The sequence below is a fragment of the Lotus japonicus genome, chromosome 1, assembly GCF_012489685.1.
Source record: "Lotus japonicus ecotype B-129 chromosome 1, LjGifu_v1.2".
Classification (NCBI taxonomy): domain Eukaryota; kingdom Viridiplantae; phylum Streptophyta; class Magnoliopsida; order Fabales; family Fabaceae; genus Lotus; species Lotus japonicus.
Genome location: NC_080041.1, coordinates 39,480,424 through 39,552,512, shown reverse-complemented (window position 1 = coordinate 39,552,512; position 72,089 = coordinate 39,480,424). Strand labels below are relative to the sequence as shown.

Here is a 72,089-nt window from a genome sequence, read left to right as displayed (position 1 = left end):
GGTGGGTTTTTGGGTGAGTTTTGTGATTTTTTTCTCATTTCTTGGCTATATATAGAGGTTGGAAAAACGCGGGAAAATGAAAGTTTCGCGATTCCGATTTTTCCGGCTTCATTCTCCGTGAATTCTAAGATAGGTTTTGGCGACATAATTCCAAAACTCAAAAGAGGTTTCCTTGTATTTTAAGTGACTAGTGCAAAGTCGGTGTAAAACTATTTTACCCGATAAGTTACTTTTTGAAAATGTCGAATGTCGGAATAGAAAACTTCCTTCTGAAGAAAGATTGAGATCATCAAGAGAAATGGGTGTACGCGTGTGGAATCTTTATTTGAAGCTCCGAACAGAAAATGTCTTCATTGTCGGTTGATTCTAGGGTTTTGAACTATCAGGGTTTTAGTTTCGGCAAACTTCCGATGATTGGAATCGGACGTTCGTACATCCTAGAGTTTCGCCTTGAAACGATTGTTATAAAAAGGAATAAGAGAAAGTCTTATATTCCTCTTGAAGATTTTTGGAATTATTCCTATAGTGTTCCAAGGGTGGAACTTAGTCTTTTCCTAAGGTTCTTGTCCTAGGTTTAAGCGAATCGATCGTGCTATACCTTTTATCGATTTTGATACAATCCTTAGACTTTTCCTGAACTTTCTCCTTCATAAATTTATTTCATTTAGTAAACTCTTGTTCAGGTTTCCCTTCACGATACATCAACCCTAATCGTGAATAGGATTTTATTCACTTGACATAAACTGAAAAACTTGGGTCTTACATCCTATTCCCCAAAGACACCCAAAAGACTCGACTAAGCTCTGATACCACAATGTAACACCACGATACAAAGGTAGCAGCGTTGCCACCGCCAATCTTGGCTGCGCCCCATCTCCCCCAATCAATATATATTTGTTTTCTGCAATTAGATCTACTCTATTAACGGCAAAAGCACCACCGCTAAAGAAGAAAGATCACAACTTCAAGGGTATATGAATATCATTAATACGATACATTCACCTTTGCAATTAATACGATACATTCAACTTTGAATACGGATCTACCCTTTGTGTTGCAGCTACAATTGGGAATTGGCTTTTCAAATATTGCATCGTGCTGCAACACAAATATTCCACAAATTTTGGACAGTGGCAGAGAGAAAACTTGGTCGGGGAAGAAGAGTGGAAGTGTGGCACGTGATATTTTAATTGAGTGTTTTAATCCTAAGCACTTATTTTAATTTAATAGCTGTAAATTATTCCTATCTTTCTCACATAAAAAAGACTTTCTTATATGATACTCTCCCTATAGTTAGAGAATGAAATCTGTTACTATACAGAAATCATGCTAGCAGTTATGTTGAACATTTGACCAACCATCAATCCCTATAATTATGCTATTCATATAATTGTGATTCATTGTAATCAATAGTATTAGTCAAATGTAATTACTACAGGAATATTTCATTGAAGACCAGCATGATTATAGGAACGACATTAGCTGGTCATTGTTGTATATATGCTCATGTATTCATCAATGGAAATCATCACCTAATTCCATATCAATATACTTTTTAACTTGGTACCAGAGCACATAAGTCTTGAAGGCTCTTGATCCAAAATAACCATGTCATCCGCTGCCAATTCAAACCACAAAAATGACCTTCCATCCACTGTTTCTGTCAAGCTGGACAGAGACAACTATCCACTATGGAAATCACTTGTGTTACCTATAATCAAAGGTGCCAGGCTCGATGGTTACATGTTAGGGAAAAAGGAGTGCCCTGAAGAATTCATCACTGCTGCAGATTCAAGCAAAAAGTCAAATCCTGACTTTGAAGATTGGCAAGCATATGATCAATAACTCCTTGGTTGGTTGATGAACTCAATGACTGCTGACATAGCAACACAGTTATTGCACTGTGAAACCTCAAAACAGCTTTGGGATGAAGCTCAAAGTCTAGTTGGTGCTCACACAAGATCACGAATCATTTATCTCAAATCTGAGTTCCATAGCACCAGAAAAGGAGGAATGAAAATGGAAGATTACCTGATCAAAATGAAGAATCTAGCTGATAAGCTCAAACTTGCAGGCAATCCAATTTCAAATTCGGATCTAATCATTCAGACTCTAAATGGTTTGGATTCTGAATATAATCCTGTAGTTGTCAAATTATCTGATCAAACTACACTCAGTTGGATTGATCTACAAGCTCAATTGCTAGCCTTTGAAAATAGAATTGAGCAACTAAACAGCCTCACCAACCTAACCCTCAATGCAACAGCAAATTTTGCTAACAAAACTGACTACAAAAGCAAAAGGTTCAATTCAAACAGTAGCTGGAGAGGTTCCAATTTCAGAGGTTGGAGAGGAGGCAGAACATCCAAGCCAACATGCCAGGTTTGCAACAAGATTGGACACACAGCAATGCACTGCTACTACAGGTTTGATAAAGCCTACTCAAACTCTAATCATTCAGCAGATAATGACAAGCAAAGAGCTCACAATGCCTTCCTAGCTTCTCAAAACTCAGATCAAGACTATGATTGGTACTTTGATAGTGGTGCAAGCAATCACGTGTCACACCAAACTGATAAAATTCAAGATCTGACTGAACATCATGGTAAGAATTCTCTAGTGGTTGGAAATGGTGAAAAATTAAAGATTGTTGGAACAGGTTCCTCAAAACTAAATTCACTCAAATTACATGATATTTTATATGTGCCTAATATTACCAAAAACCTATTGAGTGTGTCTAAACTGGCTGCTGATAATAAAATTATTGTTGAGTTTGATGCGAATTCTTGCTTTGTGAAGGACAAGCTAACCGGGAAGGCAGTTCTAAAAGGGACACTTAAGAATGGCTTGTATCAGCTTCCAGGAATTGAAAGGGACTCATGTGCTTATGTATCTGTTAAGGAGAGCTGGCATAGGAAACTTGGTCACCCTAATAATAAGGTCTTAGACAAAGTCTTAAAAAGCTGTAATGTGAAACTACCATCTAGTGATCATTTTAGCTTTTGTGAGGCCTGTCAGTATGGCAAGATGAACTCTTTACCTTTTAAATCATCTTCCTCTCATGCTCAGGAAATCCTTGAGTTGGTTCACACTGATGTATGGGGTCCTGCGCCAATAATATCATCATCTGGTTTTAAATATTATGTTCATTTCATTGATGATGTCTCCAGATTTATGTAAGACCCAAGATTTTAAGCTTAGGATCAGTGGAAGAGATTTCCATTTACGATTAGGGTTGATGTATTGTGAAGGGAAACCTGAACAAGAGTTTACCAAATGAAATAAATTTATGAAGGAGAAAGTTCAGGAAAAGTCAAAGGATCGTATCGAAGTCGATAAAAGTTATAGCACGATCGTTATACGCTTAAACCTAGGTCAGAAACCCTAATATATAGCTAATTTTCATTTATAGGCACGATGGAAGTTAATTCCAAAAATCTTCAGAGAAATGTTAGAACTTCTCTTTTTCCATATATCACAATCGTTTCGAGGCGAAACTCTAGGATCTACGAACGTCCGATTCCAATCATCGGAAATTTGCCGAAACCGAATCCCTGGTATTTCAAAACCCTAGAATTTCTCGACAATGGAGACTTTATCTATTCAGAGCTTCAAATGAATATTCTACACGCGTACACCCATTTCTCTTGATGATTTCAATCTTTCTTCCGAAGGAAGTTTTCTATTCCGACATTCGATGCAAAAAGCAACTTATCGAGTAAAATAGTTTTATACCGACTATGCTTTAGTTGCCAAAAATACAAGGAGACCTCTTTATAGTTTTGGAATTCTTTTGCCAAAACATATCTATTAATTCACGGAGAATGACGCCGGAAAAATCAGATTCGCGAAACTTTCATTTTCCCGCGAATTTCCAACCTTTATATATAGCAAAGAAAGGAAGAAAAACTCAAATTTTCCTCCATTTTCTCTCTCAAAGCCGCGAGTTCACCAAGGAAGAAGGAGAAGAAGATTTTGTTCAATCCTTGCTTGATCGTTGATTAATCAGTTGCTGCTTCAAGGTTTCGAGGTATAGTCGCTAATCCTTACCTCTAATCGCTTTTTCCATAGCTTTTCTGTAGAGTTTTCTGAGTGGATAGTTTATGGGTTTTTGCAAAACTATCCTGAATCTTTCATTTCTGATTCTAAACCTCTTCTATATGCGCCCAAGATCACTTCTGCCGGATTAGATTTTCCGTTATGTCGCCGGTATTCCGCCGGAATCAATTTTAGCCTTAAATACCCATTTTTGGAGTTTTTGAGGTAAAGCTTCAACCTTTAGGCTAAAAACTATCGCCTTAGCTTAGTGTTAGTAGGATTAGTTGTCATAAACGTCGTTGGTGACGTCCCTGCAAAATTTTATTTTTGGGATTTCAGTTTTGAAAATCCCAAGTTAAAAATCATGACCAAAATACCCCTGCGACAGTTTTTGATCCGATAATTTTTCCGAGTTCAGAATACCCTTAGTTACGGCTTATGAAAGCATAGGAACCAAGTTTGATCGAAGAAAAATCGAGCCCCATAATTGCACAAAGTGGTCGAGCCCTATTAGGGGGGAGGAGGAAAATTTCCTTTTCCGAAAACTTGTCTTTCGCGCTAGATTATCGTACCTTAGAGTATAGATTACTTCGAGTAACCTTAGTAAGTATCGATGGCTTAGTTTCCGATAGATTCTGATAGTATTTCTGTGGTTTTGCTCTAAAGGTGATTTTGAGGAATTCCCAGAGGAGCAAGCCTTTGATTTTGAACAAGTGTTAGGAGATCGTCCTGGAGAATCTACAGGTGAGGGCTTCTCACTGAATCTCTAGTTAATGCTTAGGGTCGATGTTTCGACATTGTTTACTGTTTATGCACTGGAATTGTGTGTGATTGGAAAATGTTTTCTGAGGCTTCGGCTGACAATGTAGATGATTCATCTACTTAATGTTTTTGAGATTGTCTTACATGCTATATGCTATGTGGGTAATCTAGGATGTGTGGTGCATGCTTTATATGTTAAGTGCTAAGTGTTTATGATGCGGTTTATTGATATATGACATGTTGTTGATTGTGATGATTTAAATATGCTCTGTACTGGAATCTGAGATTCTGAATGGTGAGAATAGCGGGCAGGTCATGCCGATTTTATTTTGAGAGTTTTGAGAAAGTTTGATAGGACGAACGAGGTTCGGGCCTTAATTTTGTTTAGTGGATCGAGACATCCTCTGGAAGCGACTTGGGATTGGGAGATCCTGCAAATGTATAAGACTTGCGATAAGACAAAATGGAATCTATTTTATAAAGAAAATTCATAAGACCTTAAATAACCTCAAAATCTTTAAGTAATGATAACAACCTCGAAGGTAGGCATTGGAAGTCAAATCATAGTTTTGGAAAAACGAGGAGTGTCGTCGGATCCAAGTGTTGAGGAGTTTGGTAAGTTCTGAGTATGTTGGTACTCCTTCGCTCGTTGAGCAGTTTGTTAGCCATCCAAGGGATGAGCCGAGAAGCTTCACTGAGGCGTGAGACCTTGTGAATGCGGGATACTCCACTGAGGCGTGAGACCTTGTGGAAAGCATGGAACTCCACTGAGGCGTGAGACCTTGTGAGAGCATGAAACTTCACTGAAGCGTGAGACTTCGTGAGAGCATTGATGACCCGAAGAGTCATCGTGAGTGGTTGCACTCATTTTATGATTATTGTATTTTGTCGCAGAATCGACTTTACCTTAGGGTAAGCTTTTAGAGACATTAATTTAGCTAGAACACGTGGCGACGTGTCGAGTGAGGTCGGAGACGTTGTTTGGCTAATCACTGCATTGCATGCACTCATTAAGTGGTTTAAACACGGCGAGATACCGGACCACGGCGGATTCCAAAATTGGTTATAAGACCAGGATTTCCGCGTAAGAGCGCTGCTAGGTGACTCTTAGTAGCAGACCGAAATGGCAGGCCTTCGGGTTTTATGCTGATCTGACTACATGATGATGTTGGAGTAAGAGGCATCACGGGTCGAAATGGTCCCACCGTGGCTGGTGTTAGGGCTGATCCGATGATGTCCATCCGTTCCGGAATGCATATTGGTTGACTGGGTTAACCTGCATTGCATATCATGCAACATGCATACTAATTTAGTTGTCGAATGTGATTGTTATCTGTTAATCCTATTTGGAACATGTTAATTGTTATTATTGCTGTTAAGTTCATTATGGAATATGCAACCCTAGGATGTTATCCCTAGCTATAAGCCTAAGTGGCTATTCTCTTATCTATATCTATTGGTGCTATTATTTACGTAATTCTTTGGAGTTGACCCTCGCGTCTTCTGTGTGTGCTTTGGCGGACAAACGCCCTTTGTCAGATGTCCACGACGGTCTAGATCATGATGGTTCACCCTTCGGGGGGAACTAGAGTTGAGATACTGGAACAGGAGCGCATCGCGGTAGCGAGAGGAGGACGGATGGTGAACATAGACTAGGGCATTCTGGATTCAGATTCGGACGACGATCATGCTAGCATGTAGGTTTTAGTGCTGGTGTGAGCTCCTCGAGATGGGATTAGTGTAGGAGTAGAGTCTTAGCTCTGAACATCATTTGTTTTCTTCGGGGACAGGGTAGTTTCCACCTATAGCTTTTTGTGTGGTTTCTTTACGGGAATCACAGAGAATTGGTTGGACTTAGGAGGTCTTGCTTCAGGACGATGGGCCAGCTTATTCTCAGTTTTGAGGGATGGGTTTGCGGACACCTGACCTTTCTTGTGGATTGTACCTTTTGCCTACGGGCGGTACTCTTCTATTACCCGTCACTGGAGGTTTACTCGTGACGTGGCTAGCTACTTACAGCGGGGGCTGTTTATATATTGTATATTAGTTCTGATTATTGTTATTGTTGGGTTTTATTTAATTCAGTCTTGTCTTAGTTATTATCAAAAAAAAAAAATATTCACGTTTTTCCGCATTAAGTTTATTTTGGTTACTAAAGTGACGCCACCGAAATCGGGGTGTAACATTGTGGTATCAGAGCACGGTCGAGTCTTTCGAGAGTTGTTGGGGAATAGGTCTTCTGTGCTAGGTTGTGTGACTCTGCAAAGAGTGAAAATTGATTGTCTGCAAGCGATTTTTCGCTTTAAATTGATTGAAGTTATTGCTTAATCATATTGTATAGTTATGGAAATGCTATCTTATGATGAGTACTAACTGTTTGTCTAACTTAACAGAACGATGGTAACTTTCTAACCATTCTTTCTCATTTCAGTATAATATATTCCATTACTCCCGTAGCGTGTGCAAACACACCTAACTTATTTATACTGTCTAAGCTTCGACCTTATAGTTATTACGCCTATTAATACCTTATTTGACCGTAGCTCGTATTTTAGCTATAGAAGTTATACGAGGTTTAGAATGACACGCTAAGCTTAGAAAGTAGTCTTCTACCGATGCGTTTAAAAGGAAGCTAGAAGCTGAAGAATGAATCTCATAGAGATTTCTTATGGATAGTATACGTATGATGTCGAGGGCGTGTAGTTCCGTAGCGGAATCGTTGAGGATGTGAGGTCAGGATAATTGTGACTATTGGATGATAGGAACTCATTGACTGTTCCAGTGGGTTTTTCTAAATTTCACCTTCGATGTATTAGGCTTGATCAACTTAATATTGAGGGGGTGATATTCGGAATCAGAGCTGGCTATGGACTTTGATAGAAGGATTGGTAAGATTAACTTGATTGGATCGAGGATTAGTCGAGCTGGGAGGAAAAAGTTCGCATTAAGTATAAGTTCTCTTGCGAAGGAGATATAGTTTGAAGAAATGGATATTCATTTAGGAAGCATTGAAGAATTAACGGACATTAGAGGTCCAAACTTGGTGAAGGTTCAGGTTTTAAGTCTATGAACTGTTGTCTTAAGTTTCTAGGATTCGAAGTTGGTTAGAATTTGATAGAGAGATTAAGAAGTTGATTGACGAGATGGTGATCAAGTTACAGAAAAGGGAGGTGTTAGTATTAAGATGAACACTTGAGGTTTTCATATTTGGACAAGTTGCTTAAAGTCTAAGAGTGAATGAAACTTGTTATGGATTTTGGTGATACGAGCTAGAGATTATCGAGTGAATTTTTGCTAAGTGGAATGAGAATCTTAGGGTAAAGATTGACTTCAGAAGCTGGAGATCATATTCGAGTAAGAGTTTTAGTGGTGTTATCATTGATGATTGTAGTTAAACCTCGGCAAGTTGAAAGATGTTATGTCTGTTGAGACGCCGTCGAACCAGCATTGGGGCTAGAAGAGTGAAACAATCGAAGAGAAAGCAGAGTGTTTTAGTGAAAATTATTTGGAATAGAGACACGGACGGTGTTATGTGAGAGTTAGAGGAAAAGATCAAGGAATAATATCCAGAACTATTACTGACCCTTAAGTTTCGAGGACGAAACTTTCTTTTTGGAGGGTAGTAATGTAAGACCCAAGATTTTAAGCTTAGGATCAGTGGAAGAGATTTCCATTTACGATTAGGGTTGATGTATTGTGAAGGGAAACCTGAACAAGAGTTTACCAAATGAAATAAATTTATGAAGGAGAAAGTTCAGGAAAAGTCAAAGGATCGTATCGAAGTCGATAAAAGTTATAGCACGATCGTTATACGCTTAAACCTAGGTCAGAAACCCTAATATATAGCTAATTTTCATTTATAGGCACGATGGAAGTTAATTCCAAAAATCTTCAGAGAAATGTTAGAACTTCTCTTTTTCCATATATCACAATCGTTTCGAGGCGAAACTCTAGGATCTACGAACGTCCGATTCCAATCATCGGAAATTTGCCGAAACCGAATCCCTGGTATTTCAAAACCCTAGAATTTCTCGACAATGGAGACTTTATCTATTCAGAGCTTCAAATGAATATTCTACACGCGTACACCCATTTCTCTTGATGATTTCAATCTTTCTTCCGAAGGAAGTTTTCTATTCCGACATTCGATGCAAAAAGCAACTTATCGGGTAAAATAGTTTTATACCGACTATGCTTTAGTTGCCAAAAATACAAGGAGACCTCTTTATAGTTTTGGAATTCTTTTGCCAAAACATATCTATTAATTCACGGAGAATGACGCCGGAAAATTCAGATTCGCGAAACTTTCATTTTCCCGCGATTTTCCAACCTTTATATATAGCAAAGAAAGGAAGAAAAACTCAAATTTTCCTCCATTTTCTCTCTCAAAGCCGCGAGTTCACCAAGGAAGAAGGAGAAGAAGATTTTGTTCAATCCTTGCTTGATCGTTGATTAATCAGTTGCTGCTTCAAGGTTTCGAGGTATAGTCGCTAATCCTTACCTCTGATCGCTTTTTCCATAGCTTTTCTGTAGAGTTTTCTGAGTGGATAGTTTATGGGTTTTTGCAAAACTATCCTGAATCTTTCATTTCTGATTCTAAACCTCTTCTATATGCGCCCAAGATCACTTCTGCCGGATTAGATTTTCCGTTATGTCGCCGGAATTCCGCCGGAATCAATTTTAGCCTTAAATACCCATTTTTGGAGTTTTTGAGGTAAAGCTTCAACCTTTAGGCTAAAAACTATCGCCTTAGCTTAGTGTTAGTAGGATTAGTTGTCATAAACGTCGTTGGTGACGTCCCTGCAAAATTTTATTTTTGGGATTTCAGTTTTGAAAATCCTAAGTTAAAAATCATGACCAAAATACCCCTGCGACAGTTTTTGATCCGATAATTTTTCCGAGTTCAGAATACCCTTAGTTACGGCTTATGAAAGCATAGGAACCAAGTTTGATCGAAGAAAAATCGAGCCCCATAATTGCACAAAGTGGCCGAGCCCTATTAGGGGGGGAGGAGGAAAATTTCCTTTTCCGAAAACTTGTCTTTCGCGCTAGATTATCGTACCTTAGAGTATAGATTACTTCGAGTAACCTTAGTAAGTATCGATGGCTTAGTTTTCGATAGATTCTGATAGTATTTCTGTGGTTTTGCTCTAAAGGTGATTTTGAGGAATTCCCAGAGGAGCAAGCCTTTGATTTTGAACAAGTGTTAGGAGATCGTCCTGGAGAATCTACAGGTGAGGGCTTCTCACTGAATCTCTAGTTAATGCTTAGGGTCGATGTTTCGACATTGTTTACTGTTTATGCACTGGAATTGTGTGTGATTGGAAAATGTTTTCTGAGGCTTCGGCTGACAATGTAGATGATTCATCTACTGAATGTTTTTGAGATTGTCTTACATGCTATGTGCTATGTGGGTAATCTAGGATGTGTGGTGCATGCTTTATATGCTAAGTACTAAGTGTTTATGATGCGATTTATTGATATATGACATGTTGTTGATTGTGATGATTTAAATATGCTCTGTACTGGAATCTGAGATTCTGAATGGTGAGAATAGCGGGCAGGTCATGCCGATTTTATTTTGAGAGTTTTGAGAAAGTTTGATAGGACGAACGAGGTTCGGGCCTTAATTTTGTTTAGTGGATCGAGACATCCTCTGGAAGCGACTTGGGATTGGGAGATCCTGCAAATGTATAAGACTTGCGATAAGACAAAATGGAATCTATTTTATAAAGAAAATTCATAAGACCTTAAATAACCTCAAAATCTTTAAGTAATGATAACAACCTCGAAGGTAGGCATTGGAAGTCAAATCATAGTTTTGGAAAAACGAGGAGTGTCGTCGGATCCAAGTGTTGAGGAGTTTGGTAAGTTCTGAGTATGTTGGTACTCCTTCGCTCGTTGAGCAGTTTGTTAGCCATCCAAGGGATGAGCCGAGAAGCTTCACTGAGGCGTGAGACCTTGTGAATGCGGGATACTCCACTGAGGCGTGAGACCTTGTGGAAAGCATGGAACTCCACTGAGGCGTGAGACCTTGTGAGAGCATGAAACTTCACTGAAGCGTGAGACTTCGTGAGAGCATTGATGACCCGAAGAGTCATCGTGAGTGGTTGCACTCATTTTATGATTATTGTATTTTGTCGCAGAATCGACTTTACCTTAGGGTAAGCTTTTAGAGACATTAATTTAGCTAGAACACGTGGCGACGTGTTGAGTGAGGTCGGAGACGTTGTTTGGCTAATCACTGCATTGCATGCACTCATTAAGTGGTTTAAACACGGCGAGATACCGGACCACGGCGGATTCCAAAATTGGTTATAAGACCAGGATTTCCGCGTAAGAGCGCTGCTAGGTGACTCTTAGTAGCAGACCGAAATGGCAGGCCTTCGGGTTTTATGCTGATCTGACTACATGATGATGTTGGAGTAAGAGGCATCACGGGCCGAAATGGTCCCACCGTGGCTGGTGTTAGGGCTGATCCGATGATGTCCATCCGTTCCGGAATGCATATTGGTTGACTGGGTTAACCTGCATTGCATATCATGCAACATGCATACTAATTTAGTTGTCGAATGTGATTGTTATCTGTTAATCCTATTTGGAACACGTTAATTGTTATTATTGCTGTTAAGTTCATTATGGAATATGCAACCCTAGGATGTTATCCCTAGCTATAAGCCTAAGTGGCTATTCTCTTATCTATATCTATTGGTGCTATTATTTACGTAATTCTTTGGAGTTGTGTAAGACCTGAATTTTCAGAACAAGCTAGTTTCCGACTCACGCGTAGGATCAGTGTAAGCGTGACAGGAGTTTGATATTTGAGGAAGATTAATGAAGAAGAAAGTTCAGGAATTGCTTGAGGAATGTTGCGTAGTCGTTTTCGGAGTTAGTGCGAGTCGTCTGCACACTTGCCTTAGGGCGAGCGTGTCCAGAATAGGCTATTTCGCTCTTAAAGTAACGTTTTGAGTGAGATTTCGAACTCTCGGAAAATTTAAAGATTCTCTTTATTTTTCATCGACCAGCGTTTCATTTCGGAACTCTGGACTATACGCACGATAGGTTTCACTTTTCGGATGTCCGCCGACGCTAATTCCTTTGCTTCGAAACCCTAGTTTTGAGCGATGGATGAAGACTTTTTCTATTCGGGACTTCTAACGAAGATTCCGTCCGTGTTGCCAAACTTGTTTCGACGTTTCCAATCTTTCTTCAGTAGGAAGTTTTGTCGTTTGAGCATCACAGCAAAAAGTAGTTTTTCGGGGCAGATTAACCGACACCGCTTTTGAGTTTTTCGATATCGTTTTTCCCAAACCCTAGATATTTGTTTTGAGTTCTGGAATTTCGACGCCAGAATCTCTCTTAGAATTCCACGGTGATCGTGCTGCAAAAATCGGAATCGCGAAATTTTCATTTTCCCGCGATTTCACCCGCCTATAAATAGCGCGAAAAAGCAAAAATCCTCTCATTTTCACCCATTGGAGCCGCGAGTTTGGGGAGCTTGGGGGGAGAAGAGATTTTCGCGAAACCTTGACCAATCTTCGTGCAGTTCGTCCCTACTTCTAGATATCAAGGTAACTAACACGATTCCTACCTCTGATTGTTGTTTCTGTTGCGTTTCTGAAGTCGTTTCTGTGCTCTAAGTTTTGAGCTTTTTCTAAAATTGTCCGATTTCTCTGATTTCTCGCTTGGGTTATGTTCCTTATGTTCCCCTGAGTCTAAAACCTCTGTCAGTAAACTCTGATTGCGATTCAGTTGTCCAGGATCTGAAAAATTGACTCAAAACTCTTTTTGTCTCACATTTCGAAACTTTATTGTCGTAAAGACTTAATCTGACTTCGTGCCTTTAGGATTTGTTGTCACGGATGTCATGAGGATCGTTGCTGTCAAATTTGTTTTCAGAACTGATAACTTTGAAGTTTTGAGCCTTTATTTTGGACCAAAATGCCCCTGCGTAGTCGTATTTCGACCCGATTGTCCGAAAAATTGTTCTGACAGTTTCTTTGCCTTAGTTTTACCCTAAAACTACCTTGTAAACTGATTTGATCGAAGAAAAAGAGCCGAAGCCCTTTTCTCCTTATGGCCGTGGGTTATTTCCTAAGGGGGGGGAGTTTTTCGTTTTCGAAAACTTGTCCTTTCGTACCCGATTGTCGTATTCTGAAGCTTTAATGCTTTGTCTATCGTTTATGTATTGTTTTGCGATCGAACTAATCGATTTTGTTTGAATTCTGCTTTGTTTTTCTCCGAGGTTGAGTTGAAGGAACTTTGGAATTTTCAGAGCAACTGTTTGAGGACAACCTTGATTTCGAAGCTGGAACAGCTCGAGGTTAGGGCAACTTACTATATATTAGCTATGAATGCATGATAGGCGTCGATCAATTCGACTTATGCTTTACTTTGATGTTGATTATGTTGATGAACTGATGTTGTGATGTTGTGCTTTGTTGGATTGTGCGTTTTGACGCGACTTCGGAGTGGAGATTCATTGATCTGGTGATCTTTGATGTTTCGGGTTGGATGAGAAACCCTAGGCAAGTTCAAACGAGGGGTTTGGGACTTAGCCATTTGTTGGGATTCGTTGGTTTACTTAGACTTTCCCCGGGAAACTTCTTTTGGGTGGTTGGTTTTCGGAAAACCTAGAATGAATAGAATTTTGTAAACTAAAGACTTGGGAAACCTAGATTTTGAGAAATAAACTCATAACTTGACTAATCTGAATTGAAATCATTTTTATTAACGTTTAAGTATAGGAAAACTGAAGGGGAAAATATTTACGAAAGACGGGGAAAAGTCGACCTTTGTTGTGGGTTTGGAGAGTTATCGGAATTGGGGAAAGCCACTAAGGTGAGCTATGGTGATGATTGAAGTCACCGAGTACTTTAGTACTCTTGGGGAGTGTTGTGGAGCCGTGTTGTATTGACCGACACCTAGTGCTCTTGTTGTTTGGGCTGTGTTGTATTGACCGACACTAGACCCTTGTGTATTCTTGTTGGTGGAGCTGTGTTGTATTGACCGACACTTACTCCGAGTTGTGTTGTATTGACCGACACTAACTCATGGGTTTGTTGAGATTGGGTTGTGAGCTAAACACTTTCGTGGTAAGGGCGATTCGTTGTTTGGCTAACCACGTTGCATTCAATCGGGTGAATAACGGGAATGGTTCACCTGTGCATATCATGGTGAATAACGGGAATGGTTCACCTTGCATTAATGATGAATAACGGGAATGGTTCATCATTCGGTGAATAACGGGAATGGTTCACCAAGGATGAATAACGGGAATGGTTCATCCAGGATGGATTTCATCCAGGATGGATAACGGGAATGGTCCATCCATAGTGAAAATGCTTCACTTGTGGCGAACGGGAACGCGTCACAAATCCGGATTCATAATTGCATTTCACGCATACATTCCTGCTGACTGAGACTGTGTGCTGTTTTTTTATTGAAGCAATGTTAGAGCCATAACATGCTAGGATTACTTATATGCTTATATAACAACTTATATATATACCCTGTCACATGTTGAGTGTATATGTACTTATTGCTGTGAGTTGACCCTAGCGCCTTGGCTTTGTTTGTATGTTTGTGTTTGGGCGGTCGGCCTGCTGCCAGATGTCGATGGCCGACTGGTTCTCGACGGTCTCTCCCTCGGGAGGGATCAGATATGAGCTGCTGGATAGGGATGCCCCCACCGCTTGGGTGATCGATGTAGCTGGTCACCGGGCGACGTATAGGGGAAGGGTCATGGAGGACCAGACGGATGAGCGAGGACGCCTGACGAGCGGAGTGCTACGGCGTATGGAGCTGAGTTTTGACTTGCCGCCCTCAGTTCATTGTGGACCAGGCACTGGACATGCACGACCTGCACCACCTCCGACTTCACCTTCTGTTGAGGAGGACCCAGAGGAGATCGAGCCTGCTGCTGCTGCTGCTATACCTGTTGTGCCACCTCCGGCTACTGCCATCGCTTCTACCGACGTGGCGTCGTCCTCTAGGCTCGTACAGCCGAGGAGGGAGTCTGTTGTCCCATCTGCCTCACGTCTCTTATCTTTCTCTTCACCGCACGGCTACCGTGTGGACCCCTTGATGAGGGTGGAGGAGGAGGATGTTCTCACAGGAGAGGTGGATGTGGAGACCGGCTCGACTAGGGCGGTGCGCAGGACAGTGAGGAGGGATGTTATGGATTTGGACACCGAGATGATTACGGTGGATTCCGACTCTGACTCCGAGAGCAGTGGGGAGAGCTACTCGCCGAGCAGCGATGAGGAGGAGGAGGATTGGTGAGATGAGCCGGGAGGGTAGGTTAGGATTAGTGACATTTTTTGTGTAGAGCTCTGATCGTCAGTTTCTTTTGGGGACAGGGTAGGTTCCGATGTGTGGCTTTTTGTGTGGTTCTTTTGAGGAGGATCACAGAGAGTCTGTCGGAGTATAGGGGTCTTCCTTTCAGGCCATTTTTGAGTGCCGACTTTCTCTTGAATAACTGTATTTTGATACTTTTACTCACAGTTCTGGTTTGTATATTTGCCTGCGGGCGTACGATCTTTGGAGTCACTGCGGCTTCGCGTGACATGGAGTGCAGCTGAGGCTGTACAGATGTATATATTTGTATATCGGTTAGTTTAGTTGTTGGGTGTTGTCTTTACTTCCTTATCGCTTTGATTTAAAGGAAAGAAAAAAAAATTACCTGTTTTCCGCGTAAAGTTTATTTTTGGTTACTAAAGTGACACCTGGAATTCGGGGTGTTACATTGTGGTTGTGGTATCAGAGCTTAGTCGAGTCTTTTGGGAGTCTTTGGGGAATAGGTCTTCTGTGCTAGGTTGTGTGACTCTGCAAAGAGTGAAAATTGATTGTCTGCAGAACGATTTTTCGTTCTAATTGATTGTATTATTATTACTTAATTATATGGAGTAGCTTTGGTGCTATTCTACGAGTAGGACTAACCGTTTTCTTGGGGCTAACAGACGATGGTGAACACGAATCAGCTAGCAGAGATGATGGCCACTATGGCCCAGGCAATGACTAACCAAGCGAATGACAATGCTTTGAGACGTGCTGCGGAGGAAGCGCGTGATCAACACCAGCGTCAGAGGGAGGCGACTTTGGATCAGAACAAAGGGTTGAATGACTTCAGGAGACAGGATCCACCTAAGTTTTCGGGAGGTACTGACCCGGACAAAGCGGAACTCTGGATAGAGGAGATTGAGAAGATCTTTGGAGTGTTGCAGACTGCTGAGGGAGCCAAAGTGGGGCTGGCAACCTATCTGTTGTTGGGAGATGCTGAATACTGGTGGAGAGGCGCCAGAGGAATGATGGAGGCAAATCATGTGGAGGTGAACTGGAATTCTTTTCGAACAGCTTTTCTCGAGAAGTATTTCCCAGACAGTGCTCGTGACGAGCGTGAATCACAGTTTCTGACTCTGAAACAAGGAAGCATGAGCATTCCAGAGTATGCTGCCAAGTTAGAGTCTCTGGCAAAGTACTTTCGGTTTTTCCGTGATCAAGTTGATGAACCCTACATGTGCAAGAGATTTGTGAGGGGATTGAGGCCTGATATTGAAGATTCGGTGAGACCGTTGGGGATCATGAGATTCCAGGCATTGGTTGAGAAGGTAACTGAGGTGGAATTAATGAAGAATCGGAGATACAACAGGGCTGGAACAGGAGGACCGGCGAGGTCGACACCACAGAGTTTTCAGGGAAAAGGGAGGTTTCAGGCGAGGAAGCCATATCAACGTCCTGCGGGGAGAGGGTTTACCCGGGATCGTACAAGCCTATGGCTGCTGCTACTTCAGGAGGGTCGGGAAGCCGTACCCCAAACCGTGAAGTGACTTGTTTCCGTTGTGGAGGAACGGGACACTATGCAAACAATTGCACGAGGCCACCAAGATGCTACAATTGCAACAAATCTGGGCATCTGGCTACGGAATGCAAGGCACCGAAGGTTGAACCGGTTGTGAATGCTGTTAGTGGGAAGCGCCCAGTGGCTAAGGGAAGAGTATATACAATGGATGGAGAAGAAGCTGAAGGAGCTGATGGGTTGATCAGAGGGGAATGTGAAATTGACGGTAATCTTCTAACTGTACTCTTTGATTCTGGTGCAACTCATTCATTTGTCTCTAAGGATTGCGTATCAAGACTGCATCTGCCTATTACTACTTTGAGTTTTGATCTTATGGTAACTACACCTGCTAGGACTCTAATTGCTAATGCCGCATGCATGCACTGTTCAGTAGTATATAAAGATAGAACTTTTCATGCCAACCTAGTATGTCTACCCCTTAAAAACCTAGATGTAATCCTCGGGATGGATTGGTTATCCCACTACCATTGTCTTTTGGACTGTAGTCGAAAGAAAGTGGTGTTCCCGGACTCGGATCTTTTCGAGTATCTTTCTATTAACCACATTAGTGCGTCGTTGAGCGAGGGCACTCAGAAGTACTTTTCATTGCTAAGTCTGGAGGGAAAGAAGGAACCGGATATTCAAGGTATTCCGGTGGTTCGAGATTTTGCGGATGTTTTTCCTGGAGATGTACCTGGACTGCCGCCGGTACGCGATGTGGAGTTTGTGATCGATATTGTACCCGGAACTGGACCGATTTCGATCGCACCTTACCGTATGGCACTTGCGGAGTTAGCGGAGTTGAAATCTCAGTTGGAGGATCTTTCGGCAAAAGGATTCATTCGACCAAGTGTTTCACCGTGGGGAGCGCCAGTGTTGTTAGTTAAGAAGAAAGACGGAAGGTCGAGATTGTGTGTGGATTATCGACAACTGAACAAGGCGACGATCAAGAACAGATACCCGTTGCCGAGGATAGATGATTTGATGGATCAATTACGAGGGGCTGCTGTATTTTCGAAGATAGATTTGAAATCAGGTTATCATCAGATCAGAGTGAAGACTGAGGATATACCGAAGACTGCATTCAGAACACGCTACGGACACTACGAGTACCTAGTGATGTCGTTTGGAGTGACAAATGCACCTGCTGTTTTCATGGATTACATGAACCGCATCTTTCATGAGTTCTTAGATCGGTTTGTGGTGGTGTTTATCGATGATATATTGATATATTCGAAGGACGCAAAGGAACATGAAGGACATTTGCGACAAGTTTTACAAGTATTGAGAGAGAAGAAGCTGTATGCGAACCCTTCCAAGTGTGAATTTTGGCTGGAGAAAGTCAATTTCTTAGGCCATGTTATCTCAAAGGAAGGCATAGCTGTGGATCCGGCGAAAGTGGAGACTGTTTTGGCTTGGGAGCAACCGAAGACAGTGACAGAAATCAGAAGTTTTGTGGGTTTGGCTGGATATTATAGACGCTTCATTGAGGGATTTGCTAAGATTGTTGGACCTTTGACTCAACTGACGAGGAAGGATCAACCTTTTGCATGGACTGAGGCGTGTGAATCAAGTTTTCAGACTCTGAAGGAACGTTTGACGACGTCACCTGTGCTTATTTTGCCGCAACCGGAGGAACCTTATGAGGTTTATTGTGATGCTTCGTATCAAGGCTTGGGATGTGTGTTGATGCAACATCGAAAAGTGGTGGCTTATGCGTCGAGACAGTTGAAGACTCATGAGAAGAACTATCCGACTCATGATTTGGAGTTAGCTGCCATTGTGTTTTCGCTGAAAATCTGGAGACATTACCTCTATGGTTGTACTTTCACGATATTTAGCGATCACAAGAGCCTTAAATACTTGTTTGATCAGAAGGAGCTGAACATGAGGCAACGAAGATGGATGGAGTTCATCAAAGACTATGAGTTTACGTTGCAATATCATCCTGGGAAGGCGAATGTAGTTGCTGATGCTTTGAGCAGAAAGATGCATGTCTCGTCAATGATGGTTAAAGAGCTGGAGTTACTGGAGCAATTTCGAGATATGAGTCTAGGTGTGACACCGTCTGAGGGAAAGTTGAAGTTCGGTATGATCAGAATTGTCAGTGGACTGATGGAAGAGATTAGAGAGCAACAACTGCAAGATGAGTTTCTGCTGGAGAAGAGGAACTTGGTAAATCAAGGGAAAGATCCGGAATTCAAGATCGGAACTGACGATATCTTAAGATGCAAGGACAGAGTGTGTGTACCCAATAATCCAGAATTGAGAAGGCTGATCATGGATGAAGGGCACAAGAGCAAATGGAGTATTCATCCGGGAATGACCAAGATGTATCAAGATTTGAAGCTGAATTTCTGGTGGCCAGGAATGAAGAAACAAGTGGCCGAGTATGTAGCTGCATGTTTGACTTGTCAGAAGGCAAAGGTAGAGCATCAAAGACCTGCTGGTATGCTACAGAGTTTAGACGTGCCAGAATGGAAATGGGATAGTATATCCATGGATTTTGTGGTAGCTTTGCCAAGAACACAGAAGAGACACGATTCGATTTGGGTGATTGTGGATCGTTTGACCAAGTCAGCGCATTTTCTACCAGTGAGAACTACCTACAATGTGGAGAAGTTGGCTGAGATCTATGTGGCGGAGATTGTGAGACTACATGGGGTTCCGACAAGTATTGTGTCTGATCGGGATCCAAAGTTTACCTCGCACTTTTGGGGAGCTCTTCATGATGCGTTAGGAACCAAGCTGAGGTTGAGTTCGGCGTATCATCCACAAACTGATGGGCAAACAGAGAGAACTATTCAGTCGCTAGAGGATCTACTACGTGCTTGCGTGTTAGATAACAGAGGGAGCTGGGATGATCTTCTGCCATTGGTTGAATTCACCTACAACAATAGTTTCCATGCGAGCATTGGGATGGCACCGTATGAAGCTTTGTATGGTCGGAAGTGTAGGACACCTTTGTGTTGGTATCAAGATGGGGAGAGTTTGTTGATTGGGCCAGAAATGCTGCAACAGACGACTGAGAAGGTTAAGCAGATCAGAGAACATATGAGAGCTTCACAGAGCAGACAGAAGAGTTATGCTGATCAGAGACGTAGAACCCTAGAGTTTGAGGAAGGTGACCATGTGTTTCTACGAGTTACTCAGACTACGGGGGTTGGACGAGCTATTAAGTCAAGGAAGCTTGCGCCAAAGTTTATTGGGCCTTATCAAATCACTCGACGTGTTGGACCAGTTGCGTATCAGATTGCACTACCACCATTTCTTTCCAACATTCATGATGTATTTCATGTGTCGCAGTTGAGGAAGTACATTCCAGACCCGACTCATGTGATCGTGCCAGACAACGTTGAACTGAAGGATGATTTGACCTTTGAGGCACCGCCAGTGAGTATTGGGGATAGGAGAGTGAAACAGCTGAGGGGAAAGCAGATTCCGTTGGTAAAGGTGATATGGAACAAGGATACGGGGGATGCTACATGGGAATTGGAAGACAAGATCAAGGAATTGTACCCCGGACTTTTTACTGAACTCTGAGTTTCGAGGACGAAACTTTCTTTTTGGAGGGGAATATTGTAAGACCTGAATTTTCAGAACAAGCTAGTTTCCGACTCACGCGTAGGATCAGTGTAAGCGTGACAGGAGTTTGATATTTGAGGAAGATTAATGAAGAAGAAAGTTCAGGAATTGCTTGAGGAATGTTGCGTAGTCGTTTTCGGAGTTAGTGCGAGTCGTCTGCACACTTGCCTTAGGGCGAGCGTGTCCAGAATAGGCTATTTCGCTCTTAAAGTAACGTTTTGAGTGAGATTTCGAACTCTCGGAAAATTTAAAGATTCTCTTTATTTTTCCATCGACCAGCGTTTCATTTCGGAACTCTGGACTATACGCACGATAGGTTTCACTTTTCGGATGTCCGCCGACGCTAATTCCTTTGCTTCGAAACCCTAGTTTTGAGCGATGGATGAAGACTTTTTCTATTCGGGACTTCTAACGAAGATTCCGTCCGTGTTGCCAGACTTGTTTCGACGTTTCCAATCTTTCTTCAGAAGGAAGTTTTGTCGTTTGAGCATCACAGCAAAAAGTAGTTTTTCGGGGCAGATTAACCGACACCGCTTTTGAGTTTTTCGATATCGTTTTTCCCAAACCCTAGATATTTGTTTTGAGTTCTGGAATTTCGACGCCAGAATCTCTCTTAGAATTCCACGGTGATCGTGCTGCAAAAATTGGAATCGCGAAATTTTCATTTTCCCGCGATTTCACCCGCCTATAAATAGCGCGAAAAAGCAAAAATCCTCTCATTTTCACCCATTGGAGCCGCGAGTTTGGGGAGCTTGGGGGGAGAAGAGATTTTCGCGAAACCTTGACCAATCTTCGTGCAGTTCGTCCCTACTTCTAGATATCAAGGTAACTAACACGATTCCTACCTCTGATTGTTGTTTCTGTTGCGTTTCTGAAGTCGTTTCTGTGCTCTAAGTTTTGAGCTTTTTCTAAAATTGTCCGATTTCTCTGATTTCTCGCTTGGGTTATGTTCCTTATGTTCCCCTGAGTCTAAAACCTCTGTCAGTAAACTCTGATTGCGATTCAGTTGTCCAGGATCTGAAAAATTGACTCAAAACTCTTTTTGTCTCACATTTCGAAACTTTATTGTCGTAAAGACTTAATCTGACTTCGTGCCTTTAGGATTTGTTGTCACGGATGTCATGAGGATCGTTGCTGTCAAATTTGTTTTCAGAACTGATAACTTTGAAGTTTTGAGCCTTTATTTTGGACCAAAATGCCCCTGCGTAGTCGTATTTCGACCCGATTGTCCGAAAAATTGTTCTGACAGTTTCTTTGCCTTAGTTTTACCCTAAAACTACCTTGTAAACTGATTTGATCGAAGAAAAAGAGCCGAAGCCCTTTTCTCCTTATGGCCGTGGGTTATTTCCTAAGGGGGGGGAGTTTTTCGTTTTCGAAAACTTGTCCTTTCGTACCCGATTGTCGTATTCTGAAGCTTTAATGCTTTGTCTATCGTTTATGTATTGTTTTGCGATCGAACTAATCGATTTTGTTTGAATTCTGCTTTGTTTTTCTCCGAGGTTGAGTTGAAGGAACTTTGGAATTTTCAGAGCAACTGTTTGAGGACAACCTTGATTTCGAAGCTGGAACAGCTCGAGGTTAGGGCAACTTACTATATATTAGCTATGAATGCATGATAGGCGTCGATCAATTCGACTTATGCTTTACTTTGATGTTGATTATGTTGATGAACTGATGTTGTGATGTTGTGCTTTGTTGGATTGTGCGTTTTGACGCGACTTCGGAGTGGAGATTCATTGATCTGGTGATCTTTGATGTTTCGGGTTGGATGAGCAACCCTAGGCAAGTTCAAACGAGGGGTTTGGGACTTAGCCATTTGTTGGGATTCGTTGGTTTACTTAGACTTTCCCCGGGAAACTTCTTTTGGGTGGTTGGTTTTCGGAAAACCTAGAATGAATAGAATTTTGTAAACTAAAGACTTGGGAAACCTAGATTTTGAGAAATAAACTCATAACTTGACTAATCTGAATTGAAATCATTTTTATTAACGTTTAAGTATAGGAAAACTGAAGGGGAAAATATTTACGAAAGACGGGGAAAAGTCGACCTTTGTTGTGGGTTTGGAGAGTTATCGGAATTGGGGAAAGCCACTAAGGTGAGCTATGGTGATGATTGAAGTCACCGAGTACATTAGTACTCTTGGGGAGTGTTGTGGAACCGTGTTGTATTGACCGACACCTAGTGCTCTTGTTGTTTGGGCTGTGTTGTATTGACCGACACTAGACCCTTGTGTATTCTTGTTGGTGGAGCTGTGTTGTATTGACCGACACTTACTCCGAGTTGTGTTGTATTGACCGACACTAACTCATGGGTTTGTTGAGATTGGGTTGTGAGCTAAACACTTTCGTGGTAAGGGCGATTCGTTGTTTGGCTAACCACGTTGCATTCAATCGGGTGAATAACGGGAATGGTTCACCTGTGCATATCATGGTGAATAACGGGAATGGTTCACCTTGCATTAATGATGAATAACGGGAATGGTTCATCATTCGGTGAATAACGGGAATGGTTCACCAAGGATGAATAACGGGAATGGTTCATCCAGGATGGATTTCATCCAGGATGGATAACGGGAATGGTCCATCCATAGTGAAAATGCTTCACTTGTGGCGAACGGGAACGCGTCACAAATCCGGATTCATAATTGCATTTCACGCATACATTCATGCTGACTGAGACTGTGTGCTGTTTTTTTATTGAAGCAATGTTAGAGCCATAACATGCTAGGATTACTTATATGCTTATATAACAACTTATATATATACCCTGTCACATGTTGAGTGTATATGTACTTATTGCTGTGAGTTGACCCTAGCGCCTTGGCTTTGTTTGTATGTTTGTGTTTGGGCGGTCGGCCTACTGCCAGATGTCGATGGCCGACTGGTTCTCGACGGTCTCTCCCTCGGGAGGGATCAGATATGAGCTGCTGGATAGGGATGCCCCCACCGCTTGGGTGATCGATGTAGCTGGTCACCGGGCGACGTATAGGGGAAGGGTCATGGAGGACCAGACGGATGAGCGAGGACGCCTGACGAGCGGAGTGCTACGGCGTATGGAGCTGAGTTTTGACTTGCCGCCCTCAGTTCATTGTGGACCAGGCACTGGACATGCACGACCTGCACCACCTCCGACTTCACCTTCTGTTGAGGAGGACCCAGAGGAGATCGAGCCTGCTGCTGCTGCTGCTATACCTGTTGTGCCACCTCCGGCTACTGCCATCGCTTCTACCGACGTGGCGTCGTCCTCTAGGCTCGTACAGCCGAGGAGGGAGTCTGTTGTCCCATCTGCCTCACGTCTCTTATCTTTCTCTTCACCGCACGGCTACCGTGTGGACCCCTTGATGAGGGTGGAGGAGGAGGATGTTCTCACAGGAGAGGTGGATGTGGAGACCGGCTCGACTAGGGCGGTGCGCAGGACAGTGAGGAGGGAGGTTATGGATTTGGACACCGAGATGATTACGGTGGATTCCGACTCTGACTCCGAGAGCAGTGGGGAGAGCTACTCGCCGAGCAGCGATGAGGAGGAGGAGGATTGGTGAGATGAGCCGGGAGGGTAGGTTAGGATTAGTGACATTTTTTGTGTAGAGCTCTGATCGTCAGTTTCTTTTGGGGACAGGGTAGGTTCCGATGTGTGGCTTTTTGTGTGGTTCTTTTGAGGAGGATCACAGAGAGTCTGTCGGAGTATAGGGGTCTTCCTTTCAGGCCATTTTTGAGTGCCGACTTTCTCTTGCATAACTGTATTTTGATACTTTTACTCACAGTTCTGGTTTGTATATTTGCCTGCGGGCGTACTACTTTGGAGTCACTGCGGCTTCGCGTGACATGGAGTGCAGCTGAGGCTGTACATGTATATATATTTGTATATCGGTTAGTTAGTTGTTGGGTGTTGTCTTTACTTCCTTATCGCTTTGATTTAAAGGAAAGAAAAAAAAATTACCTGTTTTCCGCGTAAAGTTTATTTTTGGTTACTAAAGTGACACCTGGAATTCGGGGTGTTACAAGTTGACCCTCGCGTCTTCTGTGTGTGCTTTGGCGGACAAACGCCCTTTGTCAGATGTCCACGACGGTCTAGATCATGATGGTTCACCCTTCGGGGGGAACTAGAGTTGAGATACTGGAACAGGAGCGCATCGCGGTAGCGAGAGGAGGACGGATGGTGAACATAGACTAGGTCATTCTGGATTCAGATTCGGACGACGATCATGCTAGCATGTAGGTTTTAGTGCTGGTGTGAGCTCCTCGAGATGGGATTAGTGTAGGAGTAGAGTCTTAGCTCTGAACATCATTTGTTTTCTTCGGGGACAGGGTAGTTTCCACCTATAGCTTTTTGTGTGGTTTCTTTACGGGAATCACAGAGAGTTGGTTGGACTTAGGAGGTCTTGCTTCAGGCCGATGGGCCAGCTTATTCTCAGTTTTGAGGGATGGGTTTGCGGACACCTGACCTTTCTTGTGGATTGTACCTTTTGCCTACGGGCGCTACTCTTCTATTACCCGTCACTGGAGGTTTACTCGTGACGTGGCTAGCTACTTACAGCGGGGGCTGTTTATATATTGTATATTAGTTCTGATTATTGTTATTGTTGGGTTTTATTTAATTCAGTCTTGTCTTAGTTATTATCAAAAAAAAAATATTCACGTTTTTCCGCATTAAGTTTATTTTGGTTACTAAAGTGACGCCACCGAAATCGGGGTGTAACAATTTACATGGATTTATCCCTTAAAACAAAAATCAGATACTGCACATGTCTTCATTCAGTTCAAAAATATGGTAGAAAATCAGTTCAACAAGAGGATTAAGACAATTCAGTGTGATGGTGGTGGTGAATATAAAGTTGTTCAGAAGCATGCCATAGAAACAGGAATACAATTCAGAATGTCATGCCCATATACATCACAACAAAATGGTAGAGCTGAAAGAAAACACAGGCACATCGCAGAACTTGGGTTGACTTTATTGGCACAAGCCAAAATGCCCCTAAATTACTGGTGGGAAGCATTCTCTACTGCAGCTTACCTCATCAATAGGCTTCCCTCACTAGTCACCCAAAATGAAAGCCCTTACTCATTGCTACATAAAAAAGAACCTGACTACAACTACTTGAAACCTTTTGGATGTGCCTGCTACCCTTGTCTCAAGCCCTATAATCAACACAAGCTTCAGTTCCACACAACTAGATGTGTGTTCTTGGGCTATAGCAACTCTCACAAAGGGTATAAGTGTGTCAATTCTCATGGAAGAATCTTCATTTCAAGACATGTAGTCTTCAATGAAGATAATTTCCCATTCCATGATGGCTTTCTAAATACAAGAACTCCTCTAAAAACACTAACAGAAAGTTCATCTTTCCAGTTTCCTTTGCATGCTGCAGGTACTCCGCTTAGAGAAGAAGTTGTTCCAGCTGACAACAACTCAAATATTGAACAAGAACCAACAGAGAGCTCTGAAGACAACATCAACACAAGACATGTTGCTAGTGAGCAAGCTCAGAATAATGACATTGTATCAGTTCAGAATAATGTCACTGTACCTGCTGAACCGAATACAAACACAGACCCTACTGTGGCAGGCACAAGTAACAACACTCACTGGATGCGCACCAGGAGCAAAGATGGAATCCATAGGCCAAAGCTACCATATATTGGATTAGTTGAAAATTGCACAGAAGAAAGGGAACCAGAAAATGCAAAAGAAGCTCTCACAAGACCGCAATGGAAAGAATCCATGCACAAGGAGTTTCAAGCACTTATGACCAATCAGACTTGGACATTAGTACCATGTGAAGGCCAAGAGAGAATCATTGACTCCAAGTGGGTTTTCAAAACCAAGTACAAAGCAGATGGCACAATTGAAAGGAGAAAGGCAAGACTAGTTGCAAAAGGGTTTCAACAAACAGCTGGATTAGACTATGAAGAAACCTTCAGCCCTGTTGTCAAGGCCAGCACAATCAGAATTATACTCGCAATTGCAGTGCACCTCAATTGGGAAATCAAGCAACTAGACATAAACAATGCTTTCCTCAATGGTTATCTAAAGGAAACTGTGTTTATGAATCAACCAGAAGGCTTTGTAGACCCAACTAAACCTAATCATGTATGCAAATTATCTAAAGCAATCTATGGACTTTAACAGGCTCCAAGAGCTTGGTTTGACAGTCTCAAAAATGCTTTGTTGAGCTGGGGGTTTCAAAACACAAAAATTGACTCCTCACTCTTCACTCTAAGAGGTACAGATCATATCACCTTCCTTCTCATATATGTAGATGATATAATTGTGACAGGGAATAACACCAAGTTCTTAGAGGCGTTTATCAAACAACTCAACATCGTGTTCTCCCTAAAGGACCTTGGTCACTTACATTACTTCTTGGGCATAGAGGTTCACAGAGATGCAGGTGGCATGTACTTAAAGCAATCAAAGTACATAAAGGATTTGCTAAGAAAATTCAAGATGGAAAGCTCATCATCGTGTCCAACTCCTATGATAACTGGCAGGCAGTTTATAACTGAAGGGGAGAAACTAAAAGATCCAACTGTGTTTAGACAGGCCATAGGGGCATTGCAGTACTTGACAAACACAAGGCCTGACATTGCCTTTTCTGTCAACAAGCTTAGTCAATTCATGAGTTCTCCTACTTTAGATCACTGGCAGGGAATAAAGAGAATTTTGAGGTATCTTCAAGCCACCATCCACCATTGCCTACACATTAAACCCTCTACTGATCTAGACTTAGCTGGATTCTCAGATGCAGACTAGGCCACTAGTGTGGATGATCGAAAGTCTATGGCAGGTCAATGTGTCTTTCTTGGTGAGACACTTGTTTCTTGGTCCTCAAGAAAGCAGAGAGTGGTCTCAAGATCCAGCACAGAGTCAGAATATAGGGCCTTGGCTGATTTAGCTGTTGAAATAGCATGGACTCGTTCACTCCTTGATGAATTAAAACTTCCTCTGCCAAGGAAACCAATATTGTGGTGTGATAACTTGAGTGCCAAGGCATTAGCTTCAAATCCAGTCATGCATGCTCGATCAAAGCACATTGAAATTGATGTGCACTACATCAGAGATCAAGTACTACAAGATAAGGTTGTTGTAGCATATGTTCCATCTGCAGACCAAATTGCTGACTGTCTCACCAAGGCCTTGACTCATACACGGTTTAATATACTTAGAGACAAACTTGGAGTGACTTCCTCACCCATCAGTTTGAGAGGAGGAGTTAGAGAATGTAATCTGGTACTATACAGAAATCATGCTAGCAGTTATGTTGAACATTTGACCAACCATCAATCCCTATAATTATGCTATTCATATAATTGTGATTCATTGTAATCAATAGTATTAGTCAAATGTAATTACTACAGGAATATTTCATTGAAGACCAGCATGATTATAGGAACGACATTAGCTGGTCATTGTTGTATATATGCTCATGTATTCATCAATGGAAATCATCACCTAATTCCATATCAATATACTTTTTAACTCCTATATATATACTAGTACTTTTGATCCGTGCGATGCACGAGGATATTCATTTTTCTGCTCCTGTGTGTTTTTGTTTTGTTAAATTTGTGTTTTTTAAAGATATTTTGTTGATTAAAAGATCTAAATTTATTTGAAACCATGAATTCTTAAATTTTCATGTTCTTTCACTGAATGGTTGTTTTTGTTTTTTTGAGTTGTTATTTTGTATCTTTTTTACTTGTTATTTTAAATGCTAGATTAATGTTATTTCATATTTATTGAATAGTTTATTATAGGTATAGGGAGTTGAAGTAACATGTATGTGCTAAGAATATGCGTTGATTAATTTTTTTTGGTGGAACTATTTCATTGAGAATGAATCCGAGAGCGTAACATTGCACATTGTGTATAAAAAAGATCTTCTTCATATGATATTGCGCAATGCTTCATTGTAAACTAAATTTGAAGTGCTATGAGAATTGGTGCTATCTCCATCGCAAAATGAGATTTTTAATCTTTTAGGCGCGTGACTCTAGAGAATGCTACATATAACTAGCCATGTGAAAACACCGGTTTTGGCAAATATAATCTCAATATTTTTAAAGCTGTCATTGATTTTTGTTTATTGTCATGACAAAAGAGTGTGCTATAGGAAATTGTCTCCTTTGAAATTTGAAAGGATGAGGTTAATGTTAATCTTGGTATGGAAACTCTTTTTCCGGCATGTTTTCTAGTTGTAACCTTTGCTTCCAAAACACATGTCATCATTTGAGTAATAATTAGACGTGTGCCATTGCACAATCACCATATTAATCAGGTTATTGCATAATCACCATTCCAAAATAATTAGACGTGTGCCATTGTTGCAAAGTCTTATATTACCTATATTTCATAGAATATTTTTTTATGTCATGATAGACAGAAGATCTACATGCTCTATAAAAATTCAGAATCAATTTAATATGATAATTAAAATTTGAAAATCATCAAATTACTAATAATCAAATGATGTATATTATGTAGCTATTAGGCAGTAGGGAGTTTTTCTTTTCTTTTTCTGCTTTTTTTTTTTTCTTTTTCTGCTTTTTCTTTTCTCTTTGTTGTTAAGCATAAAAAAAAATGATGTTTATTATAATCATAACCTAAGAATCAAATGAGTTGCCTTCATTTGAATTTTTCTTATTAACATCATCAATTGCCTCACACATTTGCTTTATGATTATTACTAATTTAGTAACCATTCGGGTGGACTGCTCCAAGAAATTATAGAAATGCTCCACATCTTCTACATATGTCCTTTTAAATTATCCAATAAAATGTCATTAAGTTGCAAATTTTCCATGCCCCTTATATCTTTTTTTTTCATGAATCCCGTCTCTTTGCTTTGACCCACGTCCCAATTTCCGTTAAATTTATCCAATAAAATTATCATATTTTTTCGTACTCAATTTTATCCTTTAATTGTTTTTTAAAACATAAAATATTATGAAAAGGTTTTTAATTTTTATTTTATTTTGTCATTAATTATTAGAATTTTTATTAGTTATTCAAATATAAAAACATTAATTACCCTTTCCGTTTTTTAAAATTTTAAATGGAGATAATGAAAGATCAGCCGATTTCCTAAAATGACTAAAGGTCATTAACGGCAAGTCTGCAATATACATCTAAAGATATTAAGAGTTAAAAAATGGAAGAATTCTCAAACAATTGAATTATAAGAGATTCAGTGTTGAAGAAGTAGCATTTCGGGAATGTCTTTCTCTAAATTAAGAATATTTCCTTAGATATATAGTCTTCAAAAATAGCCTTGTAACATAAATATTTCTTATATCAAATGAGGACCCGTGATAGGAGATAACGAAATAAAATCCAGTTATATCCTACATCATGATAATACCCCCAATTGATATTTGATTAAAGCCTGAGATTGTTGCAAAATGCAGCTGAGTAGCACTCAATGCTTGTCCCCACTCCCCAACCAAAAACAGTGCTTCCACATCCGATTTTATCAGTAGCACTCAATGTCGATTTTAAGCAGATACTTTGAATCACCACTTCAACACCATGTTAGCCAAATGCGCTTGTATTCTTCTTCTGGACCTCCTAGTAGACTCGCTATTAGAAACCAGTCAAATCACCACCTCAAGGCAAACACGCAAAAAGCCACCAACAACACAACTTTAGTGTGTGATGTTATATTTGGTAGAATATTCAGCATGATATTTTTAAATTAGGGAGTTAACAAATTTTAAAATAGAAAATGTCTTTGAAATTAGTAGGGTTGCACTGCAAACACATTATCTCTATCTCTAAGAATACTTAAAGATCTGTGTGCTCCAAAGGAAAGTTTGTACAAAATTCTTACACCCAATGAATTATCCTCATTTTTAACAGAGATTCATTATAAGGTATTAATCGTAATAGAGTTTTATATTCTGATACTCAGTAGGAGCAGAAGATTAAAATAAAAGAAGACATGAAAAGCCCTGCAGTAAATCGCTCCACAAATCCATAAATAAGAGGCCAAGTTGGGGATACAAAGCCCTGTAGGCAAGAGCTGAAACTAAACAAATAAAACTACTTCTTTAGTAATAAAGTTGATCGTATGGATGAATCTCTATCAGGTTCAAGTTCAACAGCTCCAACATGCATGTGACATTCCCTTCTATATCCCATAATATAATTTTGAGAAATAACATTGCCTGCCACAGAAGTACAGTTTAGTTGCAAGAAACAGAGACAATGAGCTACACTAAATGTGGTTTCCCATTCAGTTCCGAGGAGTTGTCTGCAATTCTCTCCAATGTGTCAGTGCTTCACCATGCTAAGAAGCATGTATAACCTGAAAATAATGGAGAAATAAGAAATGACAAAACAACTAAACCATAAGAAAGCCGGGGAAAAAGCAAGGACTGAAACTAACACTCCTTTGCTCCCATGAAAAAATAAGGCAAAGACATTCATATAGCCAGAACTGAATATATATGGAAAATGGTAAAAGTAATCATACTGGGAAAGCAATATCACATGATAACTCTCCCTTCCTAGTGAGCATCAAAATAGTTATCTCAAGGAATCCTGGCCCTTCTGCTAACTATAACCTCATAAAACAATAACATCAACAAAGAGTTTCCAATTACAACAATATATCAAATAGGCTAATTTGTAAAGGCTAAAATCAAGTATTTCATTTGTGTTTCAAATGGGAAGCATGCATCACTCAAAGCAAAGAGAAGCTACAAACGATGTCAGATTGGACAAAAAGAAGTAGTACACGAAGAGGAATATCTCACCTCTGAAATTAACCAAATATTCAAAAGCAAAGAAAGATGGAAAACCACGACATCTACCTTATTTATATCAATGGCAGTAACAAATTGACATAACACGAGGAAAGATGGGAAATGAAATATTATAGGTGAAATCGGAAAACTTATTTGCTTCAAGCATTCACCAAATATTGAAAAAAAAAGGTGCACATAGGTGTCTATGTGGGGAATTAATCCACTATACCTCCATATCAATTGCAAGAATATCATTTATTCCGAGATATAAAAGAAAGCATAAAATTCCGCACAACTACTATGCAATGGTATCAGGGAAATAAAAAACTACATTATGTGTACCGGTGAAAATTAGTGTTCATAAATAATGAAGTAACCCTTGGACAACACATAGTGACAAATCCAACAAATGGGGCCTCAAATGACAATATAAATCACAGACAAATCAGGCTCCAATGACCAAAATAATAATTGTAAATTAAAACATACTTGAAAATGAACCACACTTGTTGGATCCAGCTTTCTTTGGTCCAATTAACACCACATTGCTGGATGTTTTAGACTTCAGTTGATTATATGAGATGAATAAAACACGGTAAGATTGGCCAAGTTCTTCAAGCATCTCTATGAGATCTTCTTTCCATTTGTGATGCACATGATCTTGGGTTCCACCTTCCAAAATGGTAATCATGGCCTCCATCTTCGCATTCAAATCTACAATTCAATCAAAAGTGCTGAGTTTGAGTGAAAACTGCAGTATAACTAACTATTCAAAGACCTTGTGAAGATGCCAAAAATGTATGCTTTACTTTTAGCAACCCCTACAAATAAACCAATCATCCCATACCTAAAATCGGAAATTTTAAAGGGATGACTGGTAGCATGTTTGAATCTACCTGTGCTTTCTCATAATCAATTTTGACATGCAGCAACTACTCACAAAAGTTTCTCCCAAAATTGATGCTTCCTTTAAAGAAAAACAATTGATTAATTTTACTATTAAATTCCAGTTGTATTGATTTGGTACGTGTTTTCCATTGAAATGTTTCTGAAAGAGAATTCGATCAAGGGGAGTACATATCAAATTGAAATGGCGGAATACCTATGGGCAACAGAAAATCAAAGAAAAAGCTCACCCGAAATCAGTGCAGGTAGGGTGGGGGGCTGGTAGAATCGCGATACAACAACCTAGACTCAAAACGGAGAAACGATTAGAAGAGGAATTAAATCAGAAAGGGGCGAAATTAGAGATAAGAAAAAAGGGGTAGAAAAACGTCTTACTCACCAAAATAAAAACCGAGAAAACCAAAATAAGAGAAGCAAACCTGAAACATTGCAGAAAAATTTAAACAATCAAGATTAAATCTTTCAAATCAAGAAACGCAGGGAGTGTGAGTCGATGAGAAAGGTGGTGTAACTGATGTGCAGCGTGATAGAGAGAACCTAACAGGCAAAAAAGTTCAAAGAATCCCCGATCTGAGTTATCATTCTCTGTTTATCAACATTCACCTTGAGTTAAATCCACAATAGAAGACGAACAGATAGAGATTTGTAGCCTATCAACATTCGACATGAGTTAAATTCATAATTTAGCCTCAAAACAATCAAACCAACCTGTGCAAGCATAAGGGACGGAAAAATACATTGATGCCGAAATCACTTAATATGTTGCTTTGGCTTCTCGATTTTCAGATTGTAGCAAAGATGGATAGAAGTTACAGTTGATACACAGGTGGGTGAACTCATAAAGGCTTGTGAATGAGAAAAGTAAAGAAGAAGAAAGCTAGAAAGGAGCGTTTCAGATGGAATGGAATTTGGAAGAGTAAAACTGATGGAATTAAAAACCCAAATGCTTTTTAATCAACGGCCGAGATTCAATCCAAGTGAAATAAAAGACATTCTTACCAAAATATCCGTTGTCAAACTCCATAGTCTTTGAAATTATTTGTTGATTGACAGATTTACCCCCAAGACTGCAAAAACTCTCCTTTTAGATAGATAGATAGATAGATAGATAGATAGATAGATAGATATATCTATAATATCTATCTATGATCTATCTATAATATATATGAATGAGAATTTTTGCAATTTTGAGGGAAACTGTAACACCCCGATTTCCAGGTGTCACTTAGCGATTTAAAAATAACTTTAAGCGGAAAAACACCAGTATTTTTTTTTTCGTTTGTTTGTTTTCTTTTTGAAATAAGACACTTTAAAGATAAAGACGTAAACCCAACAAGATAACCTAACCGATGTACATCATATAAACATGTACAGCCTCTGTTGTACCCCAACGTCACGCGCACCCGCAGTGACTCCCAAGTAGTGTGCCCGTAGGCAAATATTTACAGATCCAGAAACGTGAGTGACAAAGTTATAATTACAATCCTCCAAAAAGAAAGTCAGCCCCAAAATGGCCTAGACAAGACCCCTACAGTCCGACTAACTCTCTGTGATCCTCCAGCGAGAGAACTACATAAAAAGCTATGCGTCAGGAACCTACTCTGTCCCAAAACAAAACGAATCAGAGCTCTACACAAAATATGACGCCCGCCTAAACCTACCCTCCAGCACCGCTCAAAACTCCTCCTCCTCCTCATCGCTCGCGAAGTAGCAACTGACGTCAGTGTCAGAGTCCACCATGATTATCTCCGCGTCCAAGTCCACAACCTCCCTCTATACTGTCCTGCGTACGACCCTAGTCGAACCCATCTTAACATCTACCTCCTCAGAAAGGACATCCTCCTCCATCACACGTACCAGGGGTTCCACGCGGTAGCCGCGTGATGGAGTAGACGGAAAACGACGAGTGGCAGATGGAACAACAGGCTCTCTCGTCGGCTCCACGAGCCTCGAGGATGACACAACGTCGGTAGGATCGACAGCAGTAGCAGGAAGTGGCACAACAGGTGCCTCAGTATCAGCCTCGATCTCAGATGGATCCTCGTCGTCAGATGAAGATGAAGGTGGTGAAGGTGGTCTCCGGCCAATGCCCGGTCCACAGCGCACCGTAGGTGGTAAGTCAAAGTTCAGCTCCATGCGTCGTAGAACTCCTTTCGTCAGACGTCCACGCTCATCAGTCCGGTCCTCCATGACCCTTCCCCGATACGTCGCCCGATGATCCTCAGGATCGATCACCTAGGCGGTGGGGGCTTGTCGGTCAACCAGCTCAAACCTGATCCCCCCCCCCCCCGAGGGAGAGACCATCGAAAACCAGTCCGCCATCGCCATCTAGCAGCAGGCCGACCGCCCAAACACAAACATGAAACCAAAGCCAAGGCGCAAGGGTCAACTTACGGAATAGAGTAAATATACAAACAGCATGTGATGAGGGGTATATATATATATATATATATATATATATTTGTATCATGTTATCGGCTCTAACAATAATTCAATAAGCAATAGCACACGATTCCAGTTAGGGTGCATGTATGTTTGAGATGCAATTCAATGATCCGGATAAGTCAATTGGGATGGGCACCATCGAGTCAGTTACCACTGGCCTAGTGTGTAACCTTTTTCGCTCGGGTGTCGCTTACAACCCATGCATAGTCGGGTCAATTCTAACCACCCTAGGTTCAACCATTTCTGCCCGCTATGTCGAAGATGCACTCTAGGTGTCTTCGATGAAGGCCGGTCTTGCGACCGTCCCAACCTTCGTGAAGCCGACCGAAGTCGTCCCAACTTCATCGAGGCCCGATCTTTCGGTCGTCCCAACCTCGAATATATGCATGATGTGACATGGTTAGCCAAACATCGAATCGACCTCGCACGTGTGTGTTTAATTATAAACCCAAACTTAAAACCCAAATGGTTAATGTCGGCCCGGCGACATAAACCCCAATGGAGGAGTACAAGAGTACTCGGCGACCTCCTCTCGTCACCGTGTATCACCCCTGTGGCTTCCACCAATTTCCAGTAGTTTCAAGACTTGTCGACATTTCCCCGTCTTTCGCAATCATTTCTCCACTTAAGTTCCCTATGGTTTTATTCATTAATCAAAATATTTCAAGTTGAATTAATCAAGTTATGAGTTTCTTTCTCAAAACTAAGTTCCTTAAGGTCTCTAGTCCCAATTTCCAACCATTCTAAGTTTGCCAAAATCCCCCCAAATGTAATCCCCCGGGGAAAGTCTAAGTGTTCCAATAGGGCTTGATCTCAAACCTCGGGTTTGGACTTGCCTAGGGTTGTTCATCCAACCTGAAATAATACAAGTAGGACCGTTCCATGATCCCAAACTCCGTAGTCGCGACAAGGCGCACAGTTCAATAACAATATCAATATCTCAAGCTATGAGAAGCAATATAACAATAATTCAGTGCGGAAATCATAAGACGGAAACCAGTAAACGGTCGAAGCCTCTCAGAAAACGGAGACACACGTCTCATATATGTTCACTCGGCCGAAGCCTCCAGAAAACATTTTCCAATTCAAAGCGATAGACGATATTCAATGCAATCTTCAATATCAAGCAATATTCAAGTCGAAGTTATCGACGCCTACAATACAAATAGCTAGTAAGTAAGTTGCCCTAACCTCGAGTTGCTCCAGCCTCGCGGTGTAGGTTTTCCTCACAATCTAGCTCGGTACCACCCTAAGTTCCTTCAACTGAACCTTGGAGTAAACAAAGCAAAAATCAATCCAAACTCAATCAATTCGATCATAACAAAGTTAACTAACGATAGACAAAGCGTTTGAAGCTTCGGAGTACAACAATCGAGCACGAGATGACGAGTTATCGCGAAAACGAAATTCTCCCCCCCCCCCCTAAACATGCTCTCGGCCACTCCTTGAAAATAGGGGTTCCAGCGCTTTTTCTTCGATTTAAATGAATTCCTAGGTAGTTTTAGGGTAAAACTAGGGCAAGGAAATTGTCGGAAATATTTTAGAACTAACGGGTCGAATTACGACTAGTTAGGGGCACTTTGGTCCAAAATTAAGGTTCAAAAACTCAAAGTCGAAACTTTGAAAAACAAATTTGATGGGGTCGTTCACAACAACATTTATAGCAACTAATCCTAAGGGCACTAAGTCGGATTGTGGCTTTTTGAAGGTAAAGTTTCAATATGTGAGTAAAATGGGTTTTTATACAGCTTTTTAGATCTTTTGCGACTCGATCGAAATCGGTGCGCATCGGCGAGTGATTTAGCTTGTTGGGTAATTATAGAAGGTAGTTCAAAAGAAAAATCGGGAAAATTGAACAATTTTACGAAAAGCTCGAAACTTTGAGCTCAGAAAGAGATAAAGAAACGCAACAAAAAGAACAATCAGAGGTAAGAAGTGAGTAGATTACCTCTATGTCGTGAAGTAGAGACAAACAACTCGAAGATCGGTCAAGAAACGGCGAAGTTCTCCCTCTCCCTTTCTTCCTCCTAGCTCGCGGCCACACACATGAGAAATGGTGAGTTTTTGTGTTTTTTTTTTCTATTTATAGGAGAGTGAAATCGCGGGAAAATGAATATTTCGCGATTCCGATTTTTGCAGCACGTTCATCGGTGAATTCTAAGCGAGATTTTGGCGACAGAATTCCAGAACTCAAAACAAGTCTCTTGAATTTGAGGAAAACGATCCAAAAGCGGTGTGAGTTAAAATGCTCCGAAAAACTACTTTTTGCTGTGAAAGTTGGATGACAAAACTTCCTTCTGAAGAAAGGTTGGAAACGTCGAAAGAAAACTGGCAACGTGGATGGAAACTTCGTTAGAAGCTCCGAATAGAAAAGGTCTTCATTCAGCGTTTGAATTTGGAGTTTTGAGAGAATAGAATTTAGCGTCGTCGGACTTCCGAGGAATGAAACCTATCGTGCGTACAGTCCAGAGTTCCGAAATGAAACGCTGGTCGAGGGAAAAATAAAGAGAACTTCTTATTTTTCCAAGGATTTAGAATTTCGCTTAAACAGTGCTTTAAGAGCGGAATTAGCCTTTTCTTGACACTCTTGCCATAAGGCGGGTGTGTAGACAACTCGTGCTAACTCCTAAAACGACTATGGTACTATCATCAACCAATTCCTGAACTTTCTTCTTCATTAAACTTTCCCAAACAACAAATTCCTGTCACGCTTACACTGATCCTACGCGTGAGTCGAAAAAATAATTATTTAATCCAGTTCTGAAATCTGGGTCTTACAGAAACTTTGTCATTCAATAATTATTACACAATAATCTAATTGTTTACATGAGTATTTAAGTAAAAATACACATTATTTTCTAAAGATGCAATCACAGTCGTCCATTCCATTGCAACCTTCTATGTTTGAGAACACTTTATGACTAAGGTAGCGTTTGACCTAGCTTTTTTACAGCTTAAAAGTTACTTTTAAGTCAAAGCTTAAAATAAGAGCTTTAAAAAAAAGGTAGAAGTTGTTTGGCAATTTTAAAGTTATTTTTTGCTTAAAAGGTACTTGTAACTTTAAAACTGTTTGGTAAAACTTTTTTTTAACAGATTTGATTTGATTTAAATAAACATCATCTAATTCTGTAATCCTCTTATTGGATTATTTTTAAGGCAAAAGAATTTATTAAAACTAATAACAAGGCATAATTAGTTCATTAGATGCATCCTGTATCACCCCCCACATGATTTGGTTCCATGGCAATGCCTTATCAGGTTTGAGCTCTCAATATATGATGATCTTTATATGGTAAACAAGTGAACAGGGTCATAGCCCACTTACAACACAAGTGGTTCAAACATTTCATCAAACAGTGAGAGTGCAAACCCAAAAAACATAAAAATGAAATTTTTAACAGAATGTAAAACCCAGAAAGCCTCATAAAATGCAATTGACTTATGACTATAACATATTTAAACCCAGAAAACTGCATGACACCGAGGAATGGCAGAGAGTAAGAAGAAGTAGTTTATTGTCAAAATAACCAGTAACCCAGTATGTAATTTGCTTCTTTACTCTTAGCTTCTCTACACGGAGGATTCAAGCCTTGGAGGCCATATTTTTAGGGGTCCTCGATTTTCTCTCTAAAATTGCAAAGGCAGAGCACATGTGATGCATGTGCTCGCCTCAACCTGGTTTCTGGGACAAGGAGGAGGTCGCACAGGCTTGAGAAGATGATGGTTTCAACTCGAGCAGATATGGTCAACCTCCACGTTTCCGTCCATGGAAGCGAGCAACCCTCAACCACGGTGGAGTTTGGTCAGAGAAGGTGGCCTTTCGTTTTAGATGAACGAAGAAAGGGATGTGCGTCAACGAACCGATATGGAGAAGATGAAAAATAAGTTACTTATAAATACCCTTCATGGTTTATTCTCCCACCCTTCATCTGTTTGATTTGTCTGCATCTTTTCTACCTCATCCACATTTTGAGCTGTACAGTTGTTTAAAGTATTCATGGCTTCCAGCAGTGAAAGCCTATCAGAACTCAACTAGCTTGTGTTTTAGGTTTCAAGTTTTGTAAATCCCTGCACAAAACATCAAAGGGGTTTCCACTTAATGTTCATGTTCTGTTTTGTTCTTTACTTTTTTTCTTTAGATTTTTTGTAAGGATGTAAGATGTCAGGATTTCATGAACAGCGACTTGAATTTGGTTGAAACCTTCATATTTTTAATGTTTCGAGCCAATAAAATAAGAGAAATTTATGTTTATAAATTTCATTTTTGTATGATTTACTTGTTTCTATAGGTTCTTCTTGGTTCAAAACCAATTCAAGACGTATGTATTGAGTGATCAAATTTCGAGTCATTCTTTTCTTTAAATTGTATCTTTTTTTCAGAGAGATTGGTCACTAGGAGATTGGTTCTCGACGGTTCACCCTTCGGGGGGATTCGCTACAAGATGATTGATAGGATTAACCCCGCCGCCTGGGTTACTGACCCCGCCGGTCACAGAGTGACTTACATGGGGAGAATGATGGAGGATCAGATTGACGAGCATGGAGATATGACGAAGGGAGTGTTACGATGGTTGACACTGAGCTTTGACCTGCCACCTATGGTGCGCTATGGACCCGACTGTGGGATGCGACCCCCTTCACCACCGCTGTCTTCTGAGGAGGAGGATTCATCTGAGCTTGATGTTGCAACGAGAGCACTCCATGGACCGATCTCTCCTACTGCCATTGACCCTATAGACATTGCTTCTTCCTCGAGGCTAGTAGAGCCAAAGAGGGAGCCAGCCACCACACCTTCCATCCATTTGGGTGCGTCTTCTTTCTCTCGTCGTTATTGCGTGTAACCTTTGGTTCACGTGAGGGAGGAGGACATTCTCACCGATGTGGTTGACGTGGAGCCGGGCTTGATTAGGGCAGTGAGCAGAACTGTGAGGCGAGAGGTCCTGGATTTGGATGTTGAGGTGATTGTTGTGGATTCCGACACCGAGGATGACTACACTAGTGAGGAGGAGGAGGAGGAGGGTTGGGAGACCTGCTTCCTTGGGTGATTCGAGTAGGTGTCATAAGTTGTAGCTATGATTCGTCATTTGTATATTTTGGGGCAGGGTACATTTTGCTTTTTGTGTGGTTCTCTGACATGGGGATCACAGGGAGTAGTCAGACGTTAGGAGGTCTGGAGGAAGCCGTTTTGGGCTAACTCTCCCACACTTTGGAGGAATGTAATTATAACTCTTACACACTAAGCATTGAACGTGTACATATTTGCCTTCGGGCTCACTTTCTGTCACTTGCAGGTACTTGTGACATTTGGTTACAGCGGGGGCTGTACATATATGGTATATCAGGTACTTGTGACCACTCATCCATCTTTACATTCTGATTTCTGCTACTCCAACTATTTTCTCGTTTTCCGTTAAAGTCCAATTTTTCTACCATAGAGGATATAATATCTTATAGCGGTTGGATAAAAAATTTGTTCGAGTTCGATTAGTATTTTGTGGTCATTTATAACTCCTTATGTTTTTCTCCACTCTAACCACCCAGATTGAATTCTATGTGTAACATCTCTATCAATTTCTCCATTATTTTCTACAATTGATCTACGATTCTCAAACTGTGAAACATGTACCTAATGGATGCCGCTCATAGTGGTTAAAGTGGATGTTTGAGTCTATGAGTTCAAAAGTTTGATCCTTAGGAAACACACTCTTTGGGTAACCTTTAACATTTACCACACCTATATCAAATAAGATTGCCCCAGACGATACCTATAGTTAAACAAAAAAAAACTGTGAAAGCTATTGTACAATATTGTATCCAATTTTTACTTCCAAATTACTTCCAACACAATTCTTACTAAAGTTGGAGTTCACATACTTTTTTCCTTCTCCTACTTAATTTAGACTTCTTATAGTCCAAACTTTCCTCCAAATCAAAAGTTTAGACTCAATATTGAACCCTGATGTAAACCTATCTTTATAGGAAAATTATTAATCACGCCCCAGGAATACACACACTAATAAATTCCCCCTTATATGTATTGTATTGCTCGAACATGGCCACACGAACAATCCCTTTCTTTTCCACAACCTTTCATAACACCCCTAGACACACGATGTTTTTTCCAATTCCACCTATGCTTACCTTCAACAACCAACACTAATCGTATCTTCAACATAGTTTAAAATTAATTCTAAGAAAATCTAAACTAACTACTAAGGCATATGTATAAAAAACACTCCCTATAACATTCAGAAATTTTTAAAGAAAAGCGTGGGCATTTTGTACTATAACTTTTATAGAGATACAATTTAGATGACCATATCTAATATTTTTAATTAATAATAATCCTTAGCAACTCCTCAATGTAAAGAAAGCTCAAATCAATTTTTTCATTTCCCACATTTATTCAGCCATATCCAATTATGATCCATTCAATCACACTCACTTAAATATGTATCTGATTTGCATCCATTTTCACTTTCTATATCTCTTCAAGTGAAGTTCAAATTAGGGGTGTGAATAGATTATTTTCGTGCGTCTATATTGTTCATCTGTTATCCATGTATATCCATGGAGGGGGATTGGAATGATACCCTGTTGGCCTGCTGGGTTTGTCAATAGGAGTGTATATAATTTTGTTTTGTCACGGGGCTTTATCATGTACAGGGGCTGCTTTGTTTACTATATCTTGCAGGATTTGGTTAGGCCTCAATAACATGCTGCTGGAACTCATGATGGAAATGGTGGGAATGGGAAATTGCTCACTTCTGGTGGATATGGAATAGCTGTTGAAGATTATTTTAGAGTAAATTACACTCACCCCTCAAGGTTTGCAAGAATTACAGTCCACCCAATTCTTATTTAAAATCTACACCCCATCCCATTTTATATAGAGGCAAATTTAGTGACGAAAAATATTCTTCATTAATAATTAGTTATTATTTAAATTGTTAATCAATAATTTCAAAAAATATTTTCAATATAATCCAATAAATTTAAACATGAAAACATCACGGATCTCATTCTCTCAATCGCGTTCTTCCTCCGTAAATTCACAATGCAAATTCTACAATAGCACACCTGACCGGTTTACAAACCATATTTCGAACATAGTGAAACGTGCTTGTGTTTTCATATTCGGTAATAATTCAATTTTAATTAAAATAAACTATTTATACCTCCAAATCTCCAATTTTCAAAATTGGATTGTAGGCCCAAAAAGCAACACAAATGGGTGAAGAAAATAGAGAAACAAAATTAAGAAATATGAAGTGGATCAGAGGTTATTAAACCCAACGATACGGTGGAGCACCGTTTTTAACAAAATCCAACAACATCTTAAACCAACAGAGCGTTCGCTCACAACTTAAAGGGGTGAAGTTCACAAGAAGTAGTTGAACAAGTGGCTTAGGGGATGTGCCACGTTCTGGGGTTAAGGTCGCAACAAAACTTTGAGGCATAGTGGTGCCATGGGGTTTCATATTCTGGGACGGTGACCGCCGTGTTAAAGGGAGCAAAAGCTTGGTGGTGACGGTTTGTCGTGAGAAATATGATTTGGAGATAGATGGGACGTGGACTCAACAGACAGAATGAATGATTTTTTTAAATTTAATTTAGTAAAATTATTTTCATAAATTAATGTATGATAGTGTATATGCATTAAATTTTTTTTTTAGTAATTATTTTTTATTAGTGACAAATTTGTTTTCGTCACTAAATTTTGCCTTTATAAAAAATGGGGTGGAGTGTAGATTTTAAAAAAGAATGGGGTGGAGTGTCATTCTTGCAAACCTTGAGGGAGGTGAGTGTATTTTACTCATTATTTTATTTAGGTTCAGAGAATCTGTGTATTGTTTCCTCTTGGAGGCTTTGCATTTGATCCTATAAGCTTGTACTCTTTTTCCTGAGGCATACCTTATAGAATCTTATTTCCAAGGGCTTATTTTTCTCTCTATGATGTAATATCTTCCTTTTCCTTGATACTTGTCTCTTACTCCTTTGTATTGAAGTGAAATATCTTTTGTACTTCATTTCAATATATTCCATTGCATATAATTTTTTTTATTTATACTTTCTTATTTAATTTGGATCTTCCACTTGCATTCAAGTGGTAGGGGCTGATTCTTTCCTCTATATCTAATAACTTATTTCAAAGCTTCATCCAATTATATAACAGTAAGCTATTGAACCCACTACAAGACTACCAGAAAATATGCCTCAATAATGACATTGTCAAGTAACCAACTAGCCGACGTGCCCCACCCAAGGCTCTCTGTTTCGGTCATCAACTTACTTCATTATGGGGTCCTTTCTTTTCCTTTAGGGAAAAGTGTTTGTCATATAGTTTTTCAAATTCAATTTCAGGTTTATGGTATATATCTCTTTATCCTTTCCCCTTAGTTGGTCTCCACATTCAATGTCTTGCATCTTTCAATTATTATTATTATCATCAAGTTCCTTAATCCACTTAAGTTGTCTACCCAATGTCAATAAGGCTCAAATGTTTTGTCCTCTTCCCCAATTCCAGTCCCACGCCTCACGGCACCAAAGTCCTCATCCACCATCTATTGTGGACCTGCAAAAGGGAAGAATAATACACAAACAAGTAACGTAAAGAGATTAGTTCAACAAATACAAATCAACAAGAATGAAATAATTTATTTTATTTGAGCAACAAATTTAAAGGAAAAACACTTACCCAAATAATAATCATATAATCAAGTCACACGCGAAGGTCAGCAGCGTGTGGAGTCACAATTTATAAAACACACACGTAACGACGTCTGACGCGTACGACGGAATCAAAACCACTAGAAGCGGTACGCAATGGACACGTCATAAAAACTGATTCGGTTTCAGACGGCGGTTAACGGAACACTAACTCTGAAAAAAGAGTCCCACGCGCTTCCAACAAGAAATTAAGGCTCAAATAAAAATTAGAACCTCAACCAGATTTAAGAATTTATCAAAAAAACAAAATTAAAAATCATGGTATTTAATATCCCCTCTCATCTCTTTTTAGTTTTTAAACTCATAGTATTTTTCGTCCGTTTACTATTTACTGTGTTGTGTGTAGATATTATGGTTTCTCTTAATGGCAGTAATTGCTGCAGTGGGGCCCGCGGTACAAGAATCTTGGGCTTCCTTCGAATCGGCCAGGGTAGCAACAAGCTTTGATCGGAAACCCTAACGGCGCCCGCGGCGAGCGATTTTGCCGGACGATACGATGCACCGCCGCGTAAGGCAGTGATTCGGCGGAGGTGTGAGGCGATCTGAACGGGGAGTGACTGGCACTGGAAGTAGACGACGACGGAACGGGAGAGAGCTTCTTGATCATCATCGATCTCGGCGGTGAAAGAACCGCTCTGATTTTCAACGGATGAGTCAATTCCGACGAGGCGCGATCGTACTCGTGGAAGATGTTGGCTAAATCCTCGTCGTTGGTGATGGAAATCAAAGTCTCCAAGTCTCCCTTGGGCAATTGACACCTCAAGGTCACGGACGAACCGCACAACTCTACAAGCTTCACCATCAATTCTGCAGAAAACAAAACCACAAGGAAGGAATCGTTAACGATGAATACAGGAAGGGAAGGGGAAGATCGGACGGAGAAGAGCGAACCTGAAAAGGAAACGGAACGATCAACGGCGAGAACTCTGGTGTGGCCGCCGACGTAACGGAGTTGGCCGTCGGTGGGGCGAGGTAGGATCTTGCCACCGTAGCTACAGAGAAGTTTGAGAGTGTGGGCGGGTTTGGATTCCATGACTCGTTCGGTTGGAAGAATCTAGACAAGAGAGGAAGGAACTTTGGAAAGAGTGCGTTGCGTTCCTTCGCCGTTGGAAGGAAAGGGCTTGAAAACCCTGGGATGTGATTTTGGGGTGCATTTATAGGCGGAATTGTTGATAAAAAAGCCCAGGCCGACGCGTTTATTCTTATTTTCTTATTAATAAATAAATAAATCATAATTTCGACCAAAAAAATAAATAATAAATCATAATACTTTAAAGTGGAAACCGACTTGGAGTGTCACAACAGTCAGTTAGGACTATTCTATTCCCATATATGCGGATATTCTTTTCTTAATCGCTTTTGAAGATGGAAACCTAAAGCCTTTTGTTAGCCTTTTATTCTGGTCTGGGAGGAGAGCCGTTTATTCTGAACTATGTTTATTCCCAGAGACTATGGTACCGAGTAATGATATATATACACTTCATTTTATAAACACTTCATTTTCACATCTTTTTATTTTTATCTCTCTCATCTTATCATCTATCACATCTCATATTTTCTCTTTCTTACTTTTACTTTTCTTCCTATCTCTCTCACAATTCCACCTCTTCACCTCAAAAGAGAGGTGTGGATGAAAGATTATCCCTATGGTACCATATGTCCATAACTAAAATTTAAAAACCTTATATACAATTTAGGTTTAATTGCAACTTTAGTCTCTGGCGTCTACATAAATCACGATTTTAGTCTCTCACTTAATTTAATTACAAGACTAGTCCCTCATGTTCCCTCCCGTTTGCAACGTTAGTCCTTATATCTAATTATTAACGGAGAAGGTTTATGTGACAATGCACATACCTCTCATGTGACCAAGAAAAATGATTTAACAGCACTTTTGGTCCCTACTTATATACATTAAGCAGTTTTGGTCCTTAAAGTTCAAAAATTACATTCAAATTAATAAAAAACAAAAAAAACCAGAAAATGATGTGTATTTATCTTCTTAAAATTCATATTTATAAAATCATAATTTAATTATAAATAATTAAAAATATATGTGCTTCTTGTTTATATTTTATAGAATAATAAAAATATCTTGGCTTAAAGGGTCCAAAGACCCATGAGATTTTAAAGGGAATCAAATCCAGGACCTATAAAAAATTTACATCAAATTGGGTCCCTAAGATTTTTTTTTTAATTCAATTAAGACCAAATGTTGCCACAGCTCAATTTTGTCCTAGTCACTTTTACCACGTGGCTTTTTAAATTATTTTTTAATTAAAAAATTATAAAAAAATATTATTTTTAATTCCAACTCATTTACTTAAGGAGAAAAAAATTAAAAAACTTAATAAATCCCTAATTTAAATAAAATCCCTTAACTAAATAATTACCTAATCTAATAATAACAAAAAACATCAAACCCAACCAGAAATTAACAACTCCAAAAAATCTCATTCTTCTTCTTCTTCTTCTTCCCCACCCCCACCCACACCCACCCAACAAACCCAGACAACCAGAGCCCTACCACCCCCAATCCACATGCAAATCTGAACTCAACCTCACCTCACCATAATTCTTGGAAGTAAATCCCAAGCACCCAAGCAAACCATGTCTATAAGGCAAAAACGTCTTCTTCCTCAACTCCTCTGATTGTGCTCTTTTTTTGGTGGGGGAGAATGAAATGGTGGACCATAACTTGTTGTTGCTCCTTCCTTCACTTTTACTCCTGAGAAAATCCTTCAAGAAAACCCACCTCTTTGAGCTTCTCCCAGCTGAAGAACACCTCGAAGAAGAAGCTGAAGTTGAATGAGTTTTCTCGAAACCCACTTCATCACCCACATTCTCCTCTTCCTCATCTTCTTCTTCTCCCTCGATTTTGTTGGTTCTTCCAGTCTCTGTCCATTGTAAATGCGTGTTTCTGAGAGGAGACAGAGATCTGAAGGTATGAAAAACGGTAGAAAGGGGGGGGTTTGAATAACGTTTTCAGTACAAAACTACCACCTTAAAGATTTTAACAAATCTTTTCGAGAACTAAGTGCAAAAGATAGAGATAGAAAAGCACACAAGGATTTTATCCTGGTTCACTTGATAAATCACTCAAGCTACTCCAGTCCACCCGTTAAGGTGATTTCTTCCTTCTTAGAATGAAGGCAATCCACTAATCAGATAATTGTTACAACTGCACTTGAAACCTACAAGTGACTAACAATACACTGACTTAGCTATCACTAAGATTCACTCTCTTAGTCTTCTCTAGGATCCGATCAACCTTGATCTCCTAAAGGAAAATCAAACAACTGTTTGAGGTTGGTGTTTACAAGGGTTTGCTTCTGAATAAGCTGAGTGTAAACTAAATAAATTACAAGATGAAAGAAAGCTTAGAATGTTTTGAATATCTTGCGCGTGTTGCTTCTTCTTAGTTTCTTAGCCGCTTCTTTCAATCTTCAGCCTCTATATATACTCCAAGGATTAGGGTTGAGCGTTGCATGGAAATGCTACCGTTGGAGGGCAGTTCTGGAAAATCCAGCTTCTGCTGTGGCTGAGAACGTTAGGTAGGTCGTCAGGAAGGTACACTTGCTTTTGTACTTGGATAGCGACTTGACCTTTTAACCTAGGAGACTTCTGATCAGAGGAATGCTTCGTATTGGAACTTGTGAAGCAGGTTGATCAGAGTCAGAGGGAAAGCACAGATCCTCTGACCATTGTATCTTCTGATTCTGAACTCAGAGGGAAGAACATGGCCTTCAGAGTTTCTTGCTTCTGGACTTCAGAGTTTCCACTATTCAGCTTCTGGATCTTCAGAGTCTTCTACACCATCGGAACATCTGAACCTTCAGTGTTTCTTGGTTGTCAGAACTTCTGGATCATCAGAGCTTCTAGCGACTGAGTCCTCATCAGAGTTTGTATGGCTTCAGATCTTCTGAAGCTTTTCCACTGTTCATACCGAACATGGTGAATGCGAAAGCGTTGCTTGGGTTACCCTTTATACACAGTGCTTCTGATTTGTGTGAAATTGAGTCAGGGTCAGAGCCTGTAAATAGCACACTCAGAAAAACACGTTAGAGTACCACAATTGTTCATATCAAAAGGTTAACTTGTAATCATCAAAACATAGAGTTGTACTACTAGATCAAAACTTGATCTTACAATCTCCCCCTTTTTGATGATGACAAAACTAAGATTTTTGATGAACAATTCTTAAACATTAAACTGAATTCACTCAGAGTTTAGAGATATAGAATAAGACTTATCCTGATGTGAATAGTTTATCTTGCTCATTCTGAATTCAAGTCACTGCTTGATTCTGAGCTTAGCTCCCCCTGAATCTAATACTTGATGAAAACGTTAGTAAAGTCTAGATTCTGAGCTAAATCATATAAGAGTTCAGAGTGAAAAGCTTATGACATAGATGAAAAACGAATAATCAGAGCGCATAAGTGATCAGAGTCATGGACAAGGTATCAGAGTCTTGGGTATCAGAGTCAACTTAGAATCACTTCAGAAGAAGTGAAATGTATTCCTTGTATTTGCCCAGTGACACATCTATGGTCATGAAGGTGGAACTCTTAAAATCTCCAAAAGAAAAATAAGTCACACTAACACATCTTACACATCAAAAACTGGGTTTACTCCCCCTTTTTGTCATTAGCAAAAAGCTTGGGGTGTGAAAAACTTAGCTTGAAGAAAATGAAGACGATGTAAGAATCAGAGTGAGGCGATAATAAATAGAAGAGTTAATGCAAGGGATGAACGTTTACCACCGGTCAAGTGAGGAAATAGAAGGATCAGTTACCAAGTACTTAACCTCGAGAAACTGTAAGAGCATTAACTTTCAGAGAGAAAGTGAAGCCTATAAAAACGTTGGAGAGAAAGGTAAGCTGCACATCTCGAATAATTTTCAGTAAGAAAAATGGCATCATACAGAATGGCATTAGAAGAGCTCAGAAGGAAGGCGTTTGAGGAAGATATGTTCCTCAATATTAGGCATCCCGATGGTACAAAGACCATACAAGAGCTGACGAAGACACTGCTTGAAGAAGATCTTGGTCCAGAGATGGAGAAAGATCTGAAGGAGTTCCTCTGCTTCGTGGAAGAGATTCAGGAGCTTTGCCAGCGGGAGCTGAATCTGCTGGAAGAGAAGGAGACTGTGGAAAAGAGACTTAAGACGATAGAAGATAGTCTAGAAAAAGATGATCTGAGCATCAAACTCAGCAACATAGAGTATGCATTGGATCGTCTGGAGAAGGAAAGAGTGGAGCAGCGCCAAGAATGCAGAAGAATGAGGAAGGATCCTCCATTCTAGATATAGGGAATAATGTATGATGGAAAGAATTATGATGTAAACATAGAACAATTATGAATAAAACAGGTTTTGCAAACATATGTGCCACAAATATATATAGATATATGCATATAGAATCACAAATGAACAAATTAAAGTAAGTAAATAAGCAGAGTTTAAATAAAACAACGTTAAATAAAAAGGAAAAGGAAGAAAAAGAAGAGATCCTAAAAACTAAGATTTATCAGTACGGCGCAGAAGTTCCATCATCATGTGCTTCATCTCAATCAGCATGGATTCATGAGTGTCAAGACGTTGTTCCATGATGTCGAGTCTGGATGAGCTTGGCGGAGTAGAGCTGGAAGGAACATTCTGAGCAGCTTGAGGTTCTGGAATGGAAGCAGAAGCAGCAGGAATAAACATAACTGGTGCAAGTCGCTCTGCCTCAGCCTCAGCTTCAAGACGTTCTGCCTCAAGTCTGGCTTGTTCAGCCTGAGCTGCTGCTTGACGGGCAGCTTCTTCTTCTTGTTCTTTCTGTCTCTTGGCTTCTTCAATGGCTTCAAGAAGCTTGGTTCGCTGTTCTAGTTCATGAAGAGCCACCCTCCTAGCAAATCTTTGCTTTGCAGCCTCAATGCTCTGACTGCCTTCTGCATGCAGGAGCTGCAGCATAACGGGAAACTGAGCCACCAGCCAAGTGCTCAACTCGTTCCACTCATCAGCCACATTTTCAGCATTCTCACTGAGGTCAGTCTGACCGTGCACATTACGGAGCTTCAAGGAGGCTTCATGATTGAAAATATTGATGCACTCAGAGAGAGATGTGGGTTGAAGGTGAGTATAGGGAATGATGGAGAGGTTGGGTGCAGGAGAGGCTGGGTGATTGCTGCTATGAGCTTCAGAGGCACCTTGTGGAGAACCAATGTTAATTATGGGAGCATTGGGTTCAGAGGTTCCACGGTGAGGGTCTGAAGTTTCAACCAGAGGGTGAGGTGATCTAACCGAGGATTGGTTAGATACTGATTGTTCAGGTTCAGGGTCTGGTTGAATTGGTTCTTGTTGGTCAGGAACAGGGTGAGTCTGTTGGACTAAGGGGTCTGCCTCTTGGATAGGATTGGCCAAGATAGGTTCATCTGGGTCAACTAGACGTTCAGGTCTAGGGCCAGGATATTGCCTAGGGCTTGGACAGGTGAGGTAATAGTCTTCCAAGGCAGATACCTTCTCTTTCCTAACCTCCATGAATTTTCTAAGTGATTCAGAGGTATTGGAAGGAGGGGAGTCAATGACATTGATGGGGAAGGATACAGGTGTGAAGGCTGATGAAGAGTCTGTATCCGTGGTTCTGACAGCAGGACGTGCTGATGCTCTGGGAGCAGAGTGATCAGACGTTCTGGGTTGTGGTTCTGTTGGGTTGGGTTCTGGTTGGTTTTGGATGATGGGTTCAGAAAGTAATGGGTCGTATGGAATGGTGAGGAGAGAGGTTGGATCTTCTGACCTAGAGGGTTGGTTCTGAAGCAAATTCCAGAGTGGTGCTTCAGTAGGAGAAGGTTGAAAGAATGAAGATCTTGGGGAATGTGGTGGAGTGGTGGTTTGTGCGGCTGGCTGGGATTCGGAAATAGGAGTGAGGGGATTTGAAGAGTGTTGGAGTAAGGCAGAAATTGGGAGTGCATCAAATAAATTCAAATCATCATCAGAGGTAAGTGCGGGCTTACTTGTATGTGCTGATGATCGAGTCACTCTGGCAGGAGGTTCAGTCCTTCTGACCTCTGCAGCAGCTGGTTCCACCCGAGTAGGCTTCACCACAATCCTGACTTTCTTCTGCTTCTTCTTTGGAGGACCATCCTCACTATCATCACCATCATCATCAGCAGGCTTGCTCTTCGGTTTCTTGACCAGAGGGACATCAGATTCCTCTGAGGATTCGTCCAGAACCATCTTCCTCTTGGTTTTCTTCTTGGGAGGAGAAGGAAACTCTGGAGCTGGTGGAAGTCTGCTGACGAAATCATCAAGGTCAATCTCGAATCCTTGAGCCCTGAGGTCTTCAACATAGCATCTGATGGCTTCAGGATGGTCTGCTTGAGTCCACAGAGGGTAGTCATTCAGAGGCATTCTTCTTCCTCTGATCTCAGAAGATGTGTCCTCATGAGCAGGAGCAATCTTCTTCTGGACTAAGCCCATCTTCTTCAGAGAGGTGGCGGTGAAGACATCGCTGACAATTGTGCTCAAGTCCTCTGTGCAACCAGCATTGATCAAATCTTGCACCAGGTTGCTTTCAATCAGAAAGTCTGAGAGCAGCCTCCCAAAAGGGATATATTTGATGGCTGACTTGATGGAGGAGGTGGTGCGAGACTTCCGGATGCATTCCTTCAGATAGGAGAACAGGAAGTAGGGAAGGCAGATCTTCTCCTTGTCTTGAATGAAGAACAGCATCGCCTTCTGATTGAAGTTGATGTAGTCTGGAGAACTGCCCTTTGGTCGTTGATTAATGCAGTTGAGGAGGATCTTGTGCCAGATTCTCAGTTTGGGGTGAAGGTCCATCACCTTGTAACTCGTCTTGCCCGGTTTGAAAGTGGTGTACAGGGCCTTGTTGACGATGTCTTTGGTTCTGGGTTTCAGCTTCGATTCCGTCAGTGAGAACCGATACCCATGAGCAGTTTCTGCACCTAGCAGATTCACGAAGGACTTCTCCGTGATGATGATCTTCCTACCCAGTATGTAAGAGACCACCTGAGTGTCATCACAATCAGCGTGCTTCCAGAATTCCTTTACTAGCTTCTCATACACCGGTCCTCGAAGTCGATTGAAGTAGTTTCCCCAACCTTGAGCTTGGACTTCAGGACGGAGATCAAACCCATTTGCAGCCAAGTTGTCGAGGTTGAATCTCCATTCTGCAAGGACTTGGAGTTCCTCAGGAGGAAATACACAATGAACGGCACAGCCCCGTTCTGCAATAGGAACAATCTCCTCTTGAGCTTGAGCTTGTTCTTGTGCTGGGTTCTCAGAGCCCCGTTGACCCGTTGCCAACCCGACTACCATGTGAGGGAACTGAGGTGCATCTGCAGTAGATCTTCTGGTTTGTCTCACCATTTTGAAGAGGTTGAAGCTTTGAGGTAGAAGATGAAGTTTGAAGGATGAAGAGAGATCGAGAGAAAAATCACGAAGGAGGCGGTTTTGAAAAGCAGGGAGTGCGAGAGTGAAAACCGGAAGTGAGAGAGAACGTGTGTGTATAGTGGGTTTTATCAAATAACCGTTGTTGATTCAAAAAGCACTTTAAGATCAACGGTTGAAAATTAAAGATAGATAGTAACAGTAAAATACACAATCACACACAGGAGATAAGCATGCAATCACAACAGACTGTCACACGGGCACAAGGAACTATGCATCAGAAATTCTGACGCACGTGTTGTTGTCTCAGCTTCAGAGTCAGTACCAGTGGGCACACACACTCTGATTGAGTTACCTTCTGGACTAGACATCTTCTGATTAAGAAGTATCATAGTCAGAGGTTCTGATCTATCTTCACTCTGGACAAAAGTCCATGTTTAGATTTTTCAGAATAAAAATAAATCTATCTTCAGCTAAGGGCTTTGTAAAGATATCTGCCCATTGATGGTCAGTATCAACAAACTTCAGAAGAAGTACGCCCTTCTGCACATAATCTCTAATGAAGTGATACTTTACCTCAATGTGCTTTGCCCTTGAATGCAAGATAGGATTCTTGCTCAACGAAATTGCAGCAGTGTTATCACAATAGATTGGGATATTGCTCTCAAGGATCTGATAATCCTCCAGCTGATGTTTCATCCAGAGCATCTGAGTGCTGCATATTGCTGCTGAGATATATTCTGCCTCTGCAGTTGATAGAGCAATGGTTGATTGCCTCTTGCTTGCCCATGAGACTAGATTGCTTCCCAGAAATTGACAATTTCCAGAAGTACTTTTTCTCTCTGTTCTATCTCCAGCATAATCAGCATCACAATAACCTGAAAGCTTATACTCTGATGTTTTCTTATACATCAAGCCAAGGTTAGTGGTGCCTTTCAGATACCTCAGGATCCTCTTAACAGCAGTTAAGTGGGTTTCCCTTGGATCTGATTGGAAACGAGCACATAAATGAACACTAAATAATATGTCTGGCCTAGATGCAGTTAAGTACAGAAGTGAACCTATCATGCCACGATAGAGCTTCTGACATACTTTACCACTTATATCTTCTTTTTCCAGAATGCATGTTGGATGCATTGGAGTCTTGGCCACTGTAGATTCCAGCATATTGAACTTCTTCAGAAGTTCTTTAGTGTACTTGCTCTGATGGATATATGTCCCTTCTGGTGTTTGATTAACTTGTATTCCCAGAAAGTACTTTAATTCTCCCATCATACTCATCTCAAATTCAGCCTGCATCATCTCAGAAAATTCTTTGCATAGAGATTGATTAGCAGAACCAAATATAATATCATCAACATAAATTTGCACAATTAAGATATCATCTTTATAAGTCTTGCAAAAGAGAGTTGTATCTACTTTACCCCTTACAAACTCATTCTCCAGAAGGAATGAGCTAAGTCTCTCATACCATGCTCTGGGAGCTTGCTTCAGACCGTAGAGTGATTTCTTCAATTTGAACACATGGTCTGGTTTCTTTTCATCTTCAAAACCTGGGGGTTGATGAACATAGACTTCCTCTGAGATATAACCATTTAGGAAGGCACTCTTTACGTCCATCTGATGTAGAACTATGTTGTGATTTACTGAGAAAGAAATCAATAATCTGATTGCCTCCAGTCTTGCTACCGGAGCAAATGTTTCAGTATAGTCTATTCCTTCCTGCTGGCTGTAGCCTTGAGCAACTAGCCTTGCCTTGTTTCTGACTACATCTCCTTTCTCATTTAGCTTGTTTCTGAATACCCATTTCGTTCCAATAACATGGACATTCTCAGGCTTCTTCACTAAGCTCCAAACATCGTTCTTGGAGAATTGATTCAATTCTTCTTCCATGGCCAGAATCCAATCCTTGTCCTGAAGAGCTTCATCTATGGACTTGGGTTCAATTAAGGACACCAATCCTTTCAGACTCAGCAAGGTCTCTTCAGAGGGTCTGAAGGCAGATCTGGTTCTGACTGGTTCATCTTTGTTGCCCAGAATCAATTCCTTAGGATGAGCTGCAGTGATTCTGCTCTTCTTCAGAGTTTGTGAGTTGGAGGGACCAGCTTCTTCCTCTGGTTCATCTTCCTCTGGCTCAACTTCCTCTGGAGCTTTGCCTTTGTCAGAAACATTAATGCTTAAATCTGCAAACTTTTCAACTAGCTTTGACTGGTCAGAGTCAAGCTTATCATCAAATCTAACATGAATAGATTCTTCAATAGTCTTAGCATCAGTATTATAAAATCTAAAACCTTTAGATCTATCAGAATAACCAAGTAATAGACACTTAGAAGATTTAGCATCAAATTTATGCAATCTATCCTTAGTATTGAGAACATAACAAACACAGCCAAAAGGATGAAAATAAGAAATGTTGGGTTTTATGTTCTTCCACAATTCATAAGGAGTCTTATTCAGAATTGGTCTCACAGAGATTCTGTTCTGAATGTAACATGCTGTATTTACTGCCTCTGCCCAAAAGTGCTTAGCCATGCCAGTTTCTTGGAGCATGGTTCTAGCCATCTCCTGAAGAGTTCTGTTCTTCCTCTCAACAACACCATTTTGTTGAGGAGTTCTGGGACAAGAGAAATCATGTGCAATTCCATAGGAATCAAACAGACTCTCAAACTTGTCATTCTCAAACTCTCCACCATGGTCACTTCTGACACGCACAATTCTACAAGCCTTCTCGTTTTGCACTTGAGCAATGAAGGTAGAGAACACAGCATGAGACTCATCCTTGCGGGTTAGAAACTTTACCCATGTCCAGCGGCTATAGTCATCAACGATAACCATCCCATATCTCTTGCCACCTATAGACTCAGTTTTCACTGGTCCAAACAGGTCGATATGCAGAAGTTCTAACGGCCTTGAGGTTGAGACAACATTCTTTGCCTTGAAAGGGACTTTTGTGAATTTGCCTTTCTGACATGCTTCACAAAGAGCGTCTGAAGCGAACTTCAGATTGGGTAAGCCCCTGACAAGGTTTAGCTTGCTCAGCTGAGAAATCTTTCTCATACTGGCATGCCCTAATCGTCTATGCCATACCCACTGCTCTTCATTAACAGACAGAAGACACTTCACATTCTGAGCCTCCAACTCAGATAATCTGATCTTATAAATGTTGTTCTTCCTCTTGCTGTTAAACAGAACAGAGCCATCGATCTGACTTACAGCCCGGCAGGACTTTTGATTGAATATAACATCATAACCCTTGTCAGCTAATTGACTTATAGACAATAAGTTATGTGTTAAGCCGTCTACCAATAAAACATTATCAATGCATGGACTACTATCTACACAAATAGTACCAGTACCAATAATTTTACCCTTTTCATTTCCTCCGAAGCCAACTTCGCCTCCAGGCTTAAGTTTCAGCTCTCGGAACATACGCTTTTCTCCCGTCATGTGACGCGAGCATCCACTGTCCAGATACCATGATTGGTGTTTCAGTGGAGCTATCAAGGATATCTGCAACATAGATAATCTTGTCCTTAGGTACCCACTTTCTGGGTCCTCTTTTGTTAGTTACCCCAAAGGTTCTGATCACCTTGGGTGTCTCAACATGATATTTTAAAGGAATATTTGCATGAAATTTAGTCATAGAGAAAGATCCCTTTTTAAGAGGGTTTTTAGCAACTTCAGCAGGTACAGGATCAGGCAATATGGTACCAGAGGGAACAAAGCATTCATACAAGGATTTAGCTTTAGACACAGAAGGCTCATTTCTAATTGGTTTAGAATAGCCAATGCCATGCATTCCATTTCTGCTTACACCATAGATCATTGAAGCCATTAAGCTTCTATCTACGCTTTTAGCCAGGAATCTTTGAAAAGATTTTTCATACTTAGATTCATGCTTACTATCAGAGGCATCGCAGGCAATAACTTCTTCTAACTTTGCAATTTGATTCTTAAGCACAGAGTTAGAATTAACTAAAGCATGGTTATCATTTTTCAAATCAGATATGATTTTCTCATGTTCAGAAGGAGTTTTAGAAACAGCAGATAAGTTCTTTTTCAGCTTCTTATGCTTAGACAACAAGGAGTTATACTTATCCATGATATCAGACAAAGCATGTTTCAGTTCAGAGGTAGAGAAGGAAGCAAATACCTCATTTTCATCGTCAGAGTCTGGATCTCCTTCTGATTCTGAGTCAGAGTCAACAGCTTCCTTTGACTCTGTTCCTTTGTCTTTGACAATAGCCATGAGTCCTTGGACTTCACCATCAGAGTCAACATCCTCTGACTCTGATTCATCGAATGTCACCATCAGACTCTTCTTGGTCTTGAAGTGCTTCTTTGGCTTCTTGTCCTTCTTCAATTTTGGACAGTCACTTTTGTAGTGCCCTGATTCTTTGCACTCAAAGCAAGTGACTTCCTTGATTGATGACTTCTTCTGACCTGAGGATTCAGACTTTCCTCTTGCCTTTCCAGAGCCTTTGAACTTGCTCTGCCTGTGCTTCCAGATGCGGTTGAGTCTCTTGGAGATCAGAGTCAGCTCATCTTCATCAGAATCTTCTGATGCTTCTTCAGATTCTTCTTCTTCAGCTTGAAGAGCCTTTGACTTCTCAACCTTAGCCTTTTCAGATTTGGATTTCAAGGCTATGGACTTTTTCCTGAGATCTTGCATCTCTGAGCGCTTCAGCTCATGGCATTTCAAAATGCTGATGAGTTCTTCTAAACTCATATTCTCAACATCTCTCGTGAGCTCTATTGAAGTCACCAAAGGCATCCAACTTTCAGGAAGACACCTGATGACCCTTATGACGTGATCTTTTGTTGTGTAGCTCTTGTTGAGAGGACGTATGCCAGCTACAAGCAGTTGAAATCTGGAGAACATTTCTTCAATGGACTCATTTGGCTCCATGATGAAGGATTCATACTTTTGGATCAAAGACAATGCCTTTGATTCTTTGACTTTCTTGTTTCCTTCATGAGACATCTTCAGAGAATCAAAAATGCCTTTAGCAAACTCACGATCTGTAATCTTCTGGTACTCCTCATAGGAGATAGCACTTAGAAGAATTGCTCTTGCTTTATGATGTTGTGAGTACAGCTTCTTTTGATCTGCAGACATCTCTGACCTTGGGATCTTCTTGCCATCTGCATCAACTGGACGCTCGTAGCCATCCACAATAATATCCCAGAGATCTGCATCGAAACCCAGAAAGAAACTTTCCAGTCTATCTTTCCAATATTCGAACCTTTGACCGTCGAACATAGGAGGCTTTGCGTTGTAACCATCTCTTTGAGTTTCACTGGTGGTGGCAGCCATTGTTTTTCACACCGGCCCGGATCACTGAACACTGTTAGGTGTGGTAATCAGAACTTGCGCTCTGATACCAATTGAAGGTATGAAAAACGGTAGAAAGGGGGGGGTTTGAATAACGTTTTCAGTACAAAACTACCACCTTAAAGATTTTAACAAATCTTTTCGAGAACTAAGTGCAAAAGATAGAGATAGAAAAGCACACAAGGATTTTATCCTGGTTCACTTGATAAATCACTCAAGCTACTCCAGTCCACCCGTTAAGGTGATTTCTTCCTTCTTAGAATGAAGGCAATCCACTAATCAGATAATTGTTACAACTGCACTTGAAACCTACAAGTGACTAACAATACACTGACTTAGCTATCACTAAGATTCACTCTCTTAGTCTTCTCTAGGATCCGATCAACCTTGATCTCCTAAAGGAAAATCAAACAACTGTTTGAGGTTGGTGTTTACAAGGGTTTGCTTCTGAATAAGCTGAGTGTAAACTAAATAAATTACAAGATGAAAGAAAGCTTAGAATGTTTTGAATATCTTGCGCGTGTTGCTTCTTCTTAGTTTCTTAGCCGCTTCTTTCAATCTTCAGCCTCTATATATACTCCAAGGATTAGGGTTGAGCGTTGCATGGAAATGCTACCGTTGGAGGGCAGTTCTGGAAAATCCAGCTTCTGCTGTGGCTGAGAACGTTAGGTAGGTCGTCAGGAAGGTACACTTGCTTTTGTACTTGGATAGCGACTTGACCTTTTAACCTAGGAGACTTCTGATCAGAGGAATGCTTCGTATTGGAACTTGTGAAGCAGGTTGATCAGAGTCAGAGGGAAAGCACAGATCCTCTGACCATTGTATCTTCTGATTCTGAACTCAGAGGGAAGAACATGGCCTTCAGAGTTTCTTGCTTCTGGACTTCAGAGTTTCCACTATTCAGCTTCTGGATCTTCAGAGTCTTCTACACCATCGGAACATCTGAACCTTCAGTGTTTCTTGGTTGTCAGAACTTCTGGATCATCAGAGCTTCTAGCGACTGAGTCCTCATCAGAGTTTGTATGGCTTCAGATCTTCTGAAGCTTTTCCACTGTTCATACCGAACATGGTGAATGCGAAAGCGTTGCTTGGGTTACCCTTTATACACAGTGCTTCTGATTTGTGTGAAATTGAGTCAGGGTCAGAGCCTGTAAATAGCACACTCAGAAAAACACGTTAGAGTACCACAATTGTTCATATCAAAAGGTTAACTTGTAATCATCAAAACATAGAGTTGTACTACTAGATCAAAACTTGATCTTACAAGATCTGGTTCTTCTCCTTCTGTTCCTTCCTTATGTTCTTCTCATAGGGTACAATTTGGGGATGAGGATGGATAAGGTTCAATTTGAGATGAATAGGTAAGATTAGGGATTTGTGATTATTAGATTATGTTTTTATTTAGGTTAGGGATTATTAGATTAGGTTTTTATTTAAATTTAGGATTTTATTAAGTTTTTTTTTTTTATTTCTGCTTAAATATATGAGTTGGAATTAAAAACTAAAATTTAATACTTTTTCTAATTAAAAAAAATTAAAAAGACACGTGGCATTGCTGACTAGGACAAAATTGAGCTCCAGCACACTTTGACCTTAATTGAATTAAAAAAAAAATTCTAGGGACCCAATTTGATACAAAACTTTTCTAGGTCCTGGATTTGATTCCCTTTATAATCTTAGGGGCCTTTGGAAATACAAAAGATATCGAGTAAAAACATGAAGGATTATAAATAAATAATATCAAACTAAATTAAATAAGATAGAAAGCGAAACAATTATGATTGTTATCAAAACATTACTAAATAAGAATTTAAAATATTTTATAAAATCATAATCAGGCATAATACAAGAAATTTTAATTTGAATGCAATTTTTAAAGAAGATGAAAAGTAGTCATTTTCTATTTTTTTGTTTTTTATTAATGTTAATGTAACTTTTGAACTTTAAGGACCAAAACTACACAATACGTATAAGTATGGGATCAAAAGTGCAGTTAAACAATTTTTCTTGGTCACGTGAGAGGCATGTGCGTTGCCACATAAGCCTTCTCCGTTAATAATTAGACGGAAGGACTAACGTTGCAAACATGAGGGAACGTGATGAACTATTTATGTAATTAAATTAGGTGCGGGACTAAAATTGTGGGTTTTGTAAACGTCAGGGACTAAAGTTGCAATTAAGCCTACAATTTAAGGTCTCGTATGGTTTTTACTTTTATGTTTTAAATTAATTTCTAGTATTATAAATTCAGTTTCATTTTTTGGTTTCATTTAATGTACACAAGAAAATCTTTGTGTAAGGTTGCACAAATATAAGATGACCCCTTATATATCATAGGTATGAAAATGTAAAAGTTATGCGCAGGCTCAGCCCAAGGGCCAAGCTACCCAAGCAAGGGCTTTAGGCCTCCAATTTCTTTTTTACTAAGTAAAAAATGCCTCCAATTTTTTTTACTAAATAAAAAAAGGTCCAAAAAATTTTAATAAATAAATATTTCTTTAGGTAAAAAGGTCTCACTTTAAACTTTGTTTTAGGCCTCGTTTAGTGTTGGGTCGGCCCTAGTTATGCGTTGAGTTTCTAGGAAAAGATTTGGTATAGCATCATCATCTTATTCTCTTTTTCTCTATCCTTCTTCATGAAAAAGTATAGTATTTCACAGGCTTTGTAGTGGTAGTTTTCATTTTGAAAAATATTGAGTTTTGAATTTCATTGTAACACCTCGACTTTCAGGGGTCACAAATAGTAACATGCTAAAGTAAATATGCAATGATTTCCAAGAGGGTTTACAAATACAGGTAAATTTTTTCTTTCTTTATTTTCAAAACATTTCCAAAACCCGACATGCCTACACTTGCCCATAAACCCATACATCCAGCCTTGACAAGACAAGCACTCGAAGCTAGCAACGGATGTCCATAACATAAGAAATACAATACAATAAAGTATGGTTCGACAACTGAACCCAAAATGAAACAACTCTATAAGTCCGATATACTCCCTACGACTTCCACACCGGAGAATCGCAGGAAAACTATGCATCAGAACCTACATAGAACAAAAAGTAAACTCATACAATTAGCCCTGCGAGCTTTAACCAATGACAGTAAACATCACTAACCAAGGCCCTATCCTTACATCCAACACTACTTTTACATTCTTCGGTTGCTCCACCAAGGAGTCTTCTCGTCCAATTGCACGATCACCTTCGCACAGTAACACGGCAGCTACTCACAGCAACACCTGTTATGGTCTGGCAGTTTGGCAACCGCCCAAGCACAAACAATACAAACAAGGCAAGAAATGGTCAACTTCCTAGAGTAATGTAATATATGTCCTAGCATAATTCAACATAGTTATAACGACATATAAATAATAATTAAGTAAGGCACACGTCCATCTAGTATTTGTGCATCAAGCCATCAGTCTGTAAGTTCGTCGCCCACGCATAAACTTATTTTCATATCCTTCCAAAATACGCGCTGTAAACCCTATATTTTAGTAGTTAATTATTATTATAATAATAAGGAGAATTTGACTTTTGTTTTGCGTTGAATTGTTTGTTTGACTTTGACTCTAGGTTGCCTTGAGTGTTGTTTTGATTTTGAAATAATAATGCACGAGCATATTATTATTAGATGAGTGTATTAGTTAAAAATAATTACAATTTGTTTTATTTTCGTGATTATGGAGATAAAAATTATTAATTGAATTATTTTGGGTTTTATTAATTAAAAATAATTTTTCCTTATTTATTTTAGAGAGAGGAAATAGGATTAAAATAATTTGAAATCCAAAAATATTATTTTAAAAATTTATTTAGAGGTTATTTTGAACCTTATGAATTAATTTTAGAATTTAATAAATTTATTATGAGATGTAAGCTTAAATTTTAGTTCTGCAGATAGAGTTATTTTATTGAAAAATTAGGAGATAAATGTGGAAAATTAGAGGAGAGATTAATTTTGAATTACATTAAGAGATAATATCTGTAGATATTTTTTATAATATAATTATATTTTTTGTGATTTATTTGAAAAAATTAGGATTATCTCTTATTTTAATTGAGAGATAAGATAAAGGTAAATTGAGTTTTAATTAAAATTAATTTAATTTCGAAAATTGATTTGAAAATATAGGTTTATAATATTATTTTTAGTTTTAGAAATTAATCTAGAATTATTTGGATTAATTTTATATGTGTCAGTTTCTTGCTCAGACTTTAACTAAGTATGATTTTGAATTAAGAGATTGTTTACACCAAATTTTGGTAAAACAAATAGAGAATCCAAAGATCAATCTGGGGACTGGATTCGAATCTTCTTGGGCTCTTTTAGTGAAAATGTTTGATGTTTTAGGATTTAAAAGAAACAAATTTGTATAAAAAGATCAAAATAAAAGAACAAATAGAGAAACTGGAATGAATCAGTAAACTTTCTTCATATGTAATAATTGATAAAAGGGACAAGAGTTTCACAAGATCCGTACTCTTTTCCTCTGAGATCGCTTGTAGTCATTGAATTCGACTGTAAGCTTTTTAGAGTAATTTGATAGCTCCTTTGCCAATGTACAAAATTGCCTGTAGTAATAAATTATCGATCCCTCGAGAATTGTGATTCAATAATAGTTTTTATTAATTCTCTTATTCAGGGGCGGACCTATGTGTAATTGAGGGGGTTCATCCCTGAACAACAAAAATTGCACTTAATTTCCTATATAATTTTTTTTTGAACCCCCTGAAAATTTTAATTATACTAGTAGACTAAGTTTTGCACCTATTTGCACCAAAGACCCACCTATTTGCACAACTATGACATGTATAATTTATTATGTATAAACATATTAAAGTTGTTTGTAATTATATTTTTACCGATGTGTTCATTTGAAAAATTTGAACCCCCTGACCCCGGGGTCCGGATCCGCCACTGCTCTTATTTAGACTTATAAAAGTAAAAACCAATTTCAGATTTTAGAAGTATTGATGTTGAACGCAATAAGTAATATGAAAAATTAAATAGATTTGAGTATTCAGTTGGAAAAAATAGCACTCAGATATGTTTCACCTATTTGTCTTATGCTTCAATTTTAACAATATTTATATGAACTCAATAAACCTCTCTTCGGCGATCTAGCCTTTATTCTAGGATGTTGATAACTCACACGCCCTAGACTTTCAATTCAAATACTAAATCTGTTTTACGAGCACCTAGACTAGAGAATTGAAGATTAAGTCCTAATTAAACTAGCCAACGCAACTAGGTTCTACTAAATCAAGCAGTAGGGAACGCCTAATCTAATTGAATTCTTATTTCCCTAATTCCTAATCAACTTACGTTCTCATAGAAATTAGTAAATTCCTTGCGTGCACTCAAGAATAAACAATATAAATTGATTCAATTACAAAGATTGGAAAAGAGAATTCATATAAATAAAGATTCAAATCAAAACATAGTTCAAAACGGCTTCACTATCCAAGTACTAAAAGAAGTTTAGTCAAGCATAACCATAATCGAGAATTCAAGAGAAAGAAAAAATAGAACCTAAAGTCTCCAGGAGGAACCTTGAAAAAGCTCTCAAAACCCTAGGAAGTTTGTACTCAATTCCCATCACCAAAAGCTTAAGAAATAATACTGCTACCAAAATATATATCTATTGTTTTTGCAATATTCCCTTTTCCGTTTCAAAATCTGTAGCTTGCTGCAACCTCTCACGTGATATTCACTTTTGCTTCTACCTTCCAATCACGTGGTCCCTGGTTTCTCACATTTTGGCTTTTCATGCTGCCACGTGTCAGAATCCAATTGGTCAAAGCTTTAAGTGAAGATTCCAGTGCCCCGCGGGTGCGTGGTCTTTCAGTAGACCCCGGGCTTGATTAAATCACGTGGCAAGGACATAAACAATAACCGTCGGATCTGTGCGTGTGCATGATAGCTGCGTGGACCCTCAGCGCAGGATCAGCTCCCTTTTCCTGATTTTCTCTTTTCTTTTATTCCGAAAATCCTAAATAAAATAACAAGATAAATCAAAATAAAATACTAAAAATATAATAATCAAAAAATAAACAAACTAAATCCTAACTAAATCTATCATTTAAAAAGTACTAATTAATAATAAGATAAAAACTACTAAAATCCAACAAATCAAAATAAAAACTCCTAAAACCCTAAATTAATTAAAAATACGAAAATTAATTAAAAATACCATAAAAACTAATTAAAACTCAGAATATAATTTAAAAATAAAATAAAAGACTCATAGAAATACCTTTATATCCCCGGGTCAACATAATTCGAGTAGAATGAATTGTGAACCCTGACTACAATGTGAAATCTCCTATTTATAGACCTATGAAACAACCACCTTCTAACGGTAAAATCCTAACATTATTACAAGTGTACTTCATTTGCCTCTGCTTTCAACACGTGTTCTTCAAGTCTTCATCATCAAGAAACCGCTTTTCTTGCAAGTCGAAAACTCAAAGAACCAACTATTCGAATCATGAAGCTTTCGACTTCCTTACAACACGCTCATTCACACTTTGATTAAAATCAATCCTCTACAATCCAAATTTCGACTTACACTAGAACAAGTCGATATCACTAAAAATGCGAAGCCAACAGAGATAAGCTTGTACTAATCTTAGTAAATCTTTTAAAAATTGAAGAAGAGATAATATTTTGGATAAATTTTGAGTTAGCATCTAAAGTAATCCAAATTTATTAGGTTGTTGATAAAAATAATTTTTATTTGATTTATTTCAAAATTGTTAAATAGATAAGTTAAAACTATATTTTAAAGGTATGCTTGTGAAAATAAAAAGAGAGAAAAATGGGAAACCTTTATGAAAAATTGTAAATAAATCTGAGATTATAAGTAATTATTTTAAGAGTAGGAAAATAATTATTTTTGGAATTTTTGATGTGTAAGATTGAGTTCAGGCATGGTGTAAGTTATTTTTTCGGCCAATTAGCAGTGGTTGAAACAACAACTGAGTTCTTAAAATTTTCTAATTTTCACATTAGCGGCGGTTGTAACCGCCGCCAAATGTAGAAAACAAAAGAAAAAGTAATTTCATATGGGGCGTGGTTAGTCTAGCCGCCGTTAAATTTAGCGGCGGTTATGCTTAAACCGCCGCTATATTTAGCCGCTGCTAATTTTTTTGCGTCACCAAGTTTAACGTCGCTTTTCCGGCCGACGCTAAGTTTTTTAGGGTGTTTTTAGCGGCGCTAAAAGCCTATTTAACCGCCGCTAAATCCTGTGTTTTTTGTAGTGCAAGGTAAGGGTGACTTCTGTCTAGTGCGTGCGTCTGTGTGCCTTTTTCTTTTTCTTGCATGATATGTGAAGTGAAGGTGTAAGTTATTTTAAATTTATCCTGATACATGTCTAGCTATGGTTCATTGTCTCTATCGTTTCCCTAGGGTAAACGCCAGTCCTTTGACTAATTGCTTCACAAGCAAGGAAGTGTCATTAGCACTTAGTGACTTCTCTAGTCACAACGTCTCATCCTCCTGATATCCACAAATCACGTCATCGTCTTTTCCAAAACCGGATCGTCAACCTTTCCTGTTTTCAAACTCATTTTGATATCCTATGTTTTCCTCAAAAGGGGTTATATTTATCATTCAAAGTGTTCTATCTTGAGTTAATCCATTATGGAATTTATTCTCAAAAATCGAAGTCTTATGTATTCATTTGTTTCGAAATCAAGTAATTCAAAAGATCCTCATTATCCCCAAGTCCTCTTCCCGAGAAAGCCTGGATCCTCCACGTCAACAATAGCTCAGACCTTCCGTCGGACCCTACTCACTAACTCTCATAATACTCTGTGTCCACAATCGATATAATGATAATATCTTGGCATACTACAACATTTATGCACATACACAATTCAAAGAAATAGAAACATGTCTATTATATTAACATTTTAAGGAATAAAACCTAAACTTGTCCTATCGACTAGAACGCAGTAAGACAAATCATCACTTATCAACTACGTGCTGTAAAACATAACCCTGTCTTATCCACTAGAAAGCAGTAAGACAGAAACCAGTAAACGACCGAAGCCTCAGCACTCAACAATGACATAAGCCTCAATAGTTCTCAATCATTAACAATTGCCGATTCTTCGATACTTGTGCATAATAGCTAATAACTAGGAGAGTTTCCCTTACCTTTGGTAATCTACTTTCCTTACGTCGATTCTGCACGATTGTTCCAAGTCCTTGGTTCCGAAGCTAGCTCGTTCAAAACCTTAAGCAAGTACAATTACTTAGCTACTACATAACAACTTGACATTGTTCCATCATGAACATTGAGATGAGGTATAGTACCTACGATGCAAGGAACATGATGCAAGATTTCTGGAGAGAAGTGAGAGCGTAACCACTTAGAGAGAGAAAGTAACTGAATTTCAAGCTTGTTATTGCATAAATGAGCCAAGAGTCCTTTACAATTGGTATCCCTCCCCTATTTATAGTTTGGGGAGTTGGGCCTAGCGCCTCTAAATCATCCTAATGGGCCAGTTGGGCCTTCGAGACAAGGGCCCAAGTCCCTAATGTAATTCCCGCCTTAAGCCAGCGCCCCTGGGCGAGGGACCCGGGGGTCTCGCCCAGTCCACAAGTCCACAAGACACCGAGCTCGAAGCATGAGAGCTAAGTGTGTCTTTAAGCAGAAAAACTAGGGCGAAGGTCGTAAGAAACTATCCAACGCTAAAATCTAAAGTCTAAAAACGAAGATTAATGGCCAATATGGCTCGGTGAGTAAAGCTTTTAAAATCTACATCTCAAACTTTTGCTGTGCTTCTCTTCTCCGGGCGGTCTGAGTCCACAAGTGAGCTTGTGGCGATGGCATTTGGTCCGCTCGCCCCACCATAGCTATGCGCGTGCTCTAAGTCGTGACATTTTGACATGTGTCGAGCCTACGCCACGCGTCGCACCCTGAAGTGGTGCTAGGGTCAGCGAATCCTCCGAATTCCAACTGCTATCTTTGAAACGTCCCTTCAAATCACGGTTGAGCCCGACAATTTGAATTTAAACCAATCAGCTTCAACCGTTGTAAATTTTCACTTAATGCGTTCTCTCCATTTCCCAAAATCCCGCAACTGCCATCATATCATTTCTAGACGTCATGGGGCACGATTCCCCACTTTTCCTCCACGTTTCACAACAACCTCCCTTAGCTTTCCTTCACACGTTTCCTTCCAAACAACATTCCCCCTTTACAAAGGTGTTGTCCTACTCATCCTTCTAATCCTTTCACGATTAGAAACTTGCTTCCCGTTCCTTGCGCGAACCTTTTCCACAGTTCATTGCTTTAGTTTTTGCGATTTCCGGCGAATCTTCACAGCATCAGAGTAACCTTCACTTCCTGCACCCTTTTCATAATGACGCCAAAGCGCCAAACCAAGAATTCCAAGCGTAATGTCACCACCGCCACTCCTCTACGGTGCGTTCCTCCTGCTGATCTGCCCCCCCAGGGGGAGCTCCGCTTTAAGAAAAAGACATCGTTGCCTTCTGAACGAGAACCTGGGAATCATGGCCGGTCTCTGCCGTCAGGGCCCGGCCCGCCGGGACGATGCTCAACCAACCATCCAGCTTGGACCAGTGGTCATCCATTTGCGAAATTTCTTCGGAATCCGGTGGGTTTTGCCATGAGAAACCTCTGGACAACCTTATGACTTACGACGTGTGCACAACCGCCGAACGTCCTTGGCTCCGTCCTCAAGACAACCACGTGGGTGTTCCTCACTTCTTCTATGTGTATGGATACATGTTCACCAGTTTGGGAATTAGGTTTCCTTTTTCCCCCTTCACATGCTCCGTGCTTCATAGCATCAATGTCGCTCCCAGCCAACTTCACCCCAATAGTTGGGCTTTCCTACGATGCTTTGAAATCCTTTGCGACGTGATTCGGCAAGAACCTGAACCTTCCCACTTCTTCTATTTCTATCGCGTGTCTGCCCAGCCGTCGCCGCCACGTAACTGGGTTTCCCTGGAAGCCAGACCCGGGCGTCAGCGCTTCAACCCTTTCTGGCCCAACATTGCTGTCGACTTGGCTCGGAAGTTCTTCAAGGTCGTGGTGTCCCATGAGTATCTTGAGGTTTTTACCCATAGGGACGACACCGCCCGATTCCCCCTTTACTGGACCCAAGAGGTGCGCCAAGTGATTGATCCATCCGAAGATTCCTTAACTCCTGAGGACAAAACTGTCATCAGCTTCCTGGCTAGACTCCTGGTTTTGGACTGCACTCGCGTAATCGGTAAATCTTTTTTCACTACCTACTCCGTCTTTCCCGCTTTCTGCTAACTTACCCTTGCCGCTCTTTGCTTCACGAAAAATATGCCAAGTCATCGAGGGCCTTCTGACCGCCTTTGAGAAGAAAGGAAACGTCTCGTTCCCCCCCGAGTCAACCTGAAGGACGACAAAACGTCCCTGTTAAAAGTGAGTGGGAAGAGGCCTCTCGGCGAGGAGACCTCTCGCATGTCCCCAAACAGACCACACCCCGTGGCCGCTACATCGTCTTTCGGCGAGGAAAGAGCTCCTGTCATCTCCGCAGCCTCTCGCGGGCATGAGGAGACTCCCAAGCCGAACCAACCCGGCGAGCCTTCATTGGCGACTCCGGTTTCCTTGCCTCGCGCCCGGGGTGATTCGGTCAACAAGCCTCCCCTCAGTGTGAAAGTAATCCTACCGCCTCCTGGTCAAAACTTAATGCCATCTGCTAGTGCTTTACCGGCCAATCATAGCCCCGCCCGGCCCCAGGGCTTTGCAAATCGAGAGCCTCCATATTCCTTGTCCCTGACGCCAGCGCAAGTTGCGAGGATGGACGAAGTGGTCAAGCAACAAGGCTTGGACATGGTTTCAGAAGGCGCATTGGCGACGACGTTCCACGCTTTTTATCATTATAAGCGGTCCGCCCAGGATGCCGAGGTGTTGCGATTAGAGGTGGCGCGCCTCCGCGCCCTCAACGCTGGATTTGTTGAGGAGCGTTCCTCCAAGGCCTTCGTGTCGAGCTGAGCTTGTGTCCTCATTGTGGATAAAGCTTCATATTTCTTCGCCAGTTCAGCACTAAGGTGTTCGAGTTCAGTCTCCATTGAGGAAAGGGCTTGATCTTTGGAGGCCACCAAGTCCACTTTCGCTTCAGATTCCTCCTGAGCCTCCTGCCGAAGCTTCGCAAGGGCCTTCCCCAAATAAGAGATTTTTCTGTCTCGGAACTCCAGGCTGACTTCAGCACGGCTAGTTTGTTCGGCCAGCTCTTTGGCAAACGAGGTCTCCTCGGCGTTTAGTTGGGCGACGCCGCTGCTTCCGTCGTTTTTTAGCGCGACCGTGGCTTTTTCCTCGCCAAAGCCCAAATCAAACATCTCCACCCTCTGATTGATCTTCGCCAGATGGGGGCGTTCAAAAAGGTTACCCCCACAGGGTTGGTTGGGATCGATGATCCTCCAGGCTTCATCGCCAAGCGTTTCCTGATCGAAGAAGATGTAGAGCAAACCGAAAAATGCTAGCGATTCATAGGTCAACTTTGTACTTAATGACCGATTTCCCTTGTTGTTTTTAAATGAGAGCACCAAATTCTTTTGCATTCTATGTTTATTCTATTTTTCTCTGGAAAATCCAATCAAGCTTATGTCCTTCTTCTCCGCCGACGCTGTTCTTGTCACGAACTCCAGGTATAAGCACCCCGCCAAGAAGGCTCTAGGCTGTAAATCATGCGAGTTGTTTTCCCCAGAGAATCCTGACGTTTGCTTAAGTGCTTCTCTCCAAATTCCAACGGTTATCCTTGACTACAAGCCATGAATACTTAAGCCTTTATTGCGAGTCGCATCCTTTTCAAGGAAAACTCCTCGAGAAACTGCTTCAGCAATAACTTCCGGAGACTGAACTGGGCTTATAAATAGTGACTAAAGCATAACAGTCCTCACATCAAATTTGCTTCTTAAATCAACGTTGCAATGGCATCCCACATAGCCCTCATCGAAGAACTAAGGACGAAAGCCTTTGATGAAGACCTTTTCACCAATGTTAGGCATCCAGGGGATCCTAACATCTACCAGCTGATCAATCAGCTACTGGGGATGGATCTGAGTCCAAAGATGGACAACATCCTCAGATGGTTCCTCAGCTTCGTGGAGGAACTGCAGGATATCTTCCAGCGGGAGCTGGATAACTACGACAAGATACATGCGGTGGAGGCTTCTCTGGAGGCCATGGAGGAGAGTTCTGAGGAGCAGGAGGTTCGCCGGAACCTGGCCCGACTGGAGTACAAACAGCACCGCCTGGAACTTGAGAAAAGGGAGTTTCGTCGTCAATGTAGGCTTATAAGGAGAAATCCTCCATTTTAAAATGTAATGCAATAATATTAATAAAAGTTTTGTTTCCTGAATGATTTAGATATATGCCATCATGGATAGGTTAAGCAAGCAAGCAACGAATCAGTAAAATGACGCGGAGCAAATAAATGAATAGTTAAATAAGCGAAGGATAGATAAGCGAGCGATGTAAGACCCAGATTTCAGAACTGGATTAAATAATTATTTTTCCGACTCACGCGTAGGATCGGTGTAAGCGTGACAGGAGTTTGCTGTTTGGGAAAGTTTAATGAAGAAGAAAGTTCAGGAATTGGTTGAGGATAGTACCATGGACGTTTTAGGAGTTAGCACGAGTCGTCTGCACACCCGCCTTATGGCGAGAGTGTTCAGAAAAGGCTAATTCCGCTTTTAAAGCACTATTTAAGCGAAATTCTAAATCCTTGGAAAAATAAGAAGTTATCTTTATTTTTCCCTCGACCAGCGTTTCATTTCGGGACTCTGGACTGTACGCACGATAGGTTTCACTTCTCGGAAGTCTGACGACGCTAAATTCTATTCTCTAAAACTCCAAATTCAAACGCTGAATGGAGATTTTTTCTATTCGGAGCTTCTAATGAAGTTTCCATCCGCGTTGCCAGTTTTCTTTCGACGTTTCCAATCTTTCTTCAGAAGGAAGTTTTGTCATCCGACTTTCACAGCAAAAAGTAGTTTTTCGGAGCAATTTAACTCACACCGGTTTTGGATCGTTTTCTTCAAATTCAAGAGACTTGTTTTGAGTTATGGAATTTTGTCGCCAGAATATCGCTTAGAATTCACAGATGAACGTACTGCAAAAATCAAAATTGCGAAATTTTCATTTTCCCGCGATTTCACTCTCTTATAAATAGAAGAAAAAACACAAAATATCTCCCATTCTCACATTTGAGGCCGCGAGCTTGAGGAGAAGAAGGATAGGAGAGAACTTCGCCGTTTCTTTACCGATTTTCGTGCTGTTCGTTGCTACTTCGCGACATCGAGGTACTCTTGCTTATTCTTACCTCTGATCGTTTTTTTTATCGCGTTTCTTGATCTCTTTCTGAGCTCAAAGTTTCGAGCTTTTCGTAAAATTGTTCGATTTTCCTGATTTTTCTATTGAACTACCTTCTATAGTTGCTCAACAAGCTAAATCACTCGCCGATGCGCGCCGATTTCGATCGAGTCGCCAAAGATTTGAAAAATTGTATAAAAACCCATTTACGCACATATTGAAACTTTATCTTCGAAAGGCCACAATCCGACTTAGTGCCCTTAGGATTAGTTGCTACAAATGTCGTTGTGAACGATCCCATCAAATTTGTTTTTCAAAGTTGCGACTTTGAGTTTTTGAGCTTTAATTTTGGACCAAAGTGCCCCTAACTAGTCTTAATTCAAACCGTTCGTTCTAAAATTTTTCCGACAATTTCTTTACCCTAGTTTTACCCTAAAACTACCTAGGAACTAAATTAGATTGAAGAAAAAGCGCCGGAACCCCTATTTTCCGTTGAGTGGCCGAGAGCATGTTTTGAGGGGGGGAGAAGTTCGTTTTTCACGATAACTTGTCCTCTCGTGCTCGATTGTTGTACTCTGAAGCTTCGTAAGCTTTCTCTATCGTTAATTAACTTTATTGTGATCGAGCTAATCGATTTTGGATTGATTTTCGCTTTGTTTTCTCCAAGGTTCAGTTGAGGGAACATTGGGTATTACTGAGCTAGATTGTGAGGAAAACCTACACCGCGAGGCTGGAGCAACTCGAGGGTAGGGCAACTTACTTACTAGCTATTTGTATTGTAGGCGTCGATAAATTCGACTTGAATATTGCTTGATATTGAATATTGCTTGGATATAGTTTATCGCTTTGAATTTGAAAATGTTTTCTGGAGGCTTCGGCCGAGTAAACTTATATGAGACGTGTGTTTCCATTTACTGGTTTCCATCTTATGATTTCCGCACTTAATTATTGTTATATTGACATTTTTATTGAATTGTGCGCTTTGTCGCGACTATGAAGTGTGGAATCATGGAACATCCTACTTGTATTATTTCAGGTTGTAAGAACAACCCTAGGCAAGTCCAAACCCGAGGTTTGAGATTAAGCCTATTGGAACACTTAGACTTTCCCCGGGGGTTACATTTTGGGGGGATTTTGGAAAACTTGGAACGATTAGAATTTGGAACTAGAGACCTTAGGGAACTTAGTTTTCAAGAATGAAACTCATAACTTGACTAATCCAACTTGAAATATTTTTATTAATGAATAAAACCATAGAGAACTTAAGTGGAGAAATGATTGCGAAAGACGGGGAAATGTCGACAAGTCTTGGAGCTATTGGGATTTGATGGTCGCCACGAGGATGAACCATAGTGACCAGAGATATGTCACTGAGTACGATGCGTACTCCGGCTACTTACAGCGTAGTCGTAGAGTCGACTTTGACCTTCGGGAATTATTGAATTAAGAGTCGTAGCTAAACACTATATGGTGAGGACGATACCATGTTTGGCTAACCATATTGCATCATGCATACATTCGGGGCTTGAGACGATCGGAGGATCGGGCTTCGGTGAAGTTGAGACGGCTTCGGTCGGCTTCACGAAGGTTGAGACAATCGAAAGATTGACCTTCATCGAAGAACACCAAGAGTGTATCTTCGGCATAGCGGGCAAATGGTTCAACCTGGAGGGGTTAGAATTGATCCGACTATGCATGGGTTTGTAAGTGACACCCGAGCGGAAATGGTTAAACACTAGGCCGGTGTTAGGACTGACTCGATGGTGCCCATCCCAATTGAACTGTTCGGATCATTTTGAATTGCATTTCACGCATACATGTACCCTAACTGAAATCGCGTGCTGTTTGCATTATTGAATTATTGTTAGAGCCGATAACATGCTAGGAATATATATAAACACACACATATATATATATATATATATATTGGGGGTATATATATATATATATATATATATACCCCTAATCACATGCTGTTTGTAT

General features: G+C 40.3%; 2 protein-coding genes and 1 non-coding gene across 4 annotated transcripts; 1 reads left to right on the top strand and 2 right to left on the bottom strand.

Moving 5' to 3' along the window:
* The first annotated feature begins 2,081 nt into the window (after positions 1-2,081).
* On the top strand, positions 2,082-2,215 carry LOC130734912 (small nucleolar RNA Z247). Its single transcript, XR_009018247.1, has one exon. It is a non-coding gene; the product is annotated as a small nucleolar RNA Z247 (small nucleolar RNA).
* A 27,938-nt stretch (positions 2,216-30,153) lies between these two features.
* On the bottom strand, positions 30,154-32,785 carry LOC130734666 (uncharacterized). 2 transcript variants are annotated; one of them, XM_057587180.1, is made up of 6 exons: positions 32,587-32,785; positions 32,391-32,463; positions 32,258-32,297; positions 32,109-32,160; positions 31,462-31,686; positions 30,154-30,530 (listed from the first exon to the last, which is right to left on the bottom strand). In XM_057587180.1, the coding sequence occupies exons 1-6, from the start codon at positions 32,615-32,617 to the stop codon at positions 30,505-30,507; spliced, it is 447 nt and encodes a 148-aa protein (XP_057443163.1). In that variant the 5' UTR covers positions 32,618-32,785; the 3' UTR covers positions 30,154-30,504. The 2 variants fall into 2 exon arrangements, with proteins under 2 accessions (XP_057443163.1, XP_057443164.1); XM_057587181.1 differs by having other exon boundaries at positions 32,421-32,463.
* A 10,474-nt stretch (positions 32,786-43,259) lies between these two features.
* On the bottom strand, positions 43,260-44,191 carry LOC130734665 (protein PAL OF QUIRKY-like). The gene is made up of 2 exons (XM_057587179.1): positions 43,945-44,191; positions 43,260-43,860 (listed from the first exon to the last, which is right to left on the bottom strand). Exons 1-2 carry the CDS (start codon positions 44,084-44,086, stop codon positions 43,415-43,417), a joined length of 588 nt encoding a protein of 195 aa, XP_057443162.1. The 5' UTR covers positions 44,087-44,191; the 3' UTR covers positions 43,260-43,414.
* Between the last annotated feature and the right edge of the window lie 27,898 nt (positions 44,192-72,089).

Bases quoted from the DNA above. Each gene is read 5' to 3' on its own strand.
- LOC130734666 (XM_057587180.1), bottom strand. From the start codon at position 32,617: ATGTATTTTTCCGTCCCTTATGCTTGCACAG. The intron at 32,464-32,586 runs GTTGGTTTGATT...GTTGATAAACAG, and splicing joins CGTCCCTTATGCTTGCACAG to AGAATGATAACTCAGATCGG. The intron at 32,161-32,257 runs GTGAGTAAGACG...TTTTGAGTCTAG, and splicing joins TTTTCTCGGTTTTTATTTTG to GTTGTTGTATCGCGATTCTA.
- LOC130734665 (XM_057587179.1), bottom strand. From the start codon at position 44,086: ATGGAATCCAAACCCGCCCACACTCTCAAACTTCTCTGTAGCTACGGT. The intron at 43,861-43,944 runs GTTCGCTCTTCT...TGTTTTCTGCAG, and splicing joins TCGTTCCGTTTCCTTTTCAG to AATTGATGGTGAAGCTTGTA.